Raw genomic sequence first — 72,089 nt, 5'->3', positions numbered from 1 at the left:
TGACAAAAATTTGTTGAAAAAAAAAAACTAACAGGAGAGATTTTTTTTTTGTTGTTTTCAAACCTTTATTTGTAGTCCGTCCAGGATGTTAGCACGCCCCTCTTCACGATCGGTAAAATGTGGCCCACCGTGATGCTTTGCGACCAGTACAGGTGCAAGGACATTAAGGATAATGCCATTTTCACGTTGTTTTTCCATTTTTTCATCTGTGTCAAAAGGATATAGCTCAGCTGTTCCTGTTTCGAAAACCGACCATGTCAGGCCTCCTCGGGATCGGGAAAATGTCCCGGATCACTTCGGGTGCTAGGACATTAAGGATAATGCCATTTGAATATTGTTTTTCTTTATAATCCCCTTCAACGCTATAACTCGGCTGTTTCCTGTCGGATCAGGACATGGCATGCCTCCTGGCAAAGGTACGAGTCTCCTGTATCGCTTGAGTCCATCAAGGACCACAAGGACTGCAGGATATGGCTGTCCTACGCTATTTTGTAATTGGGAACTTTTCAGCCTGAAAGTATGCTATACTTTTGAGAACAAAAGCAGCCCCCAAAAGATACTTCAGTTTATTGGCCTCTGCCCCTGACACGTCTCTGACGCTTTTTTCACATTCTATCATTCACACTCTGCTTCTGCAGTATGCGGCCTCTGCCTCTGCCGCGAGTCTGCAGTGTGTGTTTCTAGGGGAGGGTGGCGAGCTAAAGGAGCGTGTTGGCGTGAGTAGTGTTGTTGATGTAGATGACAGATGAAGGAAAAATGTAAAACTTCACAAAACACAGTACTGAGTGCCGGGTGTAAAAGTTGTGACGCGTAAGAAGCGTCTCACACGTCCCTTCTCGTTGTTGCTTATGTTTATTATATATTTTAAGTTGCCATTTCCTTCCACACTCCTTCCTTTTCCTTCCTTCAGCGTCTTGCAGCTAATTGAACTTTTCAGCCGAGTTTAATAACCGTTGAGCTGTGAAAATTTGTCAGTCAGTTTTTGAGTTTCGCCATTATGTGGGCGTGGCGTGACTCTGCGAAAGTTGAAACGATGCCAGAGCTCCATGCTTAATGAGCTATAAGTATCTGAAAACTGTAGAGGCATTTGCATGATGATGTGGCAATCCCTCAGTCACCACCCCCCAGCCACTGCCACTGCCACTCGCTGTTGTTGTTGCTGCTGTTATGTATATCTGGCTGCCACTAAGCTTGCAACAAAGTTTTTGACAAACGACGACGATTGTCGGCGAGCAATGGCAATTAATTGTCGCTGCTCCTGGCTCCTCCTGATGAGACAGCAGAGATCCATGAGTAGCCCAGCAGCCAGCAGCTAGGAGAAATGAGAATCATGCCCGTCATGGCCATCACATTACGTCTCATTAGCGTTTTGAATGCATCGAGGATATCATTCATTTCCACCCGAAAATGAAAATGAACAGAATTCAAGTGATTTCCCAGTCAATGGTCAACACACAAAAAAAAAACATAAAAAGCGGCAAGTCATTGTGAAAAAAGTCATACACCCACAAAAACACAGAAAGGAAAAGTCAACCCTCAACAACATCAAAATTTACTCCAAAATAAAATAAAGGAAAAACCAGAATGAAACATGAGATTCCAGCACCGAAGCTTTATGTGCCCTTTTCGGTACATATTTGCTTACTGCTACCAGAAGTAGCAAAACTCACAAATAACTGTCAACTTTTGTTCTATTTGCATTCACTTTTTGTCGCTTTGCTTGTGTTTGGTGTTCCGGCTTGAGCCGAGACACGATCGTGTCGCACAACCTGTGATGCCAATTTAGCTACTTTCCCACTAGATCTAGCGTTTTTCTAGCATATGTTCACTGCGTGGCCCCGGTTTGGCTGTTCAAATCTGCGCACAACAACAAATAAACGAGCCACATTTAATCCAGCAAAAGTCTCTGTAGATGCGTTTGCATGCACATACAACAGAGACGAAGCTCAGAAACGTTTCTTGCTTCTCTGCCGCTGCGGCAGGCGATCAATTGTGAATGGGTCACATCCGAAGTTCCTTCTCTGCCGGTGCTCTGTTTCTCTGTGCAAGTGCCGAAGCCAAACGAAGCTTTTCGGCGTAAAGTTTACGCTGTACGCGTACCAACTGCGCTGCCCAAGATTTTTGCCTATGCACAGCGACACAATATGTGTAAATATGTATGTATGGAGAATCGATCTACATTGTAGATGATGCAATTCTTCATGTTACCACATCAACCCCTCACGTTACAAACATTTGCTAAAAATAAAAATATACTCTGCTAGGGTATATGTACATACAAAAAACTGGGGAAAATGTTTTTCAATTGAATTGATTTTGAATGCGCTCCGCTCCGTCTGACTTGTGTCTGTTGTTTGGTCCATTGAAAAGTGCGTACTTTTTCGTTCAATCTCCCTCTCTCTCCCCTGTCCTATCTTCCTGTCTGGTTGTGTGTCTGCCACGCCTATGGTAGCCACCCCCTTTTGATGGCGCGCGTCGCCCTGCCACAGCTGAGACCCCACCAACGATGCATTGATTGACTTTTGCGTTGACATTTGCGCTGGGTTATCACTTCTTTGGGGGATTCCCCGGCTGGTGCCCCCATTCTGTGCCCCACAATAAACGCATTATGTTGCCATTAGTTGAGTGCCAGAAGAGCCTTCCGCTTGTTTGCCAGCTTCCGCTTTCTGTCCCCGTCCATCTGTCTGTCTGTCAGTTTGTTTGTTTGCCTTTTACACAACAATGAGAACAAAAAATGTACACCCCCTGGAGGGGGCGTGACTATCAAGTGGAATCCCTGAAAAGTTTTGATGTCGTGAATTGTTAATTTAGTTAAATAGTTATTCAGTTTCTCATCAGATTCTAAGGGATGTACATTCAAGTTGATTGAATTTCCAGCTCATCACTGAGGAAGAGTGGCTGCTGCTGGAGCTCGAACAGCAGCAGCCACATTCCTCAGTAACGAGCACTCCGCGAGGAAGAAGAAGAAAGAAAGAAGATAAAGCATAAAAATGGTTTCCGCAAATAAATAAAACCATATTTACATATGTACATATATATGTACATATGTGCAATCAAAAAAAAAAATCAAATATATCGATATTTTTGCAGCAATACATATGTATGTATGTATGTGTGTATATGATTTTTGTATTCTATTTACATACATATGTATGTATGTACATATGTATTTTTATTAGCTTTTTTTAACCCCCCACTATCTAGCTTTCCAGAGGGAATTCTTAGTTTTATTGGTTTAGAGGGGATTTTTTCCATATTTAAGAAAACTACAACAAAAAATAATTAATTTTCCTTTGGCTCTTTTAGAATTTTTGTTTATTTGCATATGTTTTTTTTGGTGAGTCAACTCAGCTCGATTTTTCTCAACATTTTTGGAACCGCTGCTGTACTTTGCCTCCGTCGGGCGGACGGCCGTGGAACACGTGTTCCTCTATGGCTATGTGTATATACATAAGTACATATGCATGGATGTGTGTGTTCACATTTACTCTAATGATAGAAGAGGACAAATATATTAATATATATTATGATACAAGTGTATCGGTTGAGGTTCCTTGGGAGATTTGTTGCAGGAAAGTGGGTTTTGTGGAGATGAAAACACCCGGAGTGGTTGAGGTTCAAAATAATTCTGATTCTATATTTCGTTTCTTGGTTTCCAACTAAATTACAATTTGCTGGCCTTGCTCTTTTGGCTGGCAGAGAATCTGCTTACTCCCCATTCCTCAATTAGAACGGATGTTTGGTTGCTGAGTCTGATGTTTGTTTGTGTAAGTTCTGCCGGTCCAACTTTGTTGCAGCATCGACGTTGTTGACGTTGGGGCCTACTTATGCTAGCCGCGGTGGTTTCGGCGGGGCGAGGGTGAGGATAGATGCTGAGGTGGTAACTCCTCCCCCCTCAGTCTGAGCTACCGACCATAACGGAGGGATGGTTGGTACGAAGGTGGGCGGTGATGTGGACGTGGGGTTTGAAGTAGTTGTTGCGTAAATGGTCGTCTTCCTTGAAAGGTATACGGTGCATATCGCACCCACCAGTAGTACTCGAGAGCTGCATACGTTGTTGTAGTCTGTATCGTCATTCCGGCTCGCATTCTTCCGATTTCCAAGTTAGTCTTGATGTCCTCCATCCTGAGTTCGTGGACCCCCAATTCTTGGGTTGTCCTGTTTTTTCTTCAAGAACGCTACCTGTGGAATCTCGAGCTTCATGTGTCCCACCTCTAGCTGCTCTACTGCCTCGTATTGATGTTGTTAACTACTGTTGCGCAATCGTTGAAAATTATCATCGCTGATCCGCTGAATATTTCTTCGTGTCCACAATCTGTTTGTATCCTCACCTTCTCGCCGTTGAAAATTGCTATATATCCTTTCTCCGGTTCGAAGATTTCCCCGCGAAGTCCTATATCTTTTGTCTCGCACTCCGTTGCCTCTCCGTTCACCAGATTTCTCAGACAACCTTCGTTGATTCTCTTTACGCTTTTGTCGTTTTACATGTATAAAGTTCCCTTTATTTGTTGACACTTGTCCTTATAATAATACATTTTGTTGTTATTATAAGCTACAAAATTAGGTGCTATTACAAATTCTGTCTTATTTATAGGTAATGGTAGTATTCTTTTCAGTAAATACATTTCTTTCTTAAAAATTGGTAGGCTTAGTGAAAATATTATGTGTCCGTACCATTCATTATGGCTTTCAGCTCTAAAAAAATTCGTACATGTGTTCTTCTGATAGTATTTGCACCCTTTGGTCTTCTAAATTCTGTGTAATTCTACGTGATTCTTCTTTATTTAATATGAATTTGGGGATTATTCCTACCCTTGCTAATAATAGGCTCTCCGTTACCTCGTTGAGGTTCATTGCTATCATGTCTATCGTGATCGAAATTCTGTCGATGTATTCTATTCTATAAATTCTTTTGTCCTCTTCTACGAATGTTTTACTTATTCCGTTTTTATAGCTGCTAATAAAAGAGTTCACCCTAACCTGTTCTTCGTTAATATGTTGCGTTAAATTTCTAAACATTATAATGAACCTATTGTCCATGTTCTGGCGTGTACCTATTTCTTCATTTAACCTTTTCTCCTCTTCCTGTACTCTTCTGATCTCTTGTTCTAATTTATCTGCGTCTTCTGCGTCTAGATTTCCTGTGATTGCTTTTACTACTGAACCTAATCCGTTAATCAATCCCTCCTACTTCTCTTCCTGGGAGATATCGTTTCCATTCTTCCTTTTACCAGATCTAATTTGTTTTGAAGTGCCCTGACTAAATCTTTTGTTTCGCTGTCTTCTTGTATAGTCTTGAGTGTTTGCTGTAAGTGGTCGACGCTCTTTACATATTCATCTAGTCGGACTATGTGTATGATGTTACGTGTGTATCTCTATATGTACTTATGTATTAGTAGGTATATGTATAGGTGTGTGCGTGGTGCGTGTGTCCTTAAGCGTTTATACTAGATTTAGTTTCCTTGTGTGTCCTTGTGCCCGTGAAATGGAGTGTGGTGTGCTGTGAAATGGTTTCTTCTTCGTCTATAGTTCTTTGATCGCCTTATGTGCGTCTTTTTATTTACTTTGTGGCCTACCTACCTACTACCTACACGCTGAAGCTAGTCACCGTACTGTGCGTTACAGTATCTGCGACCAATTGCGGACAGTCGTGTCTCCCTGGTAGCGCTTCCTTGTTCCATATTCCTGTCACCCCTACACTAGGCGTCCGCACTGTGCATTACAGTACTTCGCCCTACGCATGTGAGTGACTTGGAACTAGCAATTGACTCTTCACCTTTTATTTCATTTACTTTGTGTCTTTACCTACACGCTGAAGCTAGTCACAGTACTGTGCGTTACAGTATCTGTAACCAATTGCGGACAGCCGTGTCTCCCTGGTAGCATTTCCTTGTTCCATCCCCTGTCACTTTACACTAGGCGTCCGCACTGTGCATTACAGTACTTCGCCCTACGCATGTGAGTGACTTGGAACAAACTCGACTCTTTACTTTTGTCCTTGTCGCCCCTACACTAGGCGTCCGCACTGTGCGTTACAGTACTTTGCCCTACGCATGTGAGCGACTTGGATTACATCTCTTTAATTACATCGCCTCCCTCGCGGGTCTTGCCCCTCACCATTTTCGGTGTTTTATTCTTTTTTTTTTTTTTTTTTTTTTTTTTTTTCGTGCCGGCCCTGTCTCTATGCTGTGTGTGTGTCATCTTCGACCGTTCGATGCTCGACTCGACCCAACCGAGTGTTTGGCCTCGCTTCCGTCGAACCAAACCGAATCATTGGCACAATTACTCATGCACCCGATTCTATGATCGTATCGGCCCCTCGGCCTGACGTCAAGCCGACGGCAACTGCTCGACTCGCTGTCGAACCGCATCCGCTCGACCCCCACTCGGTCGAACCGCGGCCGATCGAACCGCAACAATCGAACCGCACGATCGAACCGCTCAAAATTTTTCCACGACACTTTTGCACTCTTTTCTCCTCACTCCCCTCTGACCATTTATTTGCATTATTCTGTTCGTTTTGGTCCGAATAACTCGAATCCACTGCCATGGCCAATGTACCATACTATCTCTCTTCTAATAATTGCCCATTTCACCGCTCACCATTGTATTGTTTCACTTTTCGTTCTCCCTTTGAGGGTTTCTTATGTTTTATTTCTTCTCCATTTCACGTCACTCTACTCACACGTACATATTTCCCCGATATCTCTCCTTACAGGGTTATTATTGTCACTACTTTCCACTGCATCTCCTGCGTGATTCTCTCTCGCTGTCTCGGTCCTCTAGTGTCCTAGTTCCTCCAGATTTCCGTCCTTTAACGAGAGTGTCCGACTGCGCCAGTTATGATACAAGTGTATCGGTTGAGGTTCCTTGGGAGATTTGTTGCAGGAAAGTGGGTTTTGTGGAGATGAAAACACCCGGAGTGGTTGAGGTTCAAAATAATTCTGATTCTATATTTCGTTTCTTGGTTTCCAACTAAATTACAATTTGCTGGCCTTGCTCTTTTGGCTGGCAGAGAATCTGCTTACTCCCCATTCCTCAATTAGAACGGATGTTTGGTTGCTGAGTCTGATGTTTGTTTGTGTAAGTTCTGCCGGTCCAACTTTGTTGCAGCATCGACGTTGTTGACGTTGGGGCCTACTTATGCTAGCCGCGGTGGTTTCGGCGGGGCGAGGGTGAGGATAGATGCTGAGGTGGTAACTCGCGCGGTGGTGGTCTGATCTATGTAAGCTCAGTAAATGCCCATTATTTAATAGACATACATACACAAACACATGTGCCTACATGTACATACATACATACATTTGTATTACATATGTATGTGCATATTTTTGCTTCAAGTCAAAGTTGTCAGCGACGGCGCTTTGCCTCTGCCAGCGCCGGTGACGTGGCTTGCGATCCTAATTGGCGGCTCCTGTCGGCAGCGCTGGCGCCATATATGCATCTGTGTGTGTTTGTTCTGTCTATATATCGACTCACATATTTATACACCACATACATATTTAAATGTCTATTTTCGAACTTTTTGTGTGTGGCAGCAGCGCTGCCGGCAGGGCCCTATCAGAAGCGCAAGCTTACGTCACCGGCGCTGGCAGAGGCAAAGCGCAGTCGCAAGCAACTTTGAGGAATGGCAAAAACATGCACATGTGTTTGTGTTCAAACACATTTATGTACATGTGTCCATTAAATATTGCGCATTTACTGAGCTTATATAGATCAGAGCACCAGATGTTCAGCTGTACATTACCTACGCCACGCGCGTTACTATATTTGTCCTCTTCTATCATTAGAGTAGAGTGAACACACACATCCATGCATATGTATGTACATATATACACATAGGCTTAGCGGAGCACGTGTTCCACGGCCGTGCGCCCGACGGAGGCAAAGTACAGCAGCGTTGGCAAAAATGGTAAGTAAAATCAAGCTGAATTGACTGCAAAAATGCAATGAAGCTAAAATTAAATTAATATTTTCTGCTGTAATGTTCTTAAATAACTTCTCGTTATGAGTACATAATAATATTTGTATTGTATCGATCAAAAAGTTGTCATTAAGCAATGCTCACTTGACAAACTCAGAATTCACGCTAAAAAGAAGCTGGGTCTGGCGGGAAAAAAGGAGCTGATGTGGCAGCACTGACGTGCAGTCAAATCAGTATATAAGCGGTGCTCTGCCGCCATTCTCCGGCAGTCGTTCAACGTCACGCTGCCCGACAGCACCTTTCTAGGAGCTCCGCTCCGAGCTAAGCGCAGAACCTTTCCTTTCCATTAGATATAAAAAATAATATTGGTAAATGAGGCTTGTGGCTGCTAAGCGGGCGTACTGCTGTGATGAGTAAACGTATCACAACGTTCCTTCTAGTTTCATTATGACATCGTGGTGCAAATCGCTGTGTTTTGTACAGGCAGACTGGGGCTATGCAGTGAACGTATACTGCTCTTTTTTCTTCCCACGTGTGCAACTGCAATCACCGCAATTGCTGCATCCTTTGCCCACAGCTGTGGGTCATAGTTGCTCCCTGAACCACTGTTCGCTCCTCTTTTTTTGCAAAGCTAGTTCCGGTTGGAACATTTTCCAGATATTCTTGAAACGTCTTGTTGTTACTCCTCGCTTCTTGGGGGTTAACGTGTTGTATTAGGGCTGGGCTCCTCCTCTCACGCTACCGGACGTGTGTTCGAGGAAGTTTTCTCGCTAGGGAAACTAATTATCCGTTGTCGCTGTCAGCAAATTTATCGTTAAACGCTAGGTGACAAGTTGAAGCCGAACTAATCTGCCACATCACTTCCCCATACTGGCTCCCGTACGGAGGCAGCGTGGCTGCTGGGGCATCTCACTAGCGGCGATGTTCTGATTTCACAATGTTAAATTTATTGAATAACATAATCTCCCTGAACATGGTGATCTTTCACAGAGTGAAGAACTCAAAAATGTATCTACCACAATGCCTCCTCTTCCAAGATTTTTCTGGTTGGAATAATGCTGCGATCAACTCCGAAACTCTTCACGTCGCTGATTAAATAATCATTTGGCAAATGTTGTGCCGCCCCTGCCCCCTGCTCTTGCCACACTTTCTGCACTTTATGACTACAACTACAATTGCCTTTGTGCTTTGGTCTCATGCAGCTTAAAATTAGTCCTACAATTAATACTAGTTCTAGTTAAAATGTTAAACACTAAATATAAGGCTAAGCCACTCGACTTTTCGCTGGAATTCATCGCCTCCAACAGCTCCAGTTTCATTGCAAAGATCTCCGCCAAGACTCTTTATGGTCTCCACACTGCAGATCAGCCAGAAATAGCAAATTTCGCTGTCGGTTAGGTTCAGGCACAATTCGGGGTATGTAACGCGAAGTGTCTTAAGGTCTTTGGTGCACGGACTGATCGAATGTGTCTGCACAGTTGGGGCTGCTTCGCCTTCGATCTGGTCTCGTTGATTTGAAATTTAGAAGAGTTTCTGCGGTGCTGCCAATGGCTGATTAAATAATCATTTGGCATCGTTTTCCTTTTCGCATTAAAAAACCGCAGCTCGCAAATGTTGTGCCGCCTCTGCCCCGTGCCCTTGCCACACTTTATGCACCGGAAATGCTTGTCGATTTGCAACAAATGGCCTCCGGATGTTGCCACATGGCGCACGTGGGCGAACAAAAAAAAGATGCGAGTATTTTTTTAACTCTGACATGTTTAGGGCAGTAATTGCCTGGCACGTAATTATTTTGTAGTTAAAATGGGCGCGGTCGTGGCAGCGGCAGCGGCACACACTGCCAGACGCACTCCCCTCCCCTGCCACACCGCACCACACGCCCAGTGCTGCACAGAGTCATGCATAATTTGGGTTTCAGAGTTTTGCAGCTAATTAAAAGCGCGTCGCCAGTGGAAAATTAGTCGCGGCAAAAAAAAGGGCTGCCAGACGTGCGCATTCGGTGGAGAGGCTTGGGGTTTGGATTCGTGAGGGTGGTGTGGGGAAGGAGTAGTGGCTCACAGGTGGCAAGTTGTGACTTTTCAATTAGCGGCACACACAGGTGCAGCGGATGCTTTGGGTTTTAGTTGGTGCCGCATTTACGTTTACGTTTACTATCGGGGCCAGCGACTCCTTGTTGATGACGACCACGGCTTGGTTTGTGGTTTGTTGTCGATGATTCCATATATCTCCGCCATTATCTCTTCAAACGTGCGAACCCTGCGGCCTCTTTTATTGTTCTGCGGCTGCTGCAGCACACGAGACACAACGACAGATTCGACAAATGCTAAACTTGCAGTTGGTTTCCCACTTTCCCCTTCACTTACGCTCGAAGAACCGCCGGAGCTTCGCTTGGTTGTTCATCATCACTTGGGAGATCCATCTCCATTTTCAATCACAGAAATCAAACGAATTAACGAACTCAAGCAAGAAATGTCTAGAATTGATGCCAGTGACCCTGCGCTTTGGGTTCTAGTTGGTGCCGCGTTGAAGTTTACTTTTGGCACGATATTTCCGCTGATAATTATGTGGCATACTTTTGGGCACACATCACGGAAACATGTTGAGAAATAAATAAAATGATGTAATGTGGTAAATGAGGTTTGTGGCTGCTAAACGGGCGTATTGCTGTGATGAGTAAACGTCTCACAACGTTCCTTCTCGTTCCACTTTGAAAGAAGAATGTTTGTTGATCCTCGAAAAAAGGCGCCCTACTTCCGCTGCTTCTCTTTGGGGGGTTGTTGCTCCTGGCAGTCATTTGCATCTCATTGACAACAAATCAAATGAAGCATTTATTTACCGAGTTTTTGGCTTCGCTTTCCAATAGAAAATACTTTTCCATTCGATATCTACTAACAAAGTTTCAGTAATTCAATTATTATCCCACTCTTTGCTCATTACAACAGCAAACATTCCCTCTGATTGCTGATTGTTAACTAAAATCCAACCAAAAATAACAATAACGAGAAGGGACGTGCGAGACGCTTCTTACGCGTCACAACTTTTATACCCGGCACTCAGTACTACATCTGCACTTTAGCGGTGTTTTGTCAAATTTTACATTTTTTCTTCGTCTGTCATCTACATCAACAACACTGCTCACTCCAACACGCTCCTTTAGCTCGCCACCCTCCCCTATAGACACACACTGCAGAGTCGTGGCAGAGGCAGAGATGTGTCAGGGGCAGAGGCCATAAACAGCGCGAAGCAGAGTGTGAATGCTGCGGGACGGGGTGGGTTTGGCCACTGCTAATTAATTTCTTCATTGTGGCTATAATAATGATCCAATCGTATCCCAATTTGGTGATCTGATAGATATCCCTACGGAATGGCGTTTTTAGTTTTCTTTTATCTTCAAAATTGTAGATTTGGGAGGTTTTCGCCCTTTTGCGGGCCGGAAGGGGGCGGGGCTCATTTTGAAATACTCTGGTTTCAGTGTGAGCATACAGAAGTCTGGTGCCAAAATTTGGTGGCTCTAGCTCTTATAGTCTCTGACGGACAGACGGACAGACGGACGGACGGACAGACATGGCTCAATCGACTCGGCTATTGATGCTGATCAAGAATATATATACTTTATGGGGTCGGAGACGTTTCCTTCTGTGCGTTACATACAATCGTTATCCGCACAAATACAATATACCCTATTTACTCTTCGAGTACCGGGTATAAAAATACAAGATCAATTAGATGATGGGAACATTGAGGTGTCGCAGCGCATCTTTGCCTGGTAACGTTCCTCCTCGGTGCTGTTCCCAAAAATGTAATCCTTGAAAATCCATATGTTGATCAGAATCAACAAGACGAGAAATAAGCAAGAATTAACACCAACTTGCTCTTCGGTTGAGTGCATCTCTTCGGTGTTCTCCAATGCTTCGAGCTCGTCGCTCATTGCTTGCAGCTCTGTCTGGACATCCATGAGTTGAGTTTCCAAACGATGGACGATATAAGGACGGACTTGCTGCTCCGGTACAATCTCCACATGCGTGTTTTTCGGGCGTCGTTTCTTGGGTGACTTGTCCGTCAATTCAATTACAATCTTCACTTTCAATTGAGAGTCGTCATCATCGGGCTGGGCATTGGCACTGCAGCCCATGAGCAATGAGGAGTCAATTGATTGTAGATCTAGTGGATCTTGGTGCACATGGTAAATATACTTACATTTGATGCAGCTCCGCCATAATTTTAGTTTTTATTTAATTTGTTAGTAAAAAATAAAATATACGAACTGTGCGACAGGCACGACTGGAATGACTTGCTTCCAAACATTAGAACTGTGCGACAGGCACTACTGGAGTGGAGTGTGGGGGCATGCTACAAATGTACAAGAAAACTGTTATATGGAATGGGGTGAATAGTACTCGAAATTGTGATATCAGAATGCATCAATGAAGCATTGGAAATTGTGTCTGAATATAAAATGAAATCTGATGTCTGCCGTTTTTGTATCCATCCGATGGACTCCTCCAACCAAATCCAAGCTTCTCTCTCTCTCTTTCCTTTCTTTCCTGAAAGTATATTTTCTCCCCCCACATTGCTTGTTGTTTGTTTCGTGGCTCATGGATGCTCTTCCTGTTCCTCCTGCCACACGGCATTTCCTTTCTTACTGCCATCGTTCGTTATTCGATTTCATTTGCAGACCAGGACCATAATTCGATTGCCCCATGTCTTAATGCCATAATCTCAAGGAAAGGACATGTGGCAACAATAATTTTTTTACAATTTGACTATAATAATTATCTGATCTGATCTAGATTGAACAATCTAGTAGATATGGTCATGTATCATATGTATCTACACCGACATACATACATATGTATGTACATATGTACATCTCTTCTTACGCCAACACGCTCCTTTAGCTCGCCACCCTCCCCTATAGACACACACTGCAGAGTCGCGGCAGAGGTAGCGGCAGAGGCAGAGGCAGTGACGTGTCGGAAGGGGGCGGGGCTTATTTTTGAAATACACTGGTTTCAGTGTGAGCATACAGCAGTCTGGATGCAAAATTTGGTGGCTCTAGCTCTTATAGTCTCTGAGAACTAGCCGACAAACAAGACGGACAGACGGACGGACAGACATGGCTCAATCGACTCGGCTATTGATGCTGATCAAGAATATATATACTTTATGGGGTCGGAGACGTTTCCTTCTGTGCGTTACATACATTCACTTTGTGCACAAATACAATATACCCTATTTACTCTTCGAGTACCGGGTATAAAAATAACTGTTTTAGCTGCGCTTTGTTGGTTTTATGTTCATAATTATGGCGTTGTTTTTATATTTATTTTTGCATTTGTAATTGCTACATTGTAAATACGTATTCAATATCAATAATTACAATTACACATAGACACACAGAAATGCGCATTTGCCACCCAAACAACCAGCATAAATGCTAGCCACATCGGGAATTGGGGTATATCTAGATATAAATATAGTTGTCTGCCTTTGAGTACAGTTCATAAGTGCGAAACCAAGAAAGAATATGCGAATTTGCATCCTTTCTTGGCTCGAAATTGAAGGAGTTTTTAGTCATATATGCCATGGCTGCTGGTGTCTATATCTATCGTGGGATTATATGTTTTATATTATATGTGCAGACTATTTTTGAACAACAACTAATTAATTAGGTTTACTGCTATAATTATTACAATTTAAATTACTATATGCACAATTTATTCACTTGTATTTAAACATATTCTAGAAGATACTTATGGCAGTAGGGGAGAAGCATTGCTGGGGCATGAAAGAGTTGAAGGAAAAAGATTTTTAATAAGTAATTTACCGCAGTTAAACTTCAGTAAAAACTTGCAAATTATTTGCCCCAACAATACACTTTCGCTCACCACATTGCAATAATTTAAATATGTATTTGTGGGTTATATTTTATGGTCTACTCGCTCATGTTCACATTTGCATAATTCATTTGAATATTGATATATAATATTTACACATTGGTGGATAAACATTTATTTATATTGAATGAATGAATCTTCTGCCCTAGCCTAAATCCTTTAAGCTTTATTCTATAGCTAAAGCAGCGAGTGGGGTTATCTTCAACTGCATACTTGGAGGAACTTATCATACTTCACTTCTTGAACATGTACAATGATCACTGATCACTGATCATGATCACTTAATCTATAGAAAGCAGTTTCTTTAGTCAGAGTTTTGGTTAGAGAAAGATACAAAGAGAAAAAGAGAGAGAGTAAAAGTAGGGTGGTAATACGTCTATCACTAGCATAGAGCGCCCAGTTTCTTGGGGTTCAAATATATAGAAACGAAACCTTGTAATAATACAAATTAAAAGTAATCCTCACGCTCACTTTCAGTCTCAGTTTTGTGATCGAAACGGGGACTGGAATCAGCAACGAGTGAAATGTTTAACTGATTCTAGCGATCCTTTTCCTCCTACTCAAAATTCTCCACTCCGCCATTGTTGAAGCGTTCGCACCAGGCGAGCAGCTCGCGCACTTCACGGGCATACAACTGCTCCTGGGAGGGGGACTGCGACTGGTTCTGTATCTGCTTTTCCGACTGCATCTTGCCTAGCTGTCCCATGGACCCACCGCTCTGCAGGGGTCAGACATTGTGGCAGGGAGGCTGGCCGCTGCTGCCGCTGCCAGTGTTGCTCAACAGACTCCTCTCGCTGGCCACACTGCCTGGGGCGTAGATCAACTCGTTGGCCTCCTTCACATTGATGGACTCTTGGGGCATCTTGCGGCTGCCTCGAGTGCCCTGCCCGCGCCACGACTGATGGTGTGGCGAGGGCTGCAGCAGCTCGCTGGGATGCTGTGGCACAAGGGGCAGCAACTGTTGCTGCTGCAACGGCGGCTGCTGCTCATCGACCTTCACGTAAAGGCGCTCCATGTCGTCCAGGTCGCCATCGGCAGTGTGGTACAGCGCCTGCTCATCCTCGTGGGACATTAGCATGGCCATGGGCGAGGGAGAGCCACCGCAGCCAGAGTCGGCGAGGCCGTTGTAGCAGAAGGACGAACCATCCAGATCGAGCAGGTTCTGTTGGGTTTGGGTTTGGGTCTGGGTCTTGCTCTGATCCATCACCTGTCCAGCATTTGCGTTGATTACCTTGAAGCGTGCACTGTCCCTGCCGATGCTGCAGCCCGGTGGCAGCTGCTGCCGCCGCACGCTGGCAAATTGCGTGGAGTTCGGGGACGATTGCTTGGGCCCAGGCGCTGCCTCGTAGGTGTGACAATTGCTCAGCTTATTCTCGGTGATGTGCATGTGCATGTGCTTATCCTTGGGATAGTAAAACTGCTCCGAGTACACGGAGCGAGCGGGTCCCGTTTGGCTTGGATAGATCTCGCTGGTGGTCGACATTTGCTGATAGATGTTGCCAGGGGGAATCTGCTGTGGATGCTGCTGCTGATGCTGCTGCTGCTGTTGGTAGTGGGGATGCATGGGTCGCTGTAGGCCATAGCCAGTTCCTGGTCCAGCTCCAACTGTTCGCTGTTGATAACGTTGCTGCTGCTGCTGTAGTTGCTGTTGCTGTGGGCTCAGTATGGAGGATGTGGCGTAGGGCGCTGGCGAGGCATTGCCATGGCGTCCGTACTCGCTGGGCGCTTTACCAAAGCTGGACACTTCCGCATAGTCGGTGGGTATATTCGAGTACTCCCCCACGTACCTGCAAATGAACAGATAAAAACAAAATTTAACAAAAAACTCAGGCAACCCAGTTATTACTTGGCTTGTTTATTACAATATTTCCCCCAGCCCACAACCCACTGCCCTTCCCCCCGTTTGGTTATAAATTTGTCGGTCGCGTGGTTTGGGTGCACAAAATTTATGGCGTGGCGCGCGGCGGAAATTTGCATTTTTCGTCTGAAGTCCGGCGGTGCGCTTCCATGTGGAAAAATGTGCATTTATTTTCAGCATTTTCATACGGGCCAAGATCAGGTGAGAGAAAATAGTGAATGGTTTCCGCCTAGACTAAAGCAATCCTTACATATCCATTAAATAAATGACCAGCTTAAAAAAGAGGAGCGCGAGCAGCAAGGTGCAAAATGTTTCGAGCAGGAATTTCACAATTCTACCAAACCCCCCACAGACCCACATCCTTTTAGCCCTTTGCCCCGTCCATTCGCACATTTTTAGCATTATTTTCGTATTTAAATACTGAAAGCGGATTAACCTGACGGCAGACGAACCCCAAAGAGAGGCAAAAAAATGATTTTAAAACTCTGAAAAGCTTGTAAAAATATACGGCACATTGATGGAGTTGCCATGGCAGCGTGGCAGAGAGAGAGAGAGGAGAGAGAGAGAGCTTTTAATGCCCTTAATGAGTGGCGGAGCCAGGGCATAAAAGTTGTGCCTTCTGCAGCCGAATGTCTATGGCATATCTAGTAATGAGCTTGTCAAAAATAGGGTAAAACATTTAAAACTTGCTAAGCGAATTATGTTTGATAAATCTATTTGTGAGGTGAAGCACAAGGAAAGGGAGTGGAAATATGGATGTGACTGGCAGCACTTCTATGCCACGATTTCATCATTTCTTCTCTGTGAATTTTAATCTAGAGACTGCCTAGAAACATCACCCAATAGTTTTCCCAGTATACAGCAATCCGATCTATACAAAATCCACTCCTTTTTTACGCTTTATCCACAGACTGCTGTCTGCTCTTGCCCACATATGACACTCATTATTATCTGATTACTTTTGATTGTTATGGTTATTATTTTGTTGCAATTATTATTAATATTTGTATTAAATTGCCTGCAGCGCACACACACACGGACAGAGAGACTGAAACTCATTTTCAATTTGCGTTTTTAATGGCTAATTAAGTGTGCAAAAATAATTATAATTATCTGGGTTCTCCTCTGGGATTCTGGCATTTATTTACAGTAGTCGCTGAGCAAAAATATACATTTCCATTTAATATTTGAGCAGCCAGCCACCGTATTAAATGTTTTCCTTTTCCTTTTTTATTTATTTAAATAAACGAATGCTTGCGTTTTTTTATTTTTGGCATGACTCTTTAGCTTTTGATGCTTGATTGGCATTTAATTGCAATTTTATTGGACAGCAGCTGCTGTTGCCGGCAAATGCTGCATTTAAATTTTAAATTTTACTTTGTTTTTAGCAGGAATTGTTTTTTATGCATTTTTAGTAAGTCTGCCATGATAAAGTGATTAAGAAGTGGTTCAAAAAGTGCCAGAAAAGGGTGGAAGGGAGTCTCCCAAATGTAAGTACATTTTTTACATTTTCTCTTTTGCATTTTTTTGATTCTTTAAAAAACATTTAAATTTCCCCTTTTACTTTTTAAAATATATTTATAGCCTTTCCTGCCTTTCCCTCAATTTTACGTATAATTTGCGGCCAACACAAAATTAGCCGCAAATAAATAACAATTACGTTTCGATGCCAGAAACATTGCGCCCAACAGCAGCAGCAGCAGCAGCCCCCAAAAACAATATTTTGCTGCATTTGCCAGCGGCCAGACAAATAAATTAGATTGCCGCTGGTTGCTGCCAGCTAACTGGATTCAACTTTGATTTGAACCCTTCAGGCTCCACCCCTCAGGCCAGCCAATTTCACCACAAAACTAATTACAAATGCGTGGGTTAAATTATGCGAAACATATTTTATTCCAGACACTCCTCAGACGATTCCGAAACTTAAAGTCGCGCTTAAAGAGGAGTCCTTAAAGTGCAGTCCTTTGTGGCCTTTGATAATTACATTGTTCACGGGCACAGAACTCCACTGGGCATTGGCCCAAAAATCAACATAAATAGCCTGGCCAACATTTCTATTCCTAACTTGATTTTCCCACCGGCCCCAAAAGGGAAAGCAAACAAAAAAAAGTCGCTGCAAAAACTATGTGTGTCTGGAGCGGTTAGTCTTTTTGGGGGAACATTTTTTCTGCTTTTTTTTGTACTCGCCGCGGCAGAAAAATGCAATTTCACAGTTTGGTGAATTTTTATTGTCGTCGCTTTGAGCTGCCTGCCAGGTTGTTGTTGGTTGGCCGTTACCCTTGGACTTTAAGCGGGGTATTAACGAATGAAGGTGGAGTTTGATGTGGCTTTGAGGGAGCAAAGAAAGGACCTAAAGAAGAATCACATTTAAGCAGAGGTGGCACAGCGCAGTCGGCGCACTCCCAGCGTAAAAGCTTCGTGTGGCAGCGGCAGAGAAAGAACCTCGTATTGCTCGACTGCAGCAGCGGCAGTGGAGCAAGAAACGTTTTTGATCCGAGAGCGCAAAGGTGCCAAAGAAAGCTCGCGCTCTTTTGTGTACTCTCCCACTCTCCCATGGTAAAGATCCGTTGCTCTGCTGCCGCAGCGGCAGAGAAGCAAGAAACGTTTTTCGACTTCTTTTATGTACTTTTATGTATGCACCAACACGTGCGAGTACATGCAAGCCAACCCAAGCATTAAACCCCAAAACTGCCCCTACAAAGTGTATTCCCAAGTTCGTTTCAAGTATTTTTTCACTGAGTTTTTCTTCCCATTCCTTAACGTTCTCCCCCAATTTGCTGGATTGGTTTTTATTCGTTGGAAAAACTTACCGCTGCTGATTGCGTTCACTGCCATGTCCTCCATGAATGTCATCGACGCCGCTGATGCCGCTGGCAGCACCGACGCCGCCAGGGCCTCCCGCACCGGCAACACCGACAGTCCCCGGACTCACAGCACCGCAGACAGGCGCATAGTCGGCGATGTGATCCTTCTGCATCTCGAGTGAGTCGCCGCTGGGCGAGGGTCGCCACACCATGCCGCCCGTGGATGCATCCAGCCAGTAGCCGTTCCCAGTCCGTGTCGATAGACTCGGCATTTTGAGCACGTCGTTCGTGTGATTGCCTGCAGGTGGAAAAAAGACGGCAAGGGAATGAGCACAAAAAGAAGACAGTCGGTCAGAGCAATTAAATGTTGTGCAACAAATTGTGGGGTGCAGGATAAATTGCAGTCCGCAAATTAAACAAAAACATACAAAAAGGAGATGAGATGGTGTGGTGGGCAATGGCATAGACATGATTGTGTTCCCGAAAAGAATATCGAGAGGAGTCTGTCGATTTGTTGGTGATTTTTGGGGGAGAATTTGGAGGGGATTTGGACAGGAAAAATAACTTAGGTAATACTTTTCTGTGACCTATCTTTAAGCGTATACTTTGGGACCTTTTGGACGGTATTTTCCCAACATTTTATCCACAATTTTCCCCTTCATTCAATATGGGAAATCGATGGCTGGAACATTCCTGCCACTTAACCCCGTGGATTAATTCCCTCCGCTATAAATTGAGCGCATTAAAATAATATTATCCCCTTTTTTGGGGTATCGTTTCCCTCATTCCTTGGCTGGCAAAAAATCAAATAAATTATTGTCAATTTTCCACTCACAAAAACACAGCAACAGAAACAACAAAACAGCAGCAGAGGAGACAAATTGTGTTGCACAGATAAAAAATGCAACCAATTAAACTGTCCCCGGGTTATAACTGCGCATCAAGCGAGTGTTTTATGGCCTGCCACCTCCTGCCTCTGACTCTAGGAATCCTTTCTCCACAGTCGCCCAAATGCACGACTCCTGGCTGCAGTCTGCTGGCCCCTCACATTTGTGTCCTTTTTTTGCTGCAGGTGAGCAGCATTCAGTCAACTGTCGCACCTCTCCCTGATGCGCCCCTCGATGCTCCCCCTGCTGCTGCTTAGTTTATGGTAAATGGCGCCCCATGAATATGCAGCACTTTTTTCCGTGCTTTAGCATTTGGATTTTTGACTTGTTCCACACTGTTGTCGTGTGCCAGCGTTCTGCCAAATGGCTTGCATCATTGTCAGTTTTGTCAGGAGAATTAAAGCAGTCGCTTAGTCGCTTGCATTTGGGTGGGATTTGATGAGAAATTCGATTAAAACTCTGAATAGCGCTTGCTGGAAAGTTCTGCAAACATTTTCCTACATACAAATTAATTTGAAAGCAAATATTTCTCTCCAAAATATTCTTGAATTTACGAAATTGTATTTAGAAATTCATTTTGACACTCAAAGTCCTCTTTTCTTTACGTATTTTGATTGCGTTTTGTTTTACTTATAAATTTCGTTGGATATAAATATTTCTGCACAGAATATTCTTTCAATTTCTCCTAATTTAATTCATGACATTTATCCCTCATTCGTTCAGCTTTTCTCTGTGTATTTTCCCGTGCTCCCTTGCCTTTTGCTCTCAAATTCTAGCACTGTTTTCCGTGCCCATTGCACGGACAACCATTTAGGGGCTAACCCGCCAAACCAAAATGCCCAATTCCCCAGTCAACAGGCAGCACTTCGTGACTGTCTCCCTCCCTTGACTGCTCTCCCCCGTCTGTTCTCTCACCTCGTAATGTTGCTAATTTCAATTAGACCACAAGAGCCGCCCAAGCCCATGCCCTGCTCTAGCTCGACGTCTCCCTCCCTGTCTCCCTGTTCCATTTGGGCCATCTGCTGGCTGGTTTGGCCCACACACAGACACACACAACTTGTTGGTTAATAATGCACACAAAACTAAATGCATAATTGCAATGGCAGCCATTAGAGAGAGAGAGAGTTGAGAGTGGGGGAGTGTTCGGGGACAGAGGAAGTTGCCGTCACGTGCAACAGAAATGTTAATTTCTATTATATGGAGTCCGAGTGTCTGCGGGAGTTGCGCCTCTCGGCCTGCTAAAATATTTATTCGCACCTATTTTTGGTTTGTTCTTTTTCTGCTACAACAATGGCGCATTATTAGCGTTATTTCTGTATGCAAATGTGTGTGTGTCTGGCGAGGAAGGAAGCGAAAAACTAGCAGGAAGCACAGCCTCAGGCTGCTGGCTACAGGATGTTCCCTCGCCTGACCACTGTGTGTGGGCTTATGTGTATGTAAAATTGTACTCACCACGCATTGTGTTCAGTGCCGACTGCTTCATCATCATGTGCTTTCGCTTCACAAAGACCATGGCCCCAAAGGAGAGCATGAGGATGGCCAGTATGGCGCCCAGGAGTATTATGAACCAGGGCTGTGTCAGCACATCGTTAACATGATCCTGATTGATGGGATAGCTGCAAAATCACACACACAAATTATAAATATAAATTATTGAGTGCTAAAAATAGCTAAGGGACTTTCCCAACCAAAAATAGATGAAAGTTTTCCCACCGGCTGAAAATAGTTGAAGGCTCTCTCCCTGGTCGATGTACTTACCGCTGATTGATGAACGGATCAAGCCGCTTGGTGATTGGATCCAAGCGTAATGTGGCCGGCACACAGTAGGGACCCACGCCCGCATTATTGCCCGCTGCCACGCCCACAGTGTACATAACGCCCTCGGTGAGATTGGCCAGGACAAGCGTAGGCGAAGCCGCATCAATGGTGACATTTGTGAGTATCCTCGAGAAATTATGAGCCGTGTCAATGCCGCGCACCACCACGTGATAGTTGAGGAGAATGCCTAGAAAAAATAACAAAGAAAAAGTATTATTTATTGAAAGGAACTTCGATAAATGCTGAAATTTGGAGACTTACCATGCTGTGCCTTGAGTTCTGGCGCCTTCCACTTGAGGAACACCGCGGAGGCGTTGAGCAGCAGCGCCTCCATGCCAAATGGCGCCTCATTGGGCACTGCAAAGAGGATGGAAGGAAAGGGTGGAAAGCGTTTACATAAATGACTTTTTGATTGTTACGTGACGTTACCGCCCTAATGAGATTTTGTTTTTGGGGTAATTAATTAGCATTTAGTTGGGGCAAAGGCAAAGGCAAAGGCAAACAAACTGAAAGTAGTTCACATGGAGTGGCGACTGTGTGTGTGCCGGAACAACCTTTTCCGCAGTTGTAGCCCCACTTCACTTTACGGAACTCTCAACTCATCTCTTCATTTGTTTATTTATTTCCTGCTGTCGCTTTTTACAAGTGTCGCTCGAGCCTCGCATTCTCCTTTGCTTTATTGCACCCAATCGTTGTCTGTCTTTGTTTCGCTCCCGCTCCCGCTCCCGCTCCGTCTGCCGCGCTCTGCACAGCACTCCCTCACGCTCTCTTCATCGCACTCTGCCGCGCGCTCTCTTCCTCTCGCTCAGTCTTCTCTTTTGTCTGCGTCTGCGGCGACGGCTGAGTGAAGCAATTTTCTTTAAATAAACACACACGTGCAATGTGCAAAATTTGCAACGGGACAAAACAAAAGGTGCAGTCGGAAGGAGTCTGCAGGAAAGGAATAAAATCCCTAAATAGGTACGATAGCGATACCCTAGGAAATAGGTTGCTGCGGGAGAGCCGAGCCTCTTCTCCTACTTCTCTTCTCTTTTTTTTGCTCCGTCTTTGTTGTACCTCGGGACACTGCGACATGCTAAAGTGCTTGTCGTGCCTTTTGTCTATGCGGGAGGGGGGTGGGTGCTGTTTTGTGTTCTGCTTTCTACACATTCTCCCGCTTGCTGCTTACATTCTGTTCTGGTTCTTCTTTGATGATGCAATGCTGCTTAACACGTAGCTGCCATTGTGCGACACAAATGACCCCCAGGCGCAGCACTCGCTCAAGAAATCTCAGAAAAGCAATTGAAAAGTGCAAAATAAAACAAGGGGAGACACACACCAATTGCAGTTGTGATCACACTTTTCGCTTATCTAAACAGTCACTGCCAAAAGTATGACTCAACACTGCGGTTTCTGGGGGGGTTAATTTCAGAGTCACTGCAGAATGTCATTTGGGTTTCACTTTTTCGGGTGGAGGTTGAGGAAAAAACACTCCCTTGCAGGGATATTCGTGACGGAATGCAGTTTGTGTCAGGGCACGATGGACACCCTTATTTACGTCTAAATTGCTATAGAGAAGGTCGGGAAAAGCGTGTCCTGAGGTTGGTGGTACAAAATTTGATGGAGTGAATGGTGCACCTTTTTTGGCAGCTTAAGGGTTAAGTTAAGGCAGGAACTGCTTCTTCCCTTTCCCCATAGTTTCTGCCACTAGTTTTTCTTTGTACAGTTCCTGCAGAGCATTCCCCAGTCACCACAATCCTGTGTCTGTGTCTCCACACACCTCACTACCCTATCCTGTTGCTGTCGTCTAACATTTCCCTGGCGCACACCTTTATTTGCCAACTTCCGACGTGGCTAAAAATGTTTCCTGTCTGAGGGGGAAGGAGCTCTCCTCTCGCTTAAGCAAACGCGCATCAAATTTGCATTGCCAGCACTGCACATTTTTGTGGCAGGGACACGGAGAGCGCTAAGCAGGGTACAGTTGCCTCATATAGCAGCAATAATTGTTGTTTATCTTTACACAATTGCGTTGGCAATTGCTTTGAGGTAGCTCCGTTGCCCCACCGCTGCTGTTGTCAACAAAAGTCAGTCAGACGCTGCTCAAGTGAAAATGTGATGCATACGAAATGAGTTTTGATTTGATGAGAGTTGGGATGGGGAGAGCGGTGCAAAGGGAGTGCCGATGGTTGGCACTGCAAAATGAAGTGGAGTCAAGTGAAGAGTTTTTTCGGGCTGCGTGCAACGTTTGTGCATTTTATATTGCGGTTTTGCCCCAACTGTTTGACTTATTTGCAGAACCAAGGAGTGAAGTTTCCCACCGCTTGGCAGCACTGTGGCGCGCACTTTCCACCACTCTCCAGCACTGTTTGCCGTTCGCAGTGTCTCTCGCCCAGTGTGGCTTGCTTTAGCCTTTTCCTTTTTGTTTCTTAATTATTTTTTGGCCAAGAGAATTTCGCTATTCCGCTGCACTTCTCGCCCGTCGAAGTTTTATATCTCAGCTGCTTCGCTCTCGTGATGGAATGAAGTGATAAACCTGTCTGGAAAGTTTCCATTTCTTTTCTCTCTGTCTCTTAATATTTTCGCATCTTTCTTTCGTTGAGTTTCCATTTCGCCCAAGTTTTTCCTTTTGGCTCAATCTTATCTCGAGGCTGTCAATGATGCTCGGCATTCTCGTGGCTAACCTCAGGGGCTCAATGGATTTGCTAAGACTCAAGGATAAACTTTTCGGCGGAGTCATGTTCCATGGAACACACATGTAAATCGCTTGGATCAAGCATTCCGCACACACAACCAGAACCGGCATTTGATTTGAGTTTCTGTTGCTGTCCACGTGAATTGTTTTAGCTCCCCCAATCCTTTCCCCAATTGTTGCCCCTTTTTGTACAGATTTTCCCGCAATTGTTTTGGTGTACACGTGAGCCCACCATGGATCTGACATCGGCAAACCTTTGCCTGACATTGTTCGACATTTACTTACGCATGATTCGGCTTCGCTTTCGCTTTCTCTTTTTTTTGTCGATGATTGACATACTTTCCATTATTTGCCATATCCAACATACCCCCCCCAACCGACAAACAACACAAATCTCCGCCCATTTTTTGTGTAACCCTCGGCAACAAAAATACAACAAAAATTATTGGCGATTATGCGAGCTCCGACGAGTCCGACTGACGACCCCGCAGCTGATGCCCGAAGGATAAGGCTCCTGCCATTTCCTTTTACCGCTCATATCCTTTTATTGAATTAGGTTATTGTTGCAAATGCAAAAAGTTCTCCGTGCCCCGTGCCCCGCGCCCCGTCACCGCCTTCTGCATTTGTCACACAAGCGAAAGGGAAGGAGGAGGAACCCTGGCAGGCAGCGTAGGGGTAGGCCTTGCCTCTGGGGTTGTGGGCCTGCCATCGGGGGTGGTTTTTCGTTGTAAAGGTATTTTATACGGTTTGTTGGAGTTCGATGGATTTAAGGCACATGCTTCATTAGATCTTGGAGAGAGAGAGACAGTGCGTTTCGCTAGCATAGCGACAAAGCCTGACTGACAGGCAAAAAAATGTGCAGAAAGTTCCTTGGGGTGCAGCTCGTTTGCTAATTATTGTTCCCCAACCTTACACCACTGTTACGCACTGTACACACATGCAAATAAGTAGCAGCTCGTCAAAGGTTAACCCCCTAGAGCCCCCCAATAAGTGAAGTCCACTCACCATCTTCCAGGGTGCGTGCCACTCGCGAATTCGATGGCTTCCCCTCCACGGACTTGTAGAAGGGCACAATGAAAAATTCATATAACGTATACTGGACGAGGCCCGTGAGGGTGCAGGAGGAGGCGCCACCGCCATTGAGTATCGTCAGCATGCGATATTTGGTGCTCGATGTCGATGGTTGCTGCTGCTGCTGCTGCTGCTGTGGCGTCTCCCCATCACGTTTGCCGGCAGCGGCAATATTTGGTTTTGTCGAAATCAATGCGGATGCCGAGGCGGAGGCCGTGGCAGAGGTGGGGCCCAGCAGCGGGTTCGTATGACTGGATACTGGCGCCGGATTGTTGACTATTGGATTTGGCAACTGACGCGCATAGACATAGAAGCCCTCGACATATTTGCCATTGATGATCTGCATGCACAAACGAAAGAGAGAGAGGAGTGAGATATGAGCTGACGATGGGGTTGCAGGATTAGGCTATGGATTACTTACATGCCAAGTGAGCTTCATGCTGGTGGAGTCCACCACCGAGGCGTTGCTCAGTTCTACAACATCGCCCGAGAGCAGACTGGCGCGAGCCTCACTCAAGTCCAAGCCGCTGTTGAAGTAGCGCTGAAAGTTGCAACGAGAGAATTGATTAGAAAGTGAGGATTGAGCATGGAGGAGTATTCTGTGCTTACCGTGCCCACAGCTATTGGCTCCGACATGGGACTGGGCAGCGACAGACCGTGCGAGTTCTCTGCGCGTATGAGGAAAAAGTAGTTGACGCCCGCCACCAGGCCCGACTGCGTGTAGGTTGTGTTCTGCACCCGAGTGGCCACCGCCACCCAGCCATCGGTCTCGTTCTTGCCGAACATTTCAATCACATAGCCCACCAGGCTGGAGCCGCCAACTTTGTTGCTGCGCGTCCAGCTGAGCGTCACGGAGTCCTCGCCCTTCTCCACCAGCTGCGGCTTGCCCGGGGGTCCTGGGTACGTGGAGAGCTCGGGTGCGCGATAGAACTTGATGTTGGGATTGGTGGGTGTGTCCAGCCGCAGGTAGCCGCTCCACGAGGACTTGCCATTGCGATTGCTGGCCACACACGTGTACAGACCCTCGTCCTCGTGGCGCTGCAGATCGGAGATGGTCAGGGCGCCCGCTTCAGTGAGATTCCTGCGCTCGTGCTCCTGCACATCGATGGGTATGCCGTCCAGATACCAAGAGATCTGCGGCACGGGTGTGCCCAGCGTGCGGCAGGGCAGCACCACAATCGACTTGACGGGCAGCGTCTGATTGACGGGTCCCTGTTCGATGATGGGCGGCGGCAGCTCGAACTGTGTATCCACCGAGACGACGGTGCGGCTGCTCACACTGCCGACGGCATTCAGAGCGTTGCATACCACAACCTTGCCGGAATCCTCGCGAGCAAAGCGAGTGATGGCCAGCACGGAGCGACCCTCCGGGGTGAGCGTTACCTCCAGGCGGCCATCTTTGTAGCCGGGCAGCAGCAGGGAGCTGTTACCCTCCACGGACCAGTAGAGCGTGGGCCGGGGATGCCCAGTGGCCTGGCACTCGAACAGCACTTCATCGCCGATCTCCACGAGTTGATTCTTGGGGCGTATAACAAACTTGGGTGGAGCTGTCAGAGGAAAGGGAAGAGTGTGGGTGAAGTGTGTCCGGTTAGCTCTTGAGTCAATCTCGTAGCTTTCTGGCAATTAACTTACCGTGAACGGTGAGGATGCCCGTGGCCGTAATTGAGCCGACCGCATTGTCCGCCTCGCAACTGTACTCGCCCATGTCCTCCAGCGTGACGTCGTCCAGCTTCAGACTTCGGTCCTCAAGTACGTGCACACGACCTGTGCGGAAAGAGGGAGAGAGGGCGAAAGAGAGTGTAAGTGTGGGAGAGCGTGAGTGTGTGTGTGGGTTAGTCGCCAAGCTCCATGTGTGAGTCAAACACAAACTGAAACTTTCTGGGGCTGCCTCTCTCTCTACTTCGTTAGTAGTTCAAGTAGCGTAAAAATGGCCAGGGAACGAAAGCTCCCCAACCCCCTCCCGCTACAACCAAATAACCGCAGCAGCAGCAGCAGCAGCAGCAGCAGCAGCAGCAGCAAAGTAAGCCAAGACAAGACAGACATAGACATAGACACGGACAACTCTCGGGGATGTGCTCAAAGCGGGCGGCGAAGCACCTTTTGTGGTTTTTCTTACAATAAACAAAGACTCGGGGTCGGGTCTCTCTCTCTCCGTGCTTTCTTTTTGGTTGGTTGACTGCGAAATAGGTTTTAAATGTGGAATAGCAGCCATGCCCCCGTCAGTGCTTTTCCTGGCCACTGTGCCAATTGTTTGCTTAACAAAAGTTTAGGACAACAACCGAGGCCAGGAGACCTCTCCGCCTCTCCGCCTTCCTTCCCCTCTGTGGCCATGTTGTCTACTATTTTTCTTTGAGGTCTTTAAAGAAGCGTAAACTAGCTTCTCTCTTAGTGGTTCGGGGGTCAAGTCTTTCACCCTCCCCCTGCGGGGGTTAGTTGCAGTCCTTTTGGCAGGGATGCGAGTGTCGGGTTGACTGAATGAGGGGTCTCCGCCTGTCTCTGTCTGAAGGACAACATTGCAACAGTCGAGTGTTGTGCAAGCAAAATTGTTGATTGCTGCCAACAGAGATTGGCAATTAACGGAATTAAAAGTTACAGTTGTGTTTGCCCAGAGCAGAACTAGGGTGGTGGGTGGTGGTACGCTACAGACGGTGGGGGGACTGTCGCTACAGCGGGTTGATGCCTCAGGGGCCACAACCGCACAACCCCAAAACCGAAACTAGCAACAACAACAACAACCTAGAACTGGACTGTGGCACTGCTGTAGGTGTTTACGACACTGCGAGAAATGTTGCGGAGCAAACGGAAAAAGGTGTAAAGAGGAGACAGCAAAGTTTCGAGGGCTTTGCAGCTGGGGTCGGCACGCAGGTAGTCACATTTATTAGTGCGAAGTCGAAAAACGTTTCTTGCTTCTCTGCCGCTGCGAGCAGCAGCAGCACGTGAGCAACGGATCTTCAGAGAGTTGCACTGAGGGAGAGTAAGCGAGAGAGTGAGCTTTCTTTGGCACTGTTCAAAAACGTTTCTTGCTTCTCTGCCGCTGCGAGCAGCAGCAGCACGTGAGCAACGGATCTTCAGAGAGTTGCACTGAGGGAGAGTAAGCGAGAGAGTGAGCTTTCTTTGGCACTGTTCAAAAACGTTTCTTGCTTCTCTGCCACTGCGAGCAGCAGCAGCACGTGAGCAACGGATCTTCAGAGAGTTGCACTGAGGGAGAGTAAGCGAGAGAGTGAGCTTTCTTTGGCACTGTTCAAAAACGTTTCTTGCTTCTCTGCCGCTGCTGCAGTCGAGCAGTGCGAAGTTCTTTCTCTGCCGCTGCGGTTGATCTTTGCGCATGGGCGCGAAGCCACAGACACGACGCTTTTACGCTGCGCGTTTGTGCTGACTGCGCTGCCGGAGATCAGTTTACAATGCACTGAGTATTCGGACGCTGGATTTGAGTTTATGGCTCAACATTTGCTCGTAGTTATCGCTCAGTGCATTTCCCTTCTACACTGCCAATTGGCCAAACACGAAAAGCCACAGGCCAAAGGCAACCGCATAAACTAACTTTTTGCTCCGCTTTTCTATTTCTGTGTGTGTGTGTGTGCAGCAACTCCCACTCCAAGGGGCAAAACAAAAAGCTTTAATTTCATTTGAAATTGCGGCTGCTCCTGTATGTGTGGGAATAACTGGCCCAGAAACAGTTACAGAGCCCTGGAGCATTTCCGGTTAATTGAACCCCGAGTGTACTTACGCAGAGGCATATTGCCACCGGAGGCCGTGCGACGCCAAAGGACATCCGGCAGGGGATCCCCGCCAATGCGGCACTGAAACACCACGGAACTGCCCACGACAGCCGTTTGGTTCTGCGGTCCACGAATAAGGAACGGACGAACTGTAAAGGAAAAGCGCAGATATAGGGAAATGCAAATGAATGTGTCTTCAAAGTCTTCATCAAATCTTCTTACGTACCGTGAACCTTGAGGAAGGCCGTGGCCGACTCGCGTGTGCCGACGACATTCTTCACGACACACTGATAGCGGCCATCGTCCGATTGCCGCGAGTCCTGTATAGCCAGATTGCCGCCATCGACAATGCGAATACGCTTGTTCCCGGCACTCAGATTGAGGGTTTGTCCGTTCTTGCGCCAAGAGATTTGCGGCTCGGGAGAGCCGCGTGGGGCACCGCATTCCATCAGGGCCACTTCGCCCTGGGCCACTCGAGTATTTTGCGGCTCCAAACGGAATTCATCGCGAAGAACTAAAAGGAGAGAGGAGAAAGAGAAGAGAGAGGGAAATGTCAGTGTGGTGGAGATAGCAGGGGCTGCCCTGGAGTAAGAGCTTTGATTGATTCAATATTAATAACTGTCAGGTGAACGTCAGAACGAGGACCTGGACCTGGACTTGGACTATGCGCTCCTTCATATTTTATAAGCCATCCGCCAGCCCCACTCAATATGCCAATAAAAAGCTTGGTAATGATGCCGAACGCAGGTTTAAGGCTTTGAGGCAACGGACACAGCTCTCCGACAGAAATATTAATAAGCTTTGGCATTTGCAATGCGTATTTTATTTGTACTCTTATTTATTCCATCATTTTCCAACGGCAGGACTCGCTTTTATTGCAGGCAAAATGCAAAGGCAAAATGCGAAAATGTACAAAATGTAAAATGCGGAAATGCGAAAATGCGAAAATGCAAAATGCACTTCAATAAACGCATAATGCGCTCCAGTGAACGCCAAAGGCAAAAGCGTAAATAAACCATACAAAAATATCCAAACACACAGAGAAAACACTCAATGGCTGAGCGCAACTTTGACCTAAGGAGCTGCTGTCCTGGTCCTGTATGGCTTTAAAGCAGCTTCGGGGGAAATTCAATCTGTAATTAATTAATCCACAGACTTCACTCATATTCCGCCACTCAAATCCGGCGCTGAACTCTCTTGGCTATCGATGACGCGCCATCGAAGCAGTTCTGCGATTTCGCTTTATTTTATTAATTAGAAAGCCAAAGTCCGACGTCCGACGTCCGACGGCGACTGCCAGTCAATGAGGGGTGGAGCAGGGCCAGCTGCAGTCGCATTTGGGGGTTCGTTCTGTGAAATGCAACCCTCCAATTAGCTGCAAAATTCTGCCCTGACTTGGTCGATCCATCAATGTCGCTTTTGGCGGCAGTCGAAATGCCCAATCATCAGCAGCAACAAGCGGCAAGAAGAATTTCTTGAAATTTCGCTGGTTTCGCTGGGGTGCATTTTGGTTGGCACTAAAAATGGTTAACCCTCGAAATGTTTTGAATAAAAGTTAGGGTTTTGGTAGGAAAAAGTATTGTCTACCATTTGATCGATGCTGATAATAATTGGCAGAGATACTGGCACTTGTGCAGCAAAATTGCACAGGAATAAGTTTGAGAATTAATTAAAGAAATATTTTAAATTTAAAAGCGAACCCTAACCCATTTGTTTGCCTTTCCTTACTGTAAATAAAGTTATTTTCTTTTGTAAATACTCACATGCCACTTGCAATGTTGCATTCCTGGACCTTGCCACACCAAACTCGTTCTTCGCCTGGCACCAATATGTGCCCGCATCGCTCTCCCTGCGCGAATGTATGACCTGTTTGGGGGTACCAAAAAGAGATTATTAGGATACACGAATTAAAAGATTTAAGTAGTTTTTTGGGACCGAACTGGACCGCGCCACGTGTCAGATCAAAAAGTCTCAAAATTGCTCATCCGAAATCAAATAAAAGGGAAACGTGCCGCAGAGCCAGCACTCTTCCTGTTGTCCAGTCCGGTCTGCGTATACGCAATTTAATTTAATTAAAAAACACATTCAAAGGGGGGCCTTGGGCTTCAGCCTGTGTGTGTGTGTGTGTGTGTGTGTGTTGGGGACCTTAATCACTTGGCCACTTCAATTTTAATTGGCAACAAAGATGCACTCATGGGGTTGAAGTTGTTTTTGGGGGTTAAAAGATAATAAAAATAAATTCGAGCATCAGCTCTAATTTAGGTGCGTCTGCAGCTCGACACTGTTCTAAATTGATAAATATTTGAATGAAAATTTCACGATTCACTCGTCCATTCATAATTTGGAGCACAGGGAAAAAAATTGTATTGCATTTAATGAAAATTTCATGGGGGGCACGAGTCGGAATTTAATATAAACAGAGTCCGAGGATATTGCAATGTCTGCCACACACACCCTTTGCTGCCCTTTTGGGTGGTGGGGTGTGGGTTCGGGCTTGGGTTTGGGTTCCCTGAGAAGGAGTCTCGTTAGCAGAAATTGTGAAATGTGCACGCACGAAATGATGTTAGGGCGGGACTGGGGGGCTGTCGTCTAACCCCCACAGCAAAGAACAACATCTTTTGTTTGTTCATCAGGTTGTTGTTTTCCCTATCGACTGGAGAGTGCAACCAGACGGAAGCCCGTAAAATAATATCAGAATCAGGGAAAAAATGCGAACTGTTTATGCACAAATGTTGCGTTTCCCATGAGGCCGAAGGGACGGGACGGAGGCCTGAATGATTGGCATGGGTTCCCAGGAACCGAATAAAAGGCAAGTTGCAACTCCTTCTGCTGCTTGGACTGTGCCATGCCTCGTGCAACGACAGCTGTAAGACCCATAATGATAGAGAAGAGTCTCGAATGCATACCTTGAGAAAGAATAAGCCACCCGCGGGCAGCATCATGCGATGGGAGCCCGCATCCGTCTTCAGTTCGCGTCCATCCTTGTACCATTGTACGGTTGGTGTTGGATTGCCTTCGGCTTTGCAATTAAACGTAAATGGATCATTTTTTGGCACCGTCGTGTCCATGGGATGCTCAATGATGCGTGGATTTTCACCTGGAAATAAAAAGGAAAACGTGTTTAATTTCATTGACAAAGGGAAGGGAGAAAGGGCAAAAGGGAAATCTTGTCTTCGAGTAACCCAACACTCGAGACAGCCACTTGAGCGAGGAGACTGCAAGAGCACCCCTAGATCTTGCGACTGTTCTAATATTTCATGCTCAAGAGCACCCTGAGAACCCACAGAGAGGTTCCGAAATCCCAACTCAATCATCGAGCGGGAACATGTGCGTGATCTAAGGATCTCTTGGGACTTGCCGCCAAAAGGAATTCATCTCTCTTGACGGCTGAACATATTTTGTCACTTAATGCGGCGACAATTAAGATCCCATTAATGGCATAGGACCCCACCCGAAGGGCCAACGCAAAATCAAAGCAGAAATTATGTTAAGGAGCAACAAAATGTCACTTGAGGCTCCTCTCAAATTCAATTAACTTCAGGAAAATATTTATACGCCCAAAGCAGAGCAGAGCAGAGAGGAGACTGACTAAAGACTGAACATAAATTTGTGTCTGTCGATAAGGATGAGGAGACAAAGGACAGCGCTAGATAAACTTTATTAAAAGCAGCAGCCAGCAGCTAGCAGCCAGGACCAAGCAGCACCAGAACAAATGGAACCAAAAACAGTTGGGAAAACAGCTGAAATGTAATTACGAAAAGCGCTTAAAGGTGAAAAATGTGTGTGTAAGAGAGACATGAAATGAAATGGAATGGAAGTGCGGAGCAGGAGGAAGTACCCACAGGGAATCCAGTGGAGAGTGGACACAGTGGGAGCGGTGGAGCTGCCTCGCTTGTGGTGTGATGGTGCCAGGTTAGTAACGTCATTCAGCCGGAAATTAAGTTTTCCAGATTTATTGAAAGCGGATAGTAATGAGAGAGCTCTCCAATGGGTGAGAGCTGGCCAACAGAGAGCTTGGAGATGCGAAAAGTCACTGCATAAATCACAGGATTGGCATCAATGGAATTTGGAGAGTTTTATTGTGGAATAGATAAGTTTCGTTTTTAATTGGCAAAGTTGCAAGTTCTCACACTTCTCTCTTTTATCTTTTAGGTAACCGTAACATGAGCTGCTCCAACACCCACCCAAAAGTGTGACCTTTTATGCAAAGAGCATGCAAATCACATCGTGACATCGTTATCACCCTGAGAGATCACCACTCGGTGATTTCTGGTGATTACTGATTCATGCCAGCACCCAAAATGATGACATTTGTCAATTGTGTTTTAGCAAAGGAGTGAAACAGATACGGCAAAAAAAGAGAGAATGAGCACCGACTGTACCTCGGACATTTGTCAATTGTTGTTGCTGCTGCTAGGCTTTTGATGTTGTACCCAGGCAAGCAGTCTTTTGTTGTTGATAGAGGGAGTACACAAAGCGCCATTGAGCCATTGTCTGATTTTGGCCATGTCCGAGGAGCTATTGTGCCTGCTGCTTCCCCTTTGTTGCTGCCCGTTGCCATGGTCACACTCTCTCCTGTGTGTGTGCTAATTTAAATGACGAAATACTTGAATAGTTCCACAGTCATGACGACGCACTGCTTATTAAAAAAGAGTTACCCAGATGCACCCAAAGGGAGCTCTCCATCAACATAATTCTTTCTGTCGAGTTATTTTTGTGCTGCTGCAACCACCTGAAAGAATTTTTCTTTGCCAACTAACAAAATATTTAATTAAGCAAAAATCTGACGGACAGAGAATAAACATTTCCACATAAAGCAAACGAAAAACCACACGGAAAAGCCAAGAGAATGAAAGAGGAGAGTGTGAGAAGGGAAAACTTCGATAAGCCAGCAGGCAGGGAAATGCAGTGCAGTCGAAACCCAAAGGGAAAAACAAATCAGGTAAAATGAAATATGTAAACTTTGGCTGCAAGAATTTTCCACACGCACAAAAACACACACAGAAGGGGAGCGAGAGATGGAGTTGGAGATGGAAAAGGAGTTTTTTTCCATATTAAGTAATATGTAAAAATGCAGAAACAAAAGGGAATTTCTGGAAAGAAACTTTGGCAGCAGCAGCATCAGGAGAACAACAGAAAAAGTAGAAGAGCCCTCAGCAGCGGATGAGGAAGCAGTTCGACAGGGGCAACTCTCAGCAATAATGCAGTGTCTGCTCGTATGGCACTAGTAAAAGCACTTGCCTCATATTAGTACCTAGACTAACTTTAATTTCAGCAACGCAACTGTTTGATTGATTCGATTCAAACTCAATTTATTTGTTACATATAATTCTTAATCAAACTGTTTGCCCCCTGCCTAGTGTCACACAATCATGCATTTCTCTTCTCTCTTCAGCACTTAATTACGCTCATTTGGCATGTGCTCTTCATTTGTGTGATGTGTGCGTGTCTCGTACGTACCTGCGTCTGTGTGGTGTGTTTGTGGGCAATTTATGCATGCATTTCGTGTAAGCAAAGAGTAAAAGGGCATGGGGAGGGGCCAATGTTAAAGAAGTCTTGAGTAAATAAACAGCAACGGCAGCGCAGTAGCAGCGGCAGCAACAGCAGCAAAAAGTGCTGCCGGCGTTGAAAGCATGCGAGCAGCGCACCTAAGCAAACATACAAGCATGCTTATTGCGGGATGGAGCTGGAGTCCCGTAAGCGAAGAAGAGAGTGCAAAACTCATAATGCACCCACTAACGTGTTGCTGGGAGCGGGCAGATGAAGGGGAAGGCAGCTCGCGGGAGAACAACAATAATAACAGGAAATGCATTTCAGTTGTTGTTTTTGCTGTTAAGAAATCTGTTGGAGATGCTGCTGCTGCTGCTACTCTCTCTCACTCTCTCTTTCTCTCTCTCTCTGTGTTCTTCGCTTATCGTGTTGTACCCTTTACAGGGGAGTCTTAGTTTTTTGGGATGGTTCTGGCATAACAGGAAAGGCCATATGGAGTGTATTCTTGATCAGCATGGAAGGGTATCTAACACTTCGGCCTCCTTATATCTCTTTTCCTTTCTTGTTTCTCTTGTTTTTGCTGCTGTTGCTTTTGTTGTTCCTTATGTTGTATGTTTGTCTAACATAAGCATAAACGAAATTGTGTATCCCAGCAGCAACAACAATAACATCTGCCACCGCTGTCGTTGCTCGCCACTACTTCGGCGGATGCCACTGTTAGTGTAGTGGGGCTGCTGCTGTTGCATTTCTGCTAATTTGCTGTTGTCGTTGTTTGAGTTTGTGAGCGAGCCCAGTGTAGGTGCTAAGAGAGGGACTCGAAGTTCTCAGCATCTCGGATCTTATGCCAATATGCATCATTATTAGCATGTCAATAACAACAGCACACACACACACACAGAAACACATACTGTGCACGCAGTGACGGAAAACAATAAGAAAGAAATGAGAGAGAGAGAGCGCGGCATGACGACTAGCAAATACTCCCTAGCGCATTTCCTCTCTGAGTGTGCTACACAGCTGCCGACAAACACAACATACCCCACGGGAAGCGGGGTACCAAAAATCACAACTTTCCCGAAAACTGACGGCAACATTAAACGTGTAACCCAGAGGCGCTGCTGCTGTACGATGTGGGAGCTGCTCAAAATGCATATGCAAATAACTTGGGCAATTTCTCATCCTCTGACTCACACTCACACACACACACGCATACCCTCTCCAGCAAGTTGTTATCGCACCCACAAGACAGACTTGTAATCAAACAAGATACGAGCCATGGCCACAACTAAGTGGCGGGGTGGACACTGATTTGGGATGCAGACAGGTGCAGCTTGCTGGAAAACCATCATCAGGTATGCTAAAATGTTTGCAGGTAATTGAATATACATAAATATGTATGTATGAACATGTGGGAGAGCTGCACTGAAATTGACAGTTGCAGAACAGCAACAGCCCCAGGTGCTGTCTGATTTCCGTACATTACATGTCAAATCATTATAAACTTCCATTTCTCCGACATGAATCCCTTTCCAAAATTTAATCATGCACAAAATTCTTTAAATTTCCAAATATACACTTCCATCAGTCCTTTCAAAACCGTTTTCCATTAACCAAATTATTCAATTCCATTGAAATCTTTTACTGATTTAAATCTTTGCCCCCTTCAGAAAGTAAAAGTTTACTCTCTTTTTCCATTTTCCTCTTTTATATATTTTTTTTTCGTTCTGCCTGTTCCGAAAATGTCAAATTGTGGCAGTCAGAGAGTTCTGCAACTTTTTTGCTATTTTTTCTGCCCATTTATAACGATGGGGAAAGCGACAGGTCGGAAAGCTCTCACTTCAAGGACTGTGTGAAGTAACTGTGACGTTGGTGTTCCGGAGGAGGGGGGGGACGGTCGGTGGACTGTTAAAAAATTAACAGAGCTTCAGCTTGTTGTTGTTGTTGCTCCAGTGGCATTTTGATTTTCGTTTTGCTCTTTTATTCTGGCTCACATTTTCTACGGAATTTCTATTTCGGTGTTGTAGTGGGACTGCTCTGAGTATACCCTGTATTATGCGAAATATCTTTGATTGCTATAACATGCGGTACCCACAATTTGTCAGATATAATATTAGTATTTTGGGGAATAAATAAATATTCCCAGCATCAGCCAACCCATCCAAAGGCATCCCCAGATCGACTCTATACCCTCCCCGCACTGCTTGTTATTGCAATGGCAACGAAAACTCAGCCATAATTTATAAGCTTTTAGTGCAGCGCGACTTTCGTCTTCTTCGCCTTCGGTACAACAGGAGAGCAATGGCAAAAAAGTTTTTTGATTTGCCGCCAGATGATGGAGGTTGCTGTCTCTATCGCTGCCACTGTTGTTGCTCCCTATTATTTATTTATGCTGAAATGTTTAATTTTTAATGTGCATGCAACTTGGCCAAATGCGAAGCGGAAAGGGTTCCCCAACCCTTGGGGGGTTCTCTCTCGGTTTTAGGGGGGGGGAGGAGTGAGCAGTGTTGTGCTGTTTGAAAGCTTGAGGAGTTTGTAAGCCTTTTGCACAACTTTTGCCACTTAAGCTTTTGTACAAGTAAATATGAATGATGTGGGGCAGGCAGGCAGGCAGGCAGTGCCAGTGTCTGTGTCTGTGGCTGTGTGCGAGGATTTGTTTTGTTGTTTTTGTGTGAAGTTAAATACGCGAAGGCGCTTATAATTTTGCACCCGCTTGTTTTCAAACTCAGTGCTGAATGGGGGAAAGGGTATGCCTAAGAGTCCCTAAGCAATGGCAAGAAGTTGGGGAATTAATAAGATAATTTTCGATATATAAAAGTATCTAAAACACTGACAACCAATAGGCAACAGTTTACACTCCCCCAAACCTTCGACTTCCAGCTGTTCATTGGAAAAAAGCTGCTTGCAGTCTGCTTGCTGATCCCCCACCGTCAAGCAGTTTATTTGCTTCCAACACTTCCTCTCGTTGTCGAGAACATCTTCAAGTCGGTCGAACTTCCTCTGTTAAGCTGCAGGAGAAATGTGTTTTTCCCTCCCGTTTTTAATGTTTTTTTTCCTCATGTTTTTGTTTTTATTTGTTTGCCTTTGTATTTGCGCGCCTTGCGTTTGTTCTGCAGCGCTCTTCCGCCTCTCTCCCCCCTTCTGCACTGATTGTTTGTTGTGTGTTTGCTTAGGCCCCGCGGGAGGGTGCGTGCACGAGTACAACATCCTCAAGCGGAAGCAGCCTGGTTGCCAATTATTTAAATGCTGGTATTTACCTACCAACACGGCGGATGTGGGCCAACAGAGAGCCCAAACAGAAGAGAGAGCGAGCCAAAGCTGGCAGCATACATCATTATCACAAGAAACTCTGAAGGAGAGCGAGCGAGCGAAGGACTGCCCGAAAACCATATCCACGGGCAGGCAATAAAAACCGCAATAAACCAACATGGGATTACGGTCCACATAATGTGAGGATTTTCAACAAGCTGCGAGCCAAACATATGACCCTCTCTCGACCCTCCTCCTCCTCCTCCCGCTCTGCCCAATTTTATTGTTTTTATTATTACAAGAAAATGCACAAGAAATCAAAAAATCAAATAAATTATTCAAAATGTTGAAACATATTGGAAGCACAGACACAAAACCCCTCAAGAACCTTTCACCCTCCCATTTGATTAGGCAAAAACAAGAGGAGAGTAACCGCAGGGCAGGCGCCGCCCTGCCACTGCTTGCGCCTGCTGAGATGGCAAGCAGTGCGAATGGGCGGCACAGTGGTGGCAAAGCGTGTGCTTAAGCAAGGGAAGTAAGTGCCAGGAATGATATGGAATATTCTTCAAGCTGATAGAAAATTTCTTTGATTACTTTGCCTTTATTTAGGCACTAAATTCCTCTCAAATATCTCCAGTTTTTGCTCCATTATTGGAGCTCTACACCCACTGTTCCATGCTCCAACAAACGATTCGTCTGGCGCTGAGTTTTCCTCTCGCATTTTCAATGTCAAATTTATGCCAGAGCACGCCAAGCGCCAAGAGTCTGGCCAGAGTCGCGCTAATGAGCCAAAACGCCCGAAGGTGCCAGGGAAAATGCTCAGACAGCCGCCCGAATGTGTCTGGTTCCATCTTGGCTGTGGTTCCTGCCTCTTAGCTGCCTCCTTCTACCCTATTTTTTCGCACATTGTACGCATATTGTTAATTTGGCGCCACAGGGCTCGCAGAATTCCCAGAGCGCTGCTCCGCTCCCTAGAAAAACTCTCCATTGTCTGCTGCCTTTTGTCGTGCCCCTTCCCGTGGCACATTTTTGTGCGACTTTTGCGCTGTTAATTAAATTCGACAGTCAAGTCTCATATGGGGGGGAAACCGCCAAAGGGAATTTGGGATCTTCCCCTTCTACGCTTATCAGTGGAATATGCATTCCGGGCTAAGAGAACTTGCCGCAGAAGAGCCGTCGCCAGCGCTTATCAATAATTTCATAAATGAAAAAAACACTGAAATCCTTTTAAGGACAAAGTCCCCAGTCATAAATATATATGAGAGGCGCACGCAAAAAATGAAAGGGACAGCCACGGAGTTGGTTGGGGGGAATCAATGTCACATTTCGTACTCCTCTTTTTATCAACTCTTTTTTATAGTTTATATCTTTGTTTTCCATCTGCCCCTCGCCCCTTTTTGGGGCATTCTCCATTTAAGCCCAAGTGGGGTCTCCATTTTTGTTGCTTTATTGATGGGCTAAAAGGGAATGTACTCTGGCTGTGGCTGCTGCTCAAAAGTTGAACTTGAAGTGGAAGTTATTCCGCGCTCGAGGAGCCGCTTCAGCGCTATGCTAATCCCAAATCTGCATCATAATGTCAGATCATTTGTCAAAAGATGATGTGATAAACATATGAGCTATGTTTCAGCCTGATGTAGACATAATGGTAGGCGTCAGTCACTGGCAGATGCTCTAGAGTTGAGGCTGTAGACGACTGAATGGAAGTTGATTATGGAAATTGAAGAGTCAAAGAACCAAAATGAGGTGTGAAAGGTGCTATAAATCATGAATAATTTTTGACATCTATTTTTAAGCAACCCTCGCTGACTTTCCACTAACTAAATGCAACACAAATTACACACTCTTTAAAATCGATTGGAAATGGACACATTATCGCCACCATTGATCGTTGTTTAATTTACTTAAATGCACACATGACATTTTCATTCTCATTTCTGTGTCTGTTTAATTTCATTAAGTGCAACTCTCCCAAAAGTTGATACTTCGGCCGCACCCTCATTATTTGTGGTACAAATATCTCTGACTATCCTGCAAAGAGATCTGCAACCCCCGTGGAGAAACCTGCACCATCATGCACCCTGCATAGCCTTGACTTAAACATAAATAATGGCCAAGCCACAGCCCGTCATTAACACCTGTCAAAAGTCCCAACGTAACCGATATGCCCCGCACCCCAGAAAGCGTATGATTTCTGACAACTAAATAATAGAAAAAAAGATGGAGAACAACAAAAAACGAAGCTTGAAAATGCAATTAATCATGCGGCCTAATCGCTTAATTGTGTTTTATTTCGCTTTTAATTTGTTTATGTCGTAAGCCGATTTAAACAAATTTCACAGTCTACAAAATCGAAACCCAAAAATCGAAAAATCCGAAATTCATTTGTTGTAAAAAGCCTGAAAGTTTCCATAATTTGTCGGTGTAGAGGAAAAAAGGGAACGAGTTCAAATTAATTACATTTGTCATGCCCATTGACATCTCGACAAGTTTTCTATTAATTATTTTTGATAGATGTTGGAACTGTACAAAACGTCCAAAATATAAATAAAATATACAAACGAAAAGCTCTACGAAAATGTGTCAATGGCTTCTGTGATTTATGACACAGTTGCCCAAAGAAAAAAAATGCTCCACATTTTGGGGGGAATTCTGAAAGATCTGGCAGCAAGATCACGCAGCGTCTCGGAGTTTGTTTTCCTTACCTAAAATATAAGAGAAAGAAATACAATTTATTAGTGAATCATGTTGGGAATGGTAAATGAGGTAACGTGTGGAGGAATTCAAGGGAAAAGGGAGCCGAAAACGGTAGCCAACATCAAATGGAAAACCAGATTCAAGTAGAGCCCATAAACAATTGCACATAAACCACGTTTACGGGGCAGCCAGTACGGCACGGAACGGCACGGCACGGGACGGACTGTCGTCTGTGCAGCATAAATTATGTTTTGTCGTTTTGACATCCCTGACAGATATGCATCGGAGCAAGCAGCCAACAGCCAGCTAACCCCTGAGCTGGCCCTGGGTCTGTCCCGCGTCCGGACCTGGTGCCCGTCCCAGCTGCCTGCCTGCCCGCCCTGCCCTTCTGCCTTCCACTTCCTCCTTCTGCCTCAACAAAGAGATCATTATCGTTGCTGGCGAAGGGGGCAAAAAATGCACACAGATGTCGTTTATTGAATATCGATTTACGTTTTGACTTCGTTAGAGCCAAAACGCATGTTAAATGTAAATATGAATAAATGAGCTGAAAAACCCGGCCAGCAGCAGCGGCAGCCGACAGAAAGTGCCCATCATCATAAATATAAAGTCGCCGATCCAAGCGATCTGAAGTGGAGTCGCCGCTCTCAATGTCACATGTTGCATGTCCTGTCTAGGGCCACTCGAAGCGCGAAACTCCACACTGGCCGAAAGCCGAAAGCCGAAAGGAAGCAGCGAGGAGGGGGGGTACAAAAATAGTGCGGGGCAGCAAGTGCCGGCGAGAGCGTTCCTTCAAGTGGAAGAGGAAATGCTCTATGAATGCTCAATGCTAATGGTAGTGCAATTTTTAATGGTTTCATTTCCAATTCATTGATTTTTAGTGTTAGTAAATTTCATCAGAGGAACGCTAATGGCAGGGAATGACTTCCATAACTAAATGAAAATGTTTAGCAATTGGGGTGGCGAATTGTGAACATATTTTGGGCACAAATATTAGACAGATTTCTGCCATAAAAAGCTTGCACAAAACCTTCTCCAATTCAACCACAAAAAATCTCTCATTACAATAGTTCCAGCCAGCATCAAATTATGAATCTATAAACTATCGCGAAATGCATATCAAATTACAGGGCAACCCCTTTATCGTCAGGGTATTCCACTGCATTCACAGGAGATTCAACGCGCTGCCCCTGGGCAGAGATTTCCAAGCTGGATAAAAGGCAAAAAGGCAGGACAACGGCGAGACTTGAACTAAACCGAAAAAATGGAAAAAAAAGGAGTCGAAGGGAATGGCGGAAAGGGTTGCCTGGCGATGATTGATTTCATGCCAAAGTTGATTTCAATCAGCAAATGTTTATGCAGTTTTTTTTCCCCCGTTCTACCGTCTCCGCTCTTCTGTCGCCGCTCGCCGCTCGCCGCTCTCAGCGTTTTTGCACTCTTCACTCTGCAGTCGCCGCTCTCTGCGCTTTACCAATCTCCGCTCTGCAGTCGCCGCGCCGCTCTCTGTCTCCGCGCTCTGCGCTTTACCGCTCTACGTTCCTCCACTCTCTTTCTTTTTTGCTGTCCTCATCGTCTGCGGAATTTAGTCGCTTGGGGGTTGGCTTTTGACAAGAATTATGACACTAACCATATTTGGAGGAGGCTCTTCCCAGGCTCCAAGGCAGGGAGCGGTGCAGAGGGCAGAACTGTCATTTAATTGCCAAAAGCACATAATTATGGATCGTCCCGTACACGTACACTGAACCTCACCTCCCCCCGAGCAAAGAGCGAAGCGAAGGAGAAGCGAATCGAAAAGCCACTTAATAGGCTTTTTGGCACTGGACCATTGTTCGAGGTCAGACACTTCCCTTCGTACGTACCAGCAGCTTATGTGAAACGAAAACGAAACAGCGACGCAACAAAGTTAATCAAGAGCCCATGAAATCGCATTGAAAGAGAAAATCAAGAAGGGAACACAAGCAGAAAAAAATACACACAAAAAACAACAGCAAATCAAAAATTCTAAGCGTTATTATTGAGGCAGCCCAGCGGCAGCAGTCGAAGCGGCTTGATGATGATACAAATTGCTGTTATTAGTGCCTGGGAGAGGGGGAACTTGAAGAGTGGAGGGAGGTGGTTGGAGCAGCAAACATTGAGTTGGTTTACAGAGCGAATCTTTAATCAACGAAGAGAGACAGCAATGGGAGAGCGTTAAGAGATCGTTGTGCGACTAGATACAAAATGTGTCCAAAGATCGTAGCAACATTTACCGGACTCAAACCCATTTTGTTTAGCGACTTTGCTTGCAGCACGCCGCCAAAAACTCTTGAGAAACTCTTCGTTACTTATGGAAATTTGAGCTAAAAACTTTAAGTAAAAATCTTCAAAAAATCTTAAAAGTCTCCAAAAATACATGCACTTGAAATGAGGAGGGTAAAAAACCTTCAAAAGAACTTGAAAACACATGCAGGGCACACAGCAACATCGTAGACTGGCACTCAGCTACCCTCGGAGCGAAAACCCATTAAAATGAACCCTTATTATGCTCAACTAATGTCCAGCTTGTGGCACAAAACTGATTTAAGCTGCTCACACACACACATACGCAGGAGCAACATTTAATAAACGTTAAAAGTAAATGTCATTAGAGGCCCCGGGAGCAAAAGATGAAGCCAGGCTGCCGCCCTGCCGCCTGGCTGCTCCTTTAGCACCATTCTGCGCTGACACTTGATGAGCTGTCATAACATTAGATCATAGACCCGTTCCACCCCCCTCAGCACAGCACACACAACCCCTCATTAGTCTGTTTACTCTCTGCTCCATGATGATGAACATTAAGAGCCAGCAGCCAGCAGCAACTGCCCAGCAGCCCAGCGACCTTTAATTTCAGCCACTAACTAAAATGCACTTTAACTTAAGTAAAAGCAAAGGAAAAACTTGCTCCAATTGATTGATGGATGGGGCTGGCAATCGACTGTCTCAATGAGTGACTGATGGCGGGGGGAAAAGTCATATGCCAATGGTCCAAAGGTGTCAAGCGAAAAGTTCTGAAACAGCTGAAATATTTATTTGACTCGTGGAAATATTTTTCTTCACTTTATGCTGTATATTTTCTCGCTTTTCTTTTCTGTACATTTTCCTCTCTTTTACATATTTTTATGTGCTGTATATTTTGTTTTTTTAATATTTCCTACAGCTGTCAGCGCGGCAGTGCCATGGGCTGGGGCAGGGGCATGGGGGAAATTCGATGCGCTTAATGGAAGCGACACTTGGGCATTGCCTGGGAGCGGAGTGTGGATGGGAAGATCTTTTTGAACTTATGGCACAACATGGCCTGACTAATCATGGAATTATGAGACAATTGGCCACAGAACGAAGTGCGCAGCTGACTGATGAATGGAGCCAGCAAGTGAGCAAAGAATGGAGGCTGAGCGCAGCATGGGAAATCTCTTTTAAGTGTTTTCAAATATAACTACAGTTAAGCTTAAGATAGAGTATCTTTGTATCTATGAGATGTCCGCAGATCGACTCCCACTTCGCTGCTGCCTCACAAATGACTTCCGCTACGAACACAAATTATAATGTAAATCGATGCAAACATGAACATGAAATATAATTGAATTTGAAAATGTTGCTGCCACACACAGGAGCCACAGCAACAATTGACAAGCGACAGGAGCAACAGGCAGCATCGGCAAAGGGCAAAATGCTAATAAAAAACCACAAGAAATCTTTCTTTCTCCACTAAACACACAAACATTGCGACTCCACGAGGCAACAACGGCACAGGAGAAACAAGACAGAAACTTGTGGACAGCGGAGGCAACGTCATGTAACATGTTAGCTGGGCATCAAATATGGCCAAGACCAAGCGGCAAGAATGTTACTTGGGCGGCAATACATCATCAAAGTGGATAGTCAGGCTGGAGCTGGAGCTGGAGCTGGAAGCTGCAACTGCAACTGACTCTCAGATGGATCAGCAGATGGATGCAGCCAGCCAGCCAGCCAGCCAGTCGCAGATACAGATACAAGCCCCGCAAATCAATGCAATTTCCATTTGTAAATGGCCAAAACAGCAACCAAAAAAGAACCAACAAATGAATGTTTTCTGTGTCTTGTTGTCAGGCTTTTCCCTCCGTGTGGAGGGACCACCTGGAAGAGTCCATGTTCAAGCCGCGATAGAGCAGTTCTTAGGGAACTTTGTCTTCCCTTTCTTGCCCTTTTTTGTGGCTACAATTAATAAACACATGGCACAACAATTTATCAGAGAGTGGGGCCTGTGTGTGCTGGCGCCCAAGTCATGGCAAATCGATTAAGCAATCGCGAGGCAAACACACAACAAAAAGCGCAGAAATTAAAGATTGAAGGGGGGGAAAAAGGGAGGAAAGTGCAGCTCATGTGAGGCAGCAAAATATGAAAAACGATGCCGACTAAACGAAGAATGCAACGACAGAAAAACCCTAAGAAAACTTGTCTCTGGATACACTCCCCCGGGCAGGGGCAAGCCGACTTTAGGGCATGAAACGTTGCCTCAGGAAAATCTCATAAAATAGCTTCAACCTGCAGAGAATTCTCTTTAGCTTTCAGTGGCAACTCCAGCAGCTTCCTAAGCCTAGAGTATTCCCAGCTTCGACTCCAAGTACAGTCTGCCAGCTGCCATCTCCTGCTTGCTTTTTGCTTTACTTCCAAGCAGTGCAGCAACCACGCAACAAAAAAAATTCAATTTAAAAATTATTGCTGCACTTTGCTGCTTGCACGGCAGCAACATGTGCCCCTGCCCCTGCCCCTGCCCCTGAAAAACATGTTGATTATTTTTAAGGCTGCAGGAAAAATGCCCAGCGGGGAGGGAGCTGCAACAAATTGTTGTCTCCTGTGCCGCTGCACCGCCTAAAAGTTTAATTTCGCTGCATTTGGCATTTGCCACATTTGCATTTTGCTGTCAAATTAATCCAATTTGAACACAGGACTCCGGGCAGAGAGCCACTTTGAGGGCTACGCAAAATGCAGCCCTGCCAAAGCGAACAACATAATTACCGTTAAGAATTGCTGAGGCTGAGGCTGAGGCAGAACCTGACAACCCTGGACATGGACATGGACATGGACATGGAGCAGAAGGACAGGTTCAACAACAGAACGTTTTGGGCTCCTTAATTGCCATTGGGGAGAGGAGACTCTCCATTTGGCATGGCAGCGGCGGACCAGCAGCTGCCTGTGGCCGAGAGCACGATTTTCTGTGGCAAGCTTCTTCGCACTGACCAGTGCCCCAGCCACTAAACGGCTCTAGAGTTGCTCTTTAGAGCCGTGTCACGGCTGCAGCGGCATTCTGCGGCATGTGCAACATGGGGCTTGGACTTGCACTTGGACTTGGACTTGGAGTCGAGCTGCAGCAGCAGCAGCAGCAGCAGCAGCAGCGGGGCACGTATCGATCGCATTCCGCGTTCCTAATTCGCCAGCATTTTCAGCCTTCCTCCACTCAGCTGCTTTACCATATTCAGAGGAGACTCTGTCGCAAATCAGATACACGGAAAATGCTGCACAAGCGGCCAGAGGAGGAGGTGGAACGCCTGTCTGTCTCTGCCTCTGCCTCTGCCTGTCTCTCCCTGCCCCTGTTTAGCATATGCAGATGGGGGCTTAGATCTCTGGGACTGTCTTGGGATACTGTTTGCGAGATACAGAACTGCCTCTGCCTCTGCTGCTGGCTGGCTCCTGCTTGGGCTTCTTCCTGGTTACGCACGCTTGATTTGCGGCACAGCAAAATATTTGCATACCCGCTGCATGCCGCTGCCCGCGCTGTCTTTTGCCCACAAAATATATTAAACTTAAACGAAACGAAACGAAACGAAAAATATGTTAAGCGCGTGACTAATGTGAGAACGTTCCACGAGATACATTTCGTTCGTTAGCCCTCGCCTGGCTCTTGATCAATGGATCCGAACACCGACAACGGAGCAGCCAAAGAGTCAGCGACTCTCCGTAGTCTTCGGCTAATTAGCTATGCAAACTGTGCGATACACAGCCGCAGATATCAGCTATCTACAACCCTGGCTCCATGCGTGCAATTCGCGAGGAAAGAAAGTTTAACTCGATTTACTTCCAATTAGCTGCCATTTCTAGCTGCGCCGCTGTGTGGGCGCCAAATTTGTGCCACAAAATTGCACAGTTACAGAGAGCTAAGGATCCCAGAGACAGACAGAGAGAGAGAGCACAGTCTGTGGGTCTGTAATTTGACTAAAGACTGAAATTTGAATGATCGCTTTGGCTAAGTGGCGTCTATGTTTTGCGTTCGTTTAGCGATCGCTTAAAGCATCCATCTGTGGTGTGTGGATCCGATTTTGATGGACAAACGTGGCAGAGGGGCGGCAGCTCATATGAGAGCGGAGCCAAACAGCTGCAAAATGGTTTAGTTGCGGACACAACCGCTTTAGATTGCAGAGTGCCATTAGATGGCTTTATTTTTATGGGCAAAGAGATAGTTTCAGGCGCCATTAATCAGCGTATCAATGCCTCAGCTTCGTTCTAGATTAGCAGCAGCCGAAACTCTCAGTGGGAAAACATTTGTGCAGCCTTTCAACCGAAACAAAAGATAGCCCGAATCCAGTCCTAGTCCTGTCGGCAGGCGCTGCTGCTGCTGGTCTATCCCTTTGCATTAAATATAATCTAAGGAGCGTTTCCCCTTAGTATGCAGCCGCGGCACTCTCTCTCCGCATCGATAGACACATTTTGCTCCGGTGACACCTGCAGCCGGTCGTCTACCTAAGCCCCGAAACAATCCTCTTAAGATACTTTGGACACTCTGGCGGGGTCTTCTACCTACAGTTGGCTGTCAATGTTTGTAGAACCTTTTCATCCTCTTTCATGTGCTATTTGGCCCTCTATTGCCACCATCGAGTCTGTGTTTGGTTTTTGTATTGTTTTTCCGTTGGAAAATTTATGACTGCTGCTGCGTTTCTTGTTTTCCCATTGTGTTTGACTTTGGTTCGGGTTGCGTTGCTCTCTGGCTGCAGCCACGGAATGTTGCTCTACCTACGCACAGAGCCAGCCAGCACCCAGCACCCAGCACCCAGCAAGATGTTTCCACTCCTTGAGGCTGTTTCTGGTGCCTCTTGGCGGCACGAATTGCCTTTGACCTTGCTGCCCGCATCAGTTTCTCCCGCCACAATTAGGCAACACAGAAACTTTGTCCAAATGGAAATTGTTGTCCAGATAACCATAAAAATTCTACACAGCCAGCCACAGTTCAATTTTTATTGCAACAAACTTTTGCGCCACAAGAAAGATTTAATTTGCTCGCCAAAAATACAAAAAAAAAAAAAAGAAAAGGAAAAACATCAAAAGCAGCTGCTATTGGAAAACTCTCAAACCCCCAACCATAATCATAAATATTTTTCTTTCCTTTCCCGTGTGTGTGGGGCGGCAATCTCGTTTTCGGTTTCGAGATCTCTCTCCTCTCTCCTCTGTCGCTGTCGGTGTCCACGCAATTTTCCGCACAGTTTGTGTGGGTTTTTCCTGCTGGGATTAGGGACCTGCCAATGCGAAATTATACAACTTTTTCTCTCTCTCTCTCTGTCTGTCTGTCTGTCTGTCTGGCGCTTTTCCTTTGTTTCTTATTGCTTTTGCTGCTAAGCCAACTTAATGCAAGTTCCTTGGATTGGGTTTTATTTGGAGCCGCCTGCCGCTACGCATATCTTGACCTGTTTGTATCTGTGGCTGTGGCTAATAGAGTTATGTGCTATCTGGCCTTGTGGCAGCATTTAATTTATACAACCCTTTGGGGCATCGTGTCACACGATTTGCATTGCATGTTGTCACGTCACGCTGTCAGCAGTCGAGCAAAAACTCAACCAATGAGCAGCAGCAGCAGCAGCAGCAGCAGCCGAAGTATCGACAGCTTCGGCAACGGGCGTGAATTATTCCCCTTAGTCCCCTCCTTGATGGACACAGAATATCGCGCGCAAGTTTGCACCTTGAAGGGGGAGAGGGAGACGCCTCTGACAGGCAGCAATAAAAGTTTTGCTGCTCTTTTGGGGGCAGGGTTCCATGAATTAAAGAAGAGCCTTGCAGCTTGTAAATTTCTTTCTGCGACTTCTGCCTTCCTTTTGTTTCAAAGTCTTGCAAATTGTGCTCCCATTTGCTGCTGCAATTTTGAACCCTTTCCTAGAGCATCTCCACTTCGACTCTCTGCCTTTTCTTTTCCTTCTTTTCGCTGGCCCTCTGGCTACCGTGAGTAATTAAGCCGCAATGCCTTTTGGCTTGTCCGTTGTCCCCTTTGGGCGCAGCTTCAAACGTCAGGAGCCGCGGGCCTGCTCCTTTCGCCCAATTAAAGCTCTATAAAAATCACCTAAGGGCCCCGCGCGGGCATTTGACAATCAACTTTAATAATAACACAAGAAATACCGCGCCCCACCCACTCAACCTTGACCCTGGGCGCTGCCATTGAGGATATTTGCACAAAACGTGGGTTAAGGCAGGGGAAGCAGTGGAGGAAGCAGTGCGGCAAGCAGTCGGGCAAGCAGTCTCGGGTTGAGGAGTCACGGGAAACAAGTTGCGATAACAACAAAATGCTAAAAAAGGGCGCAAAAAAATTATGAAAAATTAATTTCTGCCCGACGGCAGATTTTTGCTTGTTTCTTTTTTTTTTGCGCTATCACTCGAACACGAATGAAGGGAGGGAGGGGTGCGGTGTGCGGGGCAGACAGACATAAAAGTTGTTGCAAGGGTCGAAAGATGCAATAAGGTTTATGCGCGATGGCATCTTGGGATTTATCAAACGATAAAGCAAAGGTGATAAAGGTTGAACGGAATTGAGTGTGATGTTAATGGGTGGACGGGGGTCAGGCGAGTGGGGAAAAGGTGGGAAATATGAAGGGGATTTACGGGATGGACAAACATTAATCAAAGACTGAAACTTTGTAGCTGTTCATAAATTGTACCCAAAAGAGATGAGGATAAATCGTCCAAAAATGTTCCTCCATCTAGGCACAAGTTCTTCTATCACATAAATAATCGTTTTTTAATCAAAGTAATTTCATTGGTGGGATATGAAACTATCTCTTGAATGGTCTTTGATATCTTCAGCTCATTGTGATAATTATTAATCATCATTTAATTAATTTTTTACTTCATGAATTGCTCTTCCCGCATAAACTGAATTATCACACATTCCGCAAATACAAATTCTCCCATCATCAGAGGGGACTCGTCCCATCATCGTTTTTTTACCCTCAATTGCTCGCTGCCATGTGCTGGCTGCCTTGCTCTTTTGTGCGGATGTTTTGCAATGCGTTCCACTGTGTCGCTGTGTGTCTCCTCTCTGTTGTGGTAACGATGACGATTGCTGTCGAACCACCAACCACCAACAACGGTGGCAACTTTGGGCCTGCAGCAGGAGGCTCTCTGGCTCTCTGGTATCCCTTCGATTTGTTGGTCTGTCATCATGCCTCATCATTGTCAGCCGCCGCTGCTCACTCCTCCTGCCCGGCATGTGCAACATTTTCATCATCATTATTTTATGCTGCAGCAGGCTCAACCCCAAAGGCGTCCTCGCGCTCTCCACCTCCTGCCCGCCTCCCTCCTACCTCCTACCTCCTACCTTTCGATGTCATGTTCTTTGTTTTTGCTTCACTTCTTCGTCGTTTTTTCTCCTCCTGGTTGTTTGTTGTAGTATTTATGCATTATTGAATTTTTGTTTATAAGACAACGAACGACATGTTTGGGTGTCTGCAAGTCGGGGGGCAATTATTATGACTTCACGATCCTGAGAATGTTTACAAGAGAGCAAAAAGGGCTGCCTGCCTGATCATGTTTATATCCCCCAGTCCGGAGTTCCAGAAGGAGAACCAAAACCCAAGCCAGGCTCCCGCAATGATTTCCATTGAAAGTTTGTTAAATTATGTGATTTAGTTATGGGTCCCATATTAGACATAATTCCAGAAATATACCAGAAAATACTAGATTAATACAAATAATATTCCAGAAAATACTAAAAGTCTTAGAAAAATTAGCTTAATTGAAACCAATCAAAATACCAGAAAATACTAGATAATACCAGAAAAATAACAAAAATACCACATGTCTTAAACATGAAGCTCCTTCATTTTCTTTATTTTCTGAGAACATTTTAGAAGTATACTAGAAAATACTAGAAAATACCAACACTCTATAATATCAAGCTTATTCATTTTCTTCATCTTCATCCATTTAATGCGACATTTATCGATCTGCTAAAATCTCCCCCAATAAAGATCTTTCTCCTCTTGATCTTCCATTTAATCTGCCCATTAACCTGCTAGATCTACTCCATCATATCTGTATCTCTCTCTCCCTCTCTGTTAAAAATAGAGTTATCACTCGCTGGGTGCAGGCAATTGGCAATTGTCACAGAGGACCGAATCACAGCCAACTCAAGTGGCAAACAATGTCAGTCAAGTCGATCCGCTGATCCTCGTGTTGATTTCCCAGTCAGAGGGATCTCTGTGCTCTGTGTCCCCTTGGAGCCGCTGATCACTGATCGCACACGGATGCGAGATCCACGGAACGTTGATGCCTATTGACAGCTCACAGCGGTTTATTAATGATCATGCTGAGGCCGATACGATCCCTCTGGTGGAGAGTGGAGTCCGAGTCCGGGAGCGGGAGCGGGAGCCCAAAGAATGTTTCTGGTTTGCACGCGATGCGCATCAATCTCAGATAAAGAAAGATCACTCAGCTGTCGGACGATCACTTTGCCCCGCCGATCGTGTGGCATCGATCGTCTGTTCGCTATGCAAATTCAAGACTGGTTGGGTCCTTCCTCTTTTTCTTTTTCTTTGCAGTTTATTTTTTATGTTTTTTGATTAATTGCCGCTGCAATTTTAATTAATTTTTGCGCCATTCCAAGTGGAAAGCTATCTCGCTGATCCGATCTCTCTTGCCTCTTGCCTTCTGCCTTCTGCCTGAATAATTAACCATAAAATTGTGTAGATAAATGCCGAGTAAATCAATCAGCGACTTGACAGAGTTTGCCCACATGCAGAAATTTCCCAGAAATCTAAAACCCAAAGGAAGTTCCATTTTCCCACAAAAGGTGCGTCAGCGTCACAAATTAAATATTTACTTTGAACCGAAGGCAGCCCCGAACACACACACCCATTTAACCCAGTTCCACAATATTCTCTATGATGATTGCAATGTTTACAAATTCTAAAACAAATGTCGCTGCTTGGTGTAACTCGAAACGAAACAGAGCGACTGGGAGAGGCAGGGAGGAAGGCCTCTTTAGCATGTAAATAAAATGCTAAAAAGAAGAACCCAAAGGAGAAACGCATCAAGAGGCGACACGAGTGGAGGCCTTATCTTAAATGCATGCCACAAACAGAGAGAAGAGCGGAGAGAGAGAGGCTCTGTCCGACTGTCCCGTGGTCTTGGGAAAGTGTCGCCGCACTCTCGAAGTGATTGGCATATCGCATTTCCCCATTTGCCCGTCGTCGCAAAACTGCAATAAATTTAAGTCCGGATAGGGGGGCAGCAAAACCAAAAGAAAAACCAGTAAAAAGCTCAAGACAGAGGCAGCAGAGCAGGTTGGCATTTGGTTCTTAGTCAGGCGACTAAGAACCAAATTAATTTTATGACAAACTCGCTGAATGGCAAAAGCTACCAGCCAAATCTTCTGCCCCTCAGACAGCAATACGTGGGCTGGGTACGGGGCCTGCAGCCCACTCTGAATCTTTTGGATGGAAATGAAATGAAATTATAAGAATTAATTCGATATGCCAAAGCCTGGTTAAATTTAGTGTCAAGGTTTTGGTTACCTGAACTCAATTTATGCGTCATTTGTTAGACAGCTTTATGGGTCATTTTATCGGGGAAGAAATGTTTTAATTTAGAGAATATTTAAGAGAGGTTTTTGAGATTTATTTAGAGGATTTAAGATGGAAAAGAAATGGTTTAAAGATTCCTTTCTTTTAGAGATTTATTAGGGAGATTTTAGCAAGAGAAAAAGTGTTTTAGTTTGTAGAATATTTCCTATAAAATTCGTAGATTTATTTAGAGGAGTTTAAGTAGCTGGAAATGCTTAAGTAAAGTCTCTCCTTACCACTCCTTACGCCATTCCTTAACCACTTTGGCTCCTCAAATGGCATTCCTAATGCGTTTCGTTATACCCTAACTAAATGCTTTTTTTGGTTTATGGCACTGTCCATGCCACTGCCCATATCAATATCAAGTTTATTTTAGCCTTTTTAGCATATTTTAGTGTCTTATCAGGCGGTCACCGTCAATGGCAGCAAATGAGTCTGGAAACCGCACACTTACACCCCACGGAGGAGGTGGGCAGGAAGGGGACATGTTGGCGAATGCTGGCAGTTGGCAACATGTTGCCAAAGAACAAGAACTCCATTGTAGGTTTTCGCCTGGGTTGACAGTCATTTAGATTTATGGCTGATTGTCTGGCAACGGCAGCAGCAGCGCGTTTTTATAGACAAAAACAACAACTTGTTGTCGGCTGGAGCAGATACACTGCTTAAAGAAGGGTATTATAAGTGTTAAGAGATTTTTGTGACTAAGTGGATTTTGTGTTAGAAATAGAAGCGTGGCAAATGGGCCTTTAGTTTTGAGTTTACAAATCTTTTGCAAAGATTCTTTTGCCTTTAAAGTTTGTTGCATATTTGAGACTTATTTGCTTCCTGCACCGTTCCATCTGTTCTGCTAGGGCATCAACGCTTCGACTTTACGCCTGCAGTTCTTTCTTCTCGTCCCTCGCTTGATGCCTTCGTTGTTGTTGTCTTCGTGCTTGCTGCCTTCGTTGTTGTTGCCTTATTTGCACGCAGAGCCCGCAATCCAATTTTTGCATGTTCGTTGTCGTTGTCGTCGTCGTACGCAGGTGAGTACAAGAGGCGCACAGAGACACGGGAGGAGAGCGGCCAAAGAGGAGAGGGAGCGGCGGGGAGAGCGACACACGGAGGAGTGAGCACCGCGAGGGCAGAACTTGTTTAGCAACAAGTTGACCAATTTGCATGTGTCGCACTCTCTTCACCCGAGTCCCCGCCAAGTACCGACTGCGCCCCTCACTCCTTTATTAGATATCCGCAATGCGATAAACGTCCGACGGCGATCGCCGCGACTCTGCGGACTCTTCGGACGCTCTGCGGACTCTCTTCGCTTTATTGATTTAAATGCCATGGCAGCGGCATCTTCCTCCACAAGTCACAGTCACATCGACAATCGAAAATCTGTGATTCGAGGATCCCACAGCAAGTCAAATCCGCTCCCCGCGCTCTCCCCCCGGTGCAGATTAAGCCGTTTGTCAACTTGTCATAATTGCCCAGACCAAAACATAAGCAGGGTGATGGGGGAGGGGGGAGGGAACCCCAGAGTGGCGCCGATCTCCTCACTGCCTTCCACTCTTGTTAACAAATTATAAAGTTTTTCGCTGTGCAGCAAGCCAAACGCCAACGTTTTGTTGCCAAACCTGCAACCGACGACGACGACGATGACTCAAGGCAATTCTTTGCAAATTTTTCATCATTTTCTTTGGCCCGAGCGCGTAGGCAGCGTTGGAAAATCTGAGACCGAGACTGAGACTGGCGACTGCCGACTGCTGGCGGCCATGTCTGCCACAGAGAGAGCCACTGCTCAGGCCTTAACTTCATCAAGTGCAAATATGCAAATCTCTGACTCTGAATCCGTGGCTCTGTCCCCTGCCACTCGACTTTGGCTTAAGGATAAATGACAAAGACAAAGACAAAGACAAACCTCTTTTTGGGCTGCAGCCGGAAAGTTCAGATTTGTGTAATTAAATGCGTATTAGCCGCAGCCTAACTTGTTGATCCTTCTAGTTAGCTCGTTTTTGTGAAGGAACTTCCGCAGTGGCCAAAGGGAGAAATTCTTGGGAAAGCAATTGCATAAGTAGCAGGAAAAGTGGTAATATTAGTGGTATAAATTGCAAATTAAAATGTAGCTGCTTTTTTCCCTCAACCGAAAACCCCTCCTAAACCATTTCCAAACATTTTGCAATCGTTTTTGCTGCCATTTTGCTGCCTGGAACTGCCTGCCTTTCCCATAACTTGTGCATCAAATTTCATGTTGATTGACCTCTCCCGAATTGCATATCCTCCTGCCCACCTCTGGCACCTTTCTCCTCTCTCTTTCTCCTACTCCCACTCCTACTCCTGCCAGCCAGTTGCTCTCCTGCAGTTATCCTATTGCTTCACACATAGCATTTCCAATGCAATTTGCAAACCTTTTTCTCACCAAAAGCGCACAGATTTGCTTCGAGGCTAGGAGGCAGCACGAAAAAGAGGCAAAAAACGTTGGCCAAAAAAAAAGTGCAGCAACGCCTTCTCAACGAAATAAAGGAAAGAAAAAAGAGGCAGGCAAAAATCAGAGAGAGAGAAATAACCATTTTGGCCGGGCATTTTGCATTGCTTTGGATTGCATGCAAAAATGCAGCAGCAGCAGCAGCAGCAACAGCAACAACAACAGTAATAGGAACAACAGTAACGGCTTTAAACGCCAACTGCAACAACTGCAACTACAACAACAACAACAACAACAACATCAGGAACAACATCAGCGACTGCGGCATAACTGCAACATTTTCGGCTGCAAGTTTGCATTTTGCGCGGCTGCCAGGCTTAATTTTTCCTTTATTTTTAATATCACAAAAAAAGCAACCAAAAAGGCTGGCAAAATGTCCATAAAACCCACGGCTATGCGCACACACACACACACAGCCCACACAGACACATACAAACATTTGGAACGGTGCTGTCAAGCGGAGCTCTGGCTCCCAGGAGGCCAAGAAGAGAGGAAAAATTACAAGAAGGAAAAAATCTTTGCGTAGGCAAAACTTGGCTCGGACCATGTCCAAGCTGCGCCTCGCCTCTGCAGCCTTTTCCTCGACATTTTCAGAGCCTCTTCCGCGCCTTTGCCGCCTCTTCGGCCTCTTCAAACTTGTTGCTGTTCTGGCCCCGTCTGTGCGCGACTGTTGTTTTAAATAATTAATTATTGTTTAGTTGGCAAACAGCCTGGTCAAGATCGAATGGCCCCACAACAAGAGGCAGCCACACACAGCAGAAGGTTCGACGGCAATTAGAAGGAAAATAAATTCTAGAGCCAGAAAGGAGAGGCTTTGATTGGGAGGCGAAAAGATGTCGAAAGTTCTGGGGATGTTGCTAAGATTTTTAAGTATTTTTTACTACAAATTCGTGATCTAAATTGTTGTTACTTATTTCTTTAATATTCTAGCAATTTTAGGGAACATTTTTAATGTTTTTGCGGGGTTTTAGAGGTGCAAAAGTACCCCGAAATTCCTCACAAATAAAACAGTTCACCGCCCAATAATCTACAGCCCCAAAGGTCATCGCAGACACATAGATAAATAGGTGCATGAGTACTCCATCTTTAAGCACCTCCAGCCAAGCGTCGGTGCAACTTTTCAATCACATTTTGTGGCCCCAAACTCTGTGCCGAATCTGGCCAATCGATGGAAAAACTCGCCTCTGCTGCCCCATTCATTATGTGGCCTGCAGCTGGAGAATGGCATGGAATGGAACGGGGCATAGCAGCTCATTGGATGGATGCCCTGGACAAAATCGGTAGGGCAATCATGTGATTGAACAAATAACATGCCACAGAACCGGCACTTGACTCCATTTGAAAGTAAGCCAAAGAGCAAGGAGGAGAGCGAGCGAGAGGCCCGCTACTTAGCCCAATTTTCGCATAATGCACATGAGACTCAGACTCAGGCACAGAAAATTGCACAAAAGTCGCAGAGCGGCTTGAGGCACAAGCCAAAAAATAGACAAGACAAAAGAGCGAAATGTGAACCTAGAAAAAAAAGAGTGTGCCACCACCCCCCTGGAGATACACATTAAAAAAAGGGAACTGCAGCATGTTGCAGGCAGTTGGTGGGGGGCAGGGCAGTTAGCAGTGGACAAAACGCTCCCCAGAGTGGCATTAGCAGGGTGGCAGCAAGAGGGGTTGCAACATAATAATTTTATGACCCCTGAAAGATTCTCAAGCAGGCAAGGATTGACCCACCACCCGCCGTACAAAATCACAAATAAAAGCACAAGTCACACACCCTGCCTGCGCCTGTCGTGTGCCGTGAGCAGATAATTTTATACAATTTATTATATCAAACGAGCGTCGTTGTCGCGTGCAACACTTGCCACACATCCCACTGCCGCAGAGATACAAAATCTGAGCAGAGAGAGAGAGGCTGCTGGCTGCTGGCTCTTGGCTGTTGCGTGCTAAATGTTTTCACGTGGCGCAGCGCAAAATGAATCCCAAATCCGTATCCGCATCCGAATCCGAATCCGAATCCCAATTGCGTGTGTCCAACAATTTGAAGATATCATTTGGGCGTTGGGTTGGCATTAAAAAGCGTTTAATAAGCATTAGATTACAACATTCTCCAGCTGCCAAGAGGAGTGGGCACAAGGCCTGTCCATGCCTCATTTAGATACGTATTTTTATCTGATACTCTGTCGAGCCAATCAACCTTCGAGCCCCAGCCCCAGAGTCTACAACTTTGCTTCAGTTTCGTTTCTCTCTTTCATTGGCAGACCACAAAAGCCGCAAGATTCATTAGAAAGAAAAACTATTCACTAATAATCAGGTTCCCCTTGGGGGCAAAGCGAAAAACTATTTACAACAATACATTGATTAGTTTTCTGTTTTTTGTTGCTGAACTGCAAACTCATTTCTCAACATTTTGTGCTGTGTTTTGGTTGAGTGATCTCTTGTGATCCTCTCTCTGTCCCCAAGGAGCTGCTGCACTGCTTTTTACATGCACTTTTTCGATGTGTAACTCGAGCTGCGTTCTGTCTTTGGTTGCCACAAAATGCGATGTCCCCGAGTGAGGTTCAGCGAGGTTAAAAATTGAAGCAAAGTGCCTGCAGATAAGCGACTGGAGATTGAGAGTTTGGAGGGGAATTATTCAATGTTTAAAAGTAATTAAATATTGGAAAGAGTTGAGCACTTCCGTGAGCTGTATTAAGCCTCCAAAGGAGCCCCTTAAAACACTCTCCCTTGACCCTCTATCTACCTCTAAGCCAGCCGAAATCCACCTAGACAAATCTCTTATTGTGCCCCCAAATAAACAGATCTTGCAACCCAAAAAGAAATCTCCACTAATGCCGGAGAGATTCCAGGGACAAACGCACGGATCTGGCAGCCTCCCACGAGAGGGAGATGCTGGAGGGGAGCAGCAGCAGAAGTGCAGCAGCGGCAGACTGCCATGAATAATGTGTCTATGTGCCACAGTGGCACAGTGGAGATGTCGCGTTTCGTCTATAAAAATCGGCCTTAAAATCCATTAGCGAGCGCTGGCAACAAGGGGCATAAATAAACCGCAGTGCCTCAATTTCGTTCACTCCCCACCGAAAATAGATGAAACACGTAAATGGAAGCAAATGACGCTAATAAATAATTGTGTGGGGGAGAGTGGAGCGAGGGAGAGGGAGTCGTGGACCCAGAGTGGAAAGGATTTGCATGTTGTGGGAGGAAATAGTTTGTCAAACTGCGAGTCATAGTTTTGCCCTTGATGTTGGCTGCCACTGCCACTGCAACTGCAACTGTTGCAAGCATAACGTATAAATTCTATGCCACACATCTGCTGACACTTACCCTTGAGCGCGGCAACTTGTGTTAATCCATTTAATCCAGAGAGTATCAGCAGCATGGGGAATACTACGGCTGACATCCTCTGGCCGCTGATTATTTTTAGCCTTTTGGGCTGCGACGCTGCGTCGACATTTTGATTGTTTCTTCTATGTCTTCGCCGTTTGATCTCGCTGACGTTGGTATTTTTAAACGCACTTTCCGCTGATAAATGCTGCAACTGCAACTGCAACTGTGGCAACTGTGGCAACTGCATCTTGTCAAGTTTTTATTCTACTTTTGCTTCAATTTAATTGCCCGAAAATCTTTCTTGGCACAAACCCGGCAGCCACTCTATCCATCCATTCAAAATAGAACTGCACTCATTTTTCGGTTTTTTTCGGTGTTTTCGTTTTTAGATTTTTTGTTTTATTTGCTGATTCTTTTGTATATTTTGGCACACACAATATTTTCGGAATCGTTTTCGAATCAATCTCAATCCATGGCGGGGTTTCTGCGCCGTCTAACCGGAACGACGAAAGACTACGACAACCACGACCCAGGCGAACGGCAGAGCGACGAACCAAACACTTTCAACGCAAAAAATCAACTGGCGAAGGCGCCCGGTTTCCAGCTGGCAGACAGCAGCCAAAGCCAAGGAACCGAGCGACTGCTGCCGAAGGCCACTCGGGTCGGGTGCGCTCGGCTAGCGCTCGGCTGTGCAGCGGCGACGGCTCGCAGTGCTTGTTGCATGCTGTGGACTCCATTTGGATTGTATTAACCTTTTGTTTACTTGCTGGCCTGCCATTCTGTCGGTGGGGTTTGTTTTGTTCCATTTGCCAGTCGTTTACTTCGTGTGGTAGAATTCTACTTAGGCCCTGTACGTGCGTGTGTGCGTGTTTGTTTGTGTGTGTGTGTTTGTGTGCGGCTGGGCAACATTCGATGAAACGAAATGGAACTGAATGTTGAATCATTTGTTGATAAGAATGAAGAGCTGAAGTGGGTTTTATATTGTTTTATAGAGTGCGTTCTTTGTGGCAAAAAGGGGATTAAATATATTTTTAAAATAAAAAATATTCTGACTGTGGATCATTTGATGGAGTTCAGAGTGGCTAAAATTTGTTTTCTTTAACGTTTATTGTCTTATGGAAAGAGTTATTTCTGGGAATTGAAAAGAGTGCTGGAAAAGTTGATCAAATATTGCATTGTTAGGCCGCAAAAGGGTAACAAAAGCGCAAGAAATGTGAACAAATATTGGGATACTTTAGTGTAGGAGAGAAAATGGATAAAAGTGTCTAAAAATTATAAGTTACCATCGAAATTTGTATTAATTTAATTTCTTAAACTTCTAGAATTTACCAGAGAATATTACAGAATATTTGAGAATTTCTTTAATATATTTTGAGAATATATTTTACCTACAGAAATTCATAAAAATCTTGATATAACACTTAAATATAGATAAAAATACGCTTCTTATCGCACTATTTATGAACCTTAATTTAAATATTAATTTGGAGTATTTTTCCAAGAGGGTTTTAAAGCAACAAATTTGCTCTGAGAAGAGATTTTCCTATGGGCAAGCTGCAGATGCAGGCCTGAGGTAGAAAAAACGATGATCGAATCTTGCCAAACACAAAAGTCGCGCAGGGCTGCCCTCCCACACGATCTGAGATATTTTCAAGAATTTTCTCCATCCTTTAATTATGTGTTTTGAAGTTTTGCGACTGTAATCTGCTTTGGGCCACATCTGACAAGACCACCGCTGGCACTGGCACTCCTCAAAGGATACACCTTCCACGAGGATAATGGCTGAAAATAGGTAGCCAATTTCTATGCCAAATCCACTGCTAAGCCCGGACTTCAAGCCGTCGCGAAGACAATAGATTTGTTTCCTTTGGGCAACTCCCTGTAATATTGGAAAAACAAAGAAACAGAAAATGATTTTGCCGGCAGTTGAAGGTCATGTCATGTCGTGTCTTGTTCTTTGTAAATGGATTTCTGTGTTGACAAATGTCAGCAGATGACAGGGGAAGACTAATCGAATTTCTATCTTTTTCTCATTAAAATAAAAGCGTAAGAAATGGCTTAAAGTTGCCTTCTATCAAGTCAACAAATGGGCAAACCAGCATTCGGCTCTTGGATAATCCATACTTGTTGCATTTTGATTGCCTCTTCCCTCTGCGACTTTTGTTATGCTGATTCCCTCGGTCTCTGCCCCACTCCGCCCCATTCTGCTATCTAATCTGTGCGAGTGCGCCGCCACTTCACTCTCCAGCTGTTAGCTCATCTATTTCCAAACTGCAATAAAGCCAGGCCAGACCCAGAACAGACACAACAGACACAACACTCCAACGCATTTCACAATCATTCCACACAGAATGGGTAAAAAATGAATAGAAATCAAAGTGGTTCTTGCGTGGACACTGTCCCTATCAGACGCCTTTTCTCTCGGGCTCCGCTAATGAAAAAAAGAATCAATTGAATTGACCAAAAACCCGATACGATACTGTGGATATTTGTGTTGTATTAATTTATCAAAGTGCAGTATCCGAGAGACTGAGGTTCGAACGTATAAATCGCTGCCTAATTTCCCAACATTTGTGCCATAATCAATACAAGTTCTTCCCTTCCCTCCTCTTCGCTCTCTCTCAGGTAGATTTTCCTCACTCAGTCGATGGCCCCGAGTGTGAAGTCTGTTCATTAATGCCCTGGGTCGAGCGTTCCCCCTTGGAGTCATCAAAAGATACAGATAGATTTGCCGTTGCCTTGGGTTCGGTCCACAGAAGTGTAAAATGGAGGTGTGTTCTCCAGTTCACGGACAAGAATTGTGCGTGCATGGGTTCGGGATGGGATGGGACGGGCTCGGGGCAGGTGTCGGTCTGGGACTGAGTCCATCATTCTCTCGTTTTACTACTCTCAGTCGCTTCTTTTTTCAAATATTCAATGTGCATTGTCTTTGCCCCGAGAGGTCAAGGTGCGCAGTGCATTTCTTTATCCTCCCGAACTCAGGTAAAAAGGCTCCGCATTTCTGTGGCAGGTAAACCATTTTTCAACTGCCGATAATTGGCCAATTTAGGGAAAAGCGATGCTCTGCCTGAAAGGCGAGAGCGATATCTGTTCAAGGGCGCAGAACTTTAGCCACGCCGTGGGGTAGGGCATGGAAAAATGCGGTGTGAAAATTGTGTTTCTAAAACAAGAAGTCCGTGAAGATGCGGCTGCTGCCAATGTGTGGAGTTTTTCAATATTTTATGGGTTTTCGTAGTGTGAAAATTTACATAAAACATTTTTAGTTTAACAAAATAAATATAAGAAAATGTAAATTACAATAAAAAAATATAAAAATGATATATTAATACAAATTAGATACAAAAAATAAATATAAAATAATAAAAAATTAATTCGAAATATAAGTATTGATTGAATAAATTAAAAAACAATGAAAATAAAATTAAAAAATAAAAAAAAAACTAAAAAAATAAATATTAAATATAAATAAAAAAATGTAAAATAAATCAATAAATATTTAGCATGAAATAATTTACATAAAATGAAAATATCACCTCATAGAGTCCCAAGTGCCGCGACCCCATGACACCTTTGCCTCAATGTCTGCACTTGCCTTCCAGTAATCATTTCCCCATCCATCGTAGAACGTCTTAGACTTCCTTTTACTTATTCATTTGCCTTTAACTTCTGCACTCTCCGAACTCTCAGCCGAACTTTGGCAACGTTGCATGCAACAATAATCTAGACAGAATGTTGTGTTGTTTGTTGGCACTGCCTTTGCCCTTTGTCGTGCCCCCAAAAAGTCAGTCAGTATCTGTCTGTCATGTCGTTTTGGCTTAAGCCTTGTTAATGACGTGTAAGTTGCCGTCTCAATTGCGGATTTGTGCAGAGAGCTTCCTTCCTCCACTGCCAAAACGAAACGACAATTTGATTGTCAAAATGGGGAGCCCGAAAAAGTGGAGCCACCCGAGAAACTTATGGACATAAATTGAGGGCAGGAAGGGCATGCGGATACTCCTTTTTTTATTTTTTTATTTGTATAAAAAGCAAACAAATTACGTAAACGTGGCGCACTCAAGATAATTGAAATTAGCGACTGTGACAGCATGATTACCTTCCCTAACATCTTCTGGATAAACGCCCAGGCCACAAATCTCACAGCAGAGAGAAAAGGGGAGACAGAACGAGAGCCACACGCATGTGTATCCACGAAGAAGACTTTGGAGTCGCCCACTCGCCCGGAGCCAAACCCCAATTGAGTGGGTTCCTTGGACAGACAGCCCAGAGACCCCAGAGCCATCTTCTGCCTCACCCAACCCAAAACGCATTGGGATCTCTGTCGTACAATTGCTGAGATTTGCTGGGGCCACATACTCGTATGATAATGAGCAGGAAATGAGTTGAGTGTGAAATTTATGGACAGGAGTGGCTAGTCCTCTTTGCGCTTTGAATAATGTTTGTAATTAGAAATATCCATCTGATAATTTATGAAGCTTCTTCCCCATGGCAAGCTGTCAATGAATGTTGGAGGTGCAAACTCCACCATTTCCCTTGCCCAATAATTCCATTTAAATACCGCAAATCCACGTGGTGTGTGGTGTTAATCCAGTCACCTAAAAATATGCACAGCTGTGCGGAGCCACAAGAATGCCGCCCATAAAAACGTAATCCCATTAGCAATAAATGTGAATGCCACCAACAAATGAAATTAAAAGTCAATAAAAGTTTAACTAACTCGAACAATAATAAAAATCAATGAATCTGTTGTGTGTCTCCGAAGCTCATAAATTATGTAAAAAAAATGTATACACAAAACGTGGAAAAAATATCACAAAATATTGAAATTGCCAGCGAATTTTCATATTTTGTGTTTGGAAATTGCAAGTGAATTAAATATTCAAATTTTGAAAGGGAACAATGGGGTGTAATTAATCGGGGCTATGGTTGAAGTGGAACTTGGTACATTTAGGGAATAAAAGGGATGAGTGTGGGCATTTTATTGCCCATTTATAGCTGAGAAGAATGCAGGAAAGTAAAAGTTGCGGAGTTGTTTATAATTATTCAAAAAATCAGCCAATATTTCTGCTATAATTTGGGATCATTTCTGCATTACAGGACAAACATTTAGAAACATTTCAGAACGTTGAGAGCGCTGCGAAAACTTCAAACTTTCAAGAGTGATTCCAGCGTCGATAAAAACGAAAAAGCCACATAAAATAATTCTGATTATGTTCAGCTGTAATGTGTACACCCCGCAGTTACCCTTCCCTCAATTCCTTGGAACTAGAGCACAATTATTATTTTGGCAAATGTTTTGTGTGTTTTCCGTTGGCAATTTGCATTTGGCTTTTCGTTAGAAATTTGAATTTCGATGCCATGATGCCAGATGATAGCGCAGGGCTTATTAACATTTTATTGTTTTTGCGCCGGCTTCTAATTAATATTTTCAGTAGTTGGCGACGACCACCAACAAAGGCGAACGAGTGGGAAGGAGACACACAGAGAGAGAGAGAGAGAGGGAGAGAGGGAGACAGACATGCAGTCAGTCGTGCAGTGAGGAGGAGGAGGAGACGTTGACTGCCTGCCGTTTTTTTGTTGTGGGCGTCAGTTGTATTTCATTTGAATGGAGCTTTTTGTGTGTTTTTTGGGGGGAACTATTTCGTAATCGAGATAATCATAGAGTGGATTCATTAAAAATCCGAAATATGAGCAAAGCAAACAAAAACACAAACAAAAAGCGAAGCTTTGAAGCTGCTGGCGGTCCCCGGGACGTTGCCCCCTTCTGTGGCAAATAGTTTTGTAGATCTCTATCGGATCGGGGGGGCAAATATTCGGTTGTTTCTGGTAGCACAACATAAACAGCAGGCCCTCTCGCATGAGCATAATTAATTACATATTTCAATTGTGTGACACTCGGCATTACGAAATTTGTTCACCAAAAATTCATTTTCATTTCCATTTGTTTTTCTTTGGGCCGTGGCTGTGGCTTTGCCCTTTTATCCATATGAGGATTGTTCTGCGGATTGTTGATCTTTGCTGCAGATTGTTGAATCGAGTACGGAGTAATCTCTTTTTGTTTCTTTGAGACGGAGAGAGAGAACACCCAGGGTTTCGTTGAGGTCGTACAGTGTGTGGCAGGCTGCTGTCTGGCTTCCTGTATTTTTGTTTGCCCAAAGGTTACGCCGCAGGGCGGCGGGGTGGAGTTGCCTCCGAGTGATGATCCATGGGATTACTTACAGCAAAATGTCGCTTGTTTGGACAAGCACTGTTGCAGCATTTGGGGGGAGTTTCGGAGTAGCAAGAATAGGTTTGACATAAGACAAAGATTGTGTACAAAAAATACAGCAGAAATTCTATGCAGCGGGCAACCTGTGTGCCAGTGTTTTCATTCAATCAATGAACGGAAGGAGTGAATTTAAAAGAATATTCGGGGAATAGATCTAAGGAAAACAGACCTCTTTTCTATACCAAAGAACTTCTCATGATTTTAGAACTTATTTAAATAGTTAACAAATTATTTTTTGAGGTTCAAAAAGTGTTCAAACTTTGAAATTCAATTAAAAAAGAAACACAGCCGTTGCCCAAATACTTTTTGCACATAAATTCTCAGTAAAAGTTCTCTGTAAACCTCTACAACTTCTTCGCTTATAACTTTCCCATAACCCAGAGAAAAAACATTCATTCTTCATTCCATTTTTAGTCACAGCTAATTTTCAATCAGCCTCCCCCATTTCTGCAGAAGATGATCCCAATGCCAATTGGTTAAGCTCTATGCGGTCTATCCCCTAATCACTTAATACCCTAAATAACCGATAGTTAAGATCCCAAGACAGACAGAGAGAGGGATACCGCTGCAGAGCCAGAGCCAGACGGGTAGTCAATTTAACAACCATCTATCATTAAATAATTTGTTAAATTTTCGTTCAAAAACGCAAAAGCGCCACGAAGACCCTCGGGAACTCCGTTCCTTCAGTTTTAATTAGTTGTGCAGTCGATAAAAATGCGCTGAAAATGAAGCGAAACGGAAAGACAGAACCGTAAAGAACGCAAAAGCAACAAAAGAAACGCGTGAGGGAGGGGACAGAATGAAATACAAAAAGAAGCTGAAAAAGATTCGCACGCATTCAGCAGAGATCCGCAGAGACAGCGGCCCCGCAGAGGTAGCGACTGAAATAGGATCATTAGCAGTGGGAAGAGGGAGAGCAGCAGAGAGCAAAGAGAGTCGACCAGGGGTTACCTGGTAGTGGGAATATTTTAGGGAAACTTGCAAAGGGCTTGAGGGTCAAAGAAGAAATTCAATGAAATGGAAAAAAAGAATTGCAGAACAGTGAAGCGCGAATGGTGCTGATCCACACCTTACAGGGTACCAAAAGAGAACACAAACAAAAAAGCGACAGTCAGTGGGAGAAATATATAGACTGAAAGGGAGAGGACTTGCTTTTGTGGTTGGTTTATCCAGTGGCGCAGGCGAAATGGTTGGTACGTGATCGGTTCATAAAACTAAAAGCACCCATAAACTGATAATTTGAGGATTTATAAAAGAAAAGCAAAAAATAGCCACAAAGCCATGGCCACAAGAACGTTTGAAAGGCAGAGAGCAGCGAGCCCGAGCCCTATGGATCTTGGATTGATCGAGTTGGCAAAGCCCGGGCAAAATCGGCGCAGGAAGCACATCGATAATCATGATAATGATGAGCGGACCCATCGCACGGGTGATGGTAATGATGATGATGGGGATGGTTCCTGGAAGTTAGGATTAGGAACAGTTTTCTAACTGAAAAAAACGAGTGGCCTAAACAGCTTATAATCATGTTAAGCTAAGTGAAATCAGCAAGACAGAAGCCTCATTTTGCTGGTTGAATGATTTTCTTGGGTGAATGAATGTGCATTAGGATTAGCGCTTAGCGTTTGGCCAAGAAGGAGGTTCGAGATATTTGTAGGAAATTATAGAAAAAGTGATTTAGAATGTGGAAGATTCGGTAGCTGAAAGAGAAGAGCGAAAGATCACCTGGAGAACAGAGTTCACACAATCAAAATCTGAGAGAAGATCACCAGCAAAACCAAATCGAAAAGGTTTCCTCTTTTTTATGATCTTTACTAAATGAAATCTTCAGTGCACCCTTGTAATGGTCTCCCCACCAGAGAGGCAGAACTAAATTATTTTGTAGACTAATCCGCTTGCGGGCTCGCTGGCACTCTGTGATTTCATGACCAAAGCGCTGATCCGTGATCCCTTTTTATGTGCCGTGGCAGCTCAGCAGTTCATGTTCGAACACTTTCCGAGCATGATTAAATTTTAATGTGTTTTCATTTTAAGGCGTTTCATTGTGCAAACTCTTTCGACATTCGACTGGGGGGGACTACCGCTGGAAGCTGCTGCTTCTGGCAGATCGTAAAATGTTCACAGTTCCCCCCGTGCATTTTTATGATCGTCGAAGCTAATTAAAATATTTCCAGCTTTGGGGAGATTGGAAACGGAACTTGCGCTCTTAAAGCAAATTCGTGTTCATTTTCTTGCTGCTGCTGAATGCGACTGGACTCGATTTGCAATTTGCCATAATTAAGAATTAACTTTGTGGCGTCCATAAATCGGCAGACAGACGACAGTTTGCACAGCTCTCAGGCGGAGAGGGAGAAGCAAACTCTTATCTCTGCCACTGAGCAGCAGGTCAAGAGTGTTGGCGACCCTAGACGACTATAAAAAATTGAAAATTACCAACGCAACGAGACGGAGATAGACAATGCAGAGATACAGATACAGATACAAAAGGAGAGACAACTAAAAAACGAGGGTAGAAGGGCATCTCGAATCAGCAGCCATGAATGAAGTGCGTACTGAATGAAATGGGATGGCTCTTGGTCTGGGATGGGTCTCGGATGAGAACTAAATCTCCGATATGAGTACACGTATCTGGTGGAGAGAGCATGGCAAATTCATACTTCAAAAAGATACACAAAAAATCACACAGACACACAATCGGTTCCTCTACCTCGCTTTAATATAGTTTTTGTTTAGCTGCGCGACAACATCGACTGCCCGGCCCTGCCCTTCCCCTTTGCCGTATCTTTCATTCGCCTTTCAATCGACAGTCGCAGGCAGGGGACAAAGCCGCTGCCGGGTATCCCAGGCCTTACCGTCCGAAGGGTTGTGTCGCAGAGGCGTCGATAAAACCACGGGGGGTCATAAATTTTCAAGCTTCTTGCTTTTTGTTTGTCCAGAAAAAAAGATATCAATTGAAGAAGCCGACGGACGCCAAGCCAAAGTTATCGCCAAAAAATAAAGAATGTTTCGAGAGTTCGGAGAGTTCTGCCTTTTGGTAGGGAGGCCCCTTCAACCTTTCCGAGTGCATTTCTGCTTTCGTTTTTGTTTTGTTTTTTCTGCTTGTGGCTGGGAATGTGTCATGAAAGTGGGCGGGGGGAGGTATGATCAGAAGAAAGGGTATATATTGGTTGAGGGTATGACATCTTGAGAGTAGGGTATGAGTTGAAGAGGAGTTTAGGGAAGAGTAATTAGCAAATGGCATTGAAACCCTTTTTTGTGCAAATGACTTTCCCTTCAAGTATTCCCGTTGTTCGCAGCAGAACCCCAACGTCTACCTGCTTAGCACACATCATTATTGCCCTTCAGCCGCATATTGTTGTTGTTGCAAACTTTTTGCTATGCTTATGCCCAGCTTAAGCTTTGGTACCTGCTTGCCTTGCTAAGCGCTCTCTCGAAGTTACGCTCTCTGCGCTGTCTACGTCGCGACGTCGCTGCGCTGCTGAGCGAAGCTGCGTTCTTCGTTGTTTACGTCTACGCGAAGCTGCGCTCAGCTAGATCGGATCGAAAATGCAGGCATGCAAAGGGAAAGCAAGACTTGCGTGCCATTTGGGTGTCATTAAATGTGCATATTTAAATTTAACTCTAGCTATTTATACTGTTCTTTTTATCCCTTCTTCAGTCTGCCATTCTTGCACTCATTTCTTAGCATTATTTGTTTTATTTCATGAAATTTGGCTCAGTTTTCTTGTTTCCAGACCCTATCCTCCATTACAGGTCATCTCTTAGTCGTTGCTCACATTTCTTCACAGCTTTTATGCTGCCTTTGCTGCTGCTGCTATCGCATTCGATTTAGTGTCGTCTTTGTTGCTTATCTGCGGTCGCTTTCTTTCACCAGAGCTGCGGATCCAGCTCGACAGATCCACCTCTCTGGTTATCTCTTCCCCCCTTTTTCTCTCTTTCTTTCGCTGTGTAGCTCTTGCTCTGTCTGTGGCTTTGGACGTCTTGCGAGCGTGTGTCATCGCAGTTAAGTGGCGCGGCAAAGAGTTAATCTCGTCGATAATTATAATTTATGGCTCGCTGTGTGTTCACCTTCTTCAAACGGAAAAAAAACCAAAGCACCAACTACTTGAACGTATGGAACTGCAGCAATATTTTATTTAATGCTGTTTTGTATGCACTTTCGAAGAAGTTTTTATGGTTTGTATGGGAGATTTTTACACTTTGAACAATATACAGAGAATCTTCTTCACAAAAGGTGTATTCAAATCTTCGGTTTCTTGTTGTTTCTTTTCTCTGCATTCTCAGTTATTTTCGTTTGCTTCTTCTGCTTCATTTCTGTGCTTCATCATAATCACAATTTTAATTGGAGTTTCGGCATAAAGAAAAATCAACGCATTGACTTGTATTTTTTTCATATTTCTTTTTTTCTTGTGGTACTTTTTTTTTTGCTGCCGTCAAAACTGACAATATTTATGGTTTAGATTGCCCATTGTAATTGATCATTGTCTGTGGCGATCATAAACTATGTATTCCACTGTACAGACATGCCGTCTGACTTTGTGTGCGCGTTTTATGGTGTGCGCCCAATTATGTCAATCACAGCTTTGGGCTACTGCTGCCTGCCCCCCTTCTGACCACTCACCTACATAGATAGACGCACACCACACACGCACATTTCGTGTATTAGTATCTATATCGTAATTTATCATATTGATAAGACAGTGAAAGGGACAGTGGTAGGGACAGTGGTGCATCCGTCGTTCCATGCTGATAGCGTCTCCACCGTGTCTGGAGGTAGAACGGAATGATCAATGGCTGCTCAGTGGATCGCGCGGGCTAGTCCTTAATCTCGGCCACATTAACTCAATTTATGCGATAAATAATAAGCGCAGCTCCACTCCAACCCACAAAAGTGGTGGTGGGGAACACGCCAGGCAAAACGACGACGACGACTCCACGCAACAACAATCATAATTTATCAGTTAGCGCATCGCACAGTGGTGTGGAAACGTTTAAGCAGGGAGCGCAATACTAAATGGGGGTAAAAGCTGGCGAATAATGTAACTAAAAGTGGTTGTAATAATAATAGTAGTTCATAGCACAATTAAGGTCTAAGTGAGTTTGGCAAAAGCACCAACAAATTATGCTAATATGGAACAGCTTTTGTTCACAATGAAGCAATTAAGAGATGGGTAATTTGGTAACTTTCGAGGCATACAGAGTATAAAACAGTGTAAAAGCAATAGACTGACTAGCAAATCGACAGATTAGCCCAGAATTTAGCTGGATTGTCCATGGAAATCAGTCGTTCCATCAAAAAACGGTGTCTTCTCATGATATGTGGCACATATTTTTACATCTCCATGCACCACTGTACCACCTTTACCCCTGGACAGAACAAATCTATTTAAAGAGGCACTCAGCAACCTCCCCACCCATCCTGCAGCACCGCCACCGCCACCTCAGCGGCCTACTGGGCCTACGGAGCACTTAATCATGCGAGTCTTGTTGCAGATTAACTCATTACTTAACACTTTTCCACCAACGACCAAGACGACTGCCACGACGAATACCAAGACGACTGACTGACGGATGTTGATGAGCATAATTGTGTGGCCACAGCGTAAGTCGGCAAAAGGGCCAGGCTAAACGACGAACGACCCAAATGAAGACGACAACACCTACAAATCAGCAATGGTCTGGGCTGGAATGGGATGTTATGCTGTGCTCTGCTCTGCTCTGCGATGTGGGGGCGTGCCCATCGATTTGGAATGCCTCGTGTAGTGAGGGGAGTGAGGAGGAGAGTGTGTGGTGTGCTGCGTTGTGCGTGTGTTTCGAAATTGATGTTCACCTTCTGTCCATGTTTTGCCAATGTTGGCAGGCGGTTGCCTCCTCTCCTAATGACTCGAAATATGTTTTGTTGTATCTGCGGCATTAACATTCCTCAACATTCGAAGAGGGAGGAAGACATCATCATTGCGCAAAACAGGCTTAAGTTGAAGTCATTCGGCGCTGTTAAGTAGCTCGGAATATGTCACTTGGGAATTGTTTTCATGTTTTCAGTGTATTTTGGGAGTGGTTTTCCGCTTAAATATGGTCGGCCAAAGATTTGCTCGAATTAATATTAATGATCAACCCAAAAATCTGAGATTCATTTGCATAAGGAAGTGCAGCAAAGTATCTGAAATGAAGGCATCAATTGGGTTCAATTGAAATGAAGGAAGAAAATATTTGGTGTGGAAGTTCTTCATGTGGGCAACAGATGAGGGATTGTGGGTTGGTATTTACTTGATAGATATAAGATTTGTTGTTTTTTCAAAATACGGATCACTTTTATGCAGAAATCAATAAAGAAATATGTGTGCAAATTTCGGTGACAATTCTGCGCTCTCTTTTGGCTCACTCTGCGCTCTCGTTTGGCTCACTCTGCGTTCCTCTTGCTCACTCTGAGCTCGCTCTTAGATATTTGCGAGCGCTCTCTCTCCCTCCGCTCTCTTAGAAGTAAAGAGATGGACGGCAATAACTGTGAACATGCAGAACTCATGCGTTTGGGCAGAAATTAATGAGGAGTTGCTTAATGCTGCTTATAAACTTCAAGTATTTGATGTACTTTGCATCTTAAAGCCTTTACATATTAAATTTCCCCCCAAGCCTGTGCTTTTTTTTGTCTTTCATTTTTCGACTTATCAAACAAATGACTTCTGAGAAAACAAATATCTCAACTATTATTTTCTAGCTATTATTTATTGAATTCATAATTCACCGGGCAAGACACAATTTATTTTCAGCCAGGGAATTTATGTGATTTCTAAGCAAAAATGTACAAGCATTAATTGAACAAAACTCTCACGCACCAAACTCCACTACATGGGCCATGGGCCATGGGCTGGCCACATATTCTGCTCGTAAAATGCGGCTGACAGACGTCAGAAATGGGTATGGAAATGCGTAGATAAAAACTGAGAAATCAAATCCCTGCCTGCTACGTGCAGCAACCCCCTCCCTACCACATCGAATGTATTTCATTTCATTTCATTTCATTTGTTTTACACATTTCGCTCTGTGCATGTTTCGAGCCGTAACCAATTATTTTACCAACACCACTCTCCGGTAGCCTCCGACCGACACATCCTGAACAATCGGAAATGCAGTCAAGAATGCAACCCCCCGTGCTGCCTCCTGCCACACGGCTGCCATGGTCCATTCTTCGTAATTATAGACATTTTTGCCAACAATTGTGCTACAAATTTAATGGCTTTTCCATCCGTGCAGCAGCAGCAGCAGCAGCAGCAGCGGCTACCTGGACAAAAATGGGAAAATCGAGTCGACATTTTATGCAAAAACTTATTTGTTGCCGGCTGTGATCATTCAAGCAAATGATTCAGATCGTTCAACCTCCAACCCAACAATCGCCAAAGATTGAGGAACTTTTCACCCAGGTAAATCTCTGCGGTTTTTAATCCCTTAATGGCCGTCTATAAAGCTGCATAAAGCTGACTGCCCGACTGATAAATATCCGCTCATTATTTGCTCACTTTTTTGCCTTAATCCATTGTGTGGCGACGATGACTAAGAGACGGGCATTTGTTGTGGAAATAAAATGATAGCAGAGGGGGAAATGGGGTGGAGAAGGTGCTAAAAATAATCACAAGTTGGGAGTTTGAAGAGAAAGATTGATAAAAGAACAAAAAGCCACAGAATTGTGTGTGCAAATCAGATCTAAAAATCTCCTTCTCTCTCACATTGCAGCTTTACTTCATGCAGGCTTAGAATTTCATCTCCACTCATCCATCTCTACCCAAAACCAATGACCATTACCCACTTTCTGTTGTCAAAGCACTCGACTCTTGGCTCGTTCCTTCCTTCGATTTGTAAGATACTCCTCAAAGTATCTTCTTTTTTCCTTCCTCTTCTTGTTGTTGACTGGCTAATGAAAGCAAATGCATATGATTAATTACAGCGGGAGACAGCGCCAACAAATGAGCATTTTTACTGCATTCAAAAATAAACATCAAAGCAAACAAAAGGCCGAGGCCCAGGCACAGGCACAGGGCCCGGGGCACAGGGAAAATATGAACTGCAAACTGCAAAACGTTTTGGGAGATGTCAGCAGCGTGCCCAGAGGGGCCGAAGGAAAACCAAACCAAAAAAATACAAATCTCTGATGAAAATCTTGGCGA

The 72,089-nt window shown here is 44.8% G+C and overlaps 1 protein-coding gene across 2 annotated transcripts; it reads right to left on the bottom strand.

Moving 5' to 3' along the window:
• Positions 1 to 14,402: 14,402 nt before the first annotated feature.
• LOC117901023 (roundabout homolog 2) lies at positions 14,403 to 58,251 on the bottom strand. Of its 2 annotated transcripts, XM_034811624.1 has the most exons (14): positions 57,666 to 58,250; positions 31,556 to 31,746; positions 30,413 to 30,515; positions 28,876 to 29,163; positions 28,658 to 28,798; positions 26,563 to 26,694; positions 25,540 to 26,477; positions 25,352 to 25,471; positions 24,865 to 25,270; positions 21,450 to 21,545; positions 21,129 to 21,375; positions 20,823 to 20,986; positions 18,490 to 18,781; positions 14,403 to 15,608 (listed from the first exon to the last, which is right to left on the bottom strand). In XM_034811624.1, exons 1-14 carry the CDS (start codon positions 57,913 to 57,915, stop codon positions 14,549 to 14,551), a joined length of 4,428 nt encoding a protein of 1,475 aa, XP_034667515.1. In that variant the 5' UTR covers positions 57,916 to 58,250; the 3' UTR covers positions 14,403 to 14,548. The 2 variants fall into 2 exon arrangements, with proteins under 2 accessions (XP_034667515.1, XP_034667517.1); XM_034811626.1 differs by lacking the exons at positions 18,490 to 18,781; positions 20,823 to 20,986; positions 21,129 to 21,375; positions 21,450 to 21,545 and having other exon boundaries at positions 14,403 to 15,460; positions 25,049 to 25,270; positions 57,666 to 58,251.
• Between the last annotated feature and the right edge of the window lie 13,838 nt (positions 58,252 to 72,089).

The sequence above is a fragment of the Drosophila subobscura genome, chromosome U, assembly GCF_008121235.1.
Source record: "Drosophila subobscura isolate 14011-0131.10 chromosome U, UCBerk_Dsub_1.0, whole genome shotgun sequence".
Taxonomy (NCBI): Eukaryota; Metazoa; Arthropoda; class Insecta; order Diptera; family Drosophilidae; genus Drosophila; species Drosophila subobscura.
The sequence above is the reverse complement of the archived record's forward strand: the minus strand, read 5'-3'. Positions and strand labels throughout refer to the sequence as shown.

Bases quoted from the DNA above. Each gene is read 5' to 3' on its own strand.
- LOC117901023 (XM_034811624.1), bottom strand. From the start codon at position 57,915: ATGCAGTTGCCACAGTTGCCACAGTTGCAGTTGCAGTTGCAGCATTTA. The intron at 29,164-30,412 runs GTGAGTATTTAC...CTCTCCTTTTAG, and splicing joins TGCAACATTGCAAGTGGCAT to TTCTTCGCGATGAATTCCGT. The intron at 25,271-25,351 runs GTAAGTAATCCA...TTGTGCATGCAG, and splicing joins GCATGAAGCTCACTTGGCAT to ATCATCAATGGCAAATATGT.